At 36.5% G+C, this 72089-nt stretch overlaps 1 protein-coding gene across 1 annotated transcript; it reads right to left on the reverse strand.

The window, feature by feature from the left end:
* Positions 1 to 27726: 27726 nt before the first annotated feature.
* LOC129257068 (ataxin-7-like protein 3) lies at positions 27727 to 53300 on the reverse strand. The gene is made up of 9 exons (XM_054895300.2): positions 53169 to 53300; positions 51358 to 51533; positions 45979 to 46058; positions 45392 to 45463; positions 44898 to 44959; positions 42380 to 42492; positions 41744 to 41845; positions 32874 to 33010; positions 27727 to 32580 (listed from the first exon to the last, which is right to left on the reverse strand). Exons 1-9 carry the CDS (start codon positions 53253 to 53255, stop codon positions 32423 to 32425), a joined length of 987 nt encoding a protein of 328 aa, XP_054751275.2. The 5' UTR covers positions 53256 to 53300; the 3' UTR covers positions 27727 to 32422.
* Between the last annotated feature and the right edge of the window lie 18789 nt (positions 53301 to 72089).

Genomic DNA, 72089 nt, shown 5'->3' on the forward strand with positions numbered 1-72089 from the left:
GTGATGCACTTTGAATAACTGTCAACTAAGAAACGGGTACGCATTATTTGTCGTTGCAATATTAGATTATTATTCCGATAGCAAATGCCCCTAACCAATTCCGCATACATTCGTAATTCCGAAGCTTCGTTATTCCGAAGGTTCGGTTATTCCGAAGGTTCGTTATTCCGAAGGTTCGTATTTCCGAAGGTTCGTAATTCCGAAGGTTCGTTAGTCCGAAAACGAAATGAGGTTCGTAATTCCGAAGGTTCGTTAGTCCGAAAACGAAGTGAGGTTCGTAATTCCGAAGGTTCGTTAATCCGAAAAAGAAATGAGGTTCGTAATTCCGAAGGTTCGTTAGTCCGAAAACTAAATGATTAACTAACCTTATTTAGTTTTCGGACTAACGAACCTTCGGAACAACGAACCTTATTTCGTTTTCGGATGAACGAACCTTCGGAACATCGAACCTTATTTCGTTTTCGGATTAACGAACCTTCGGAACATCGAACCTTATTTCGTTTTCGGATTATCGAACCTTCGGAATAAAGAACCTTCGGAATAACGCCACAAATGTTCGGATTAACGAACCCTTTTACGTTTTCGGATTAACGAACATCGAGGTATAGGCAATTTGCGTGTTTCGGAATTACGAACCTCCGGAATAAAGAACCTATAGAATTAGGAACCTTCGGAATTACGAAGTGTAACCTCTTAATTCACCCCCCCTCCACACGGAAACATTTTAACACTCATAACCATATCCTGTTCTCTCTTCCCATCCTTCCTCTCTCCCCTCCCCTGCCCCCTTCTGCCCCCCTCACTTTCTCTCATAAAAGGGCCACTCAAGTACATTTTGATGTACTTCTGAATGTAGATGTGAGTTGCCACCATACTCTAAAGCTTTATCGAGTACCTGTCGATTTTCATGATGTTCATTTAATATCTGAAAAACTGGAAGTGGGCCCAAGTATTCGGACAAGCATGACAAGGGACGTGTAAGCAAGCCTAGCAGGGAAAATGAATACACGAATATGATTTGAACACACCTACTATCAGTACTAGTTTTTAATATCGCACATGATAATGAAAGGGCCAAAATCATTATTGCATGCATGTATGTATTTTTTAAAAACCAGAACGCGTCATTACTCATATAGCCAATGCTGCATTAATGAAAGAACTTAGACGATAAGTATAAACATTCGGATATTGTGAATCTTTACATTCTGTATGCCCATTAATGATGTACATGTGATATTAGGGCCCATCGTAAGATGTACATTGTAAGCGAATGATAGCCGAACAGGACGCGTATACGAAACAGGCACTTTGGGCATGACATTAATCACGCAAAGTGGGGCATCGTTTTTCATCTCAGGCTCATGCATTTAAGCGGCACTCATCCATGAATTACTTAAGATTTAATCTACAGAATTACTTTCAGATGAATAGCCCTATGAAACGATAACGAAGCATCCATAGTTTTGCAATACAATTAGAACAATGTCGTGCAATATCATTTGTTATAATTCGTGCAAACACGTCATTATTCTTTTTCTATGATTATGTTAAACAACTTGGAAGTTATTGAACATACATTACTGTAAAAAAAATGTATATATAATTACTAGCCAACCATTTATCAAGACATATATTTGATCTCTCTCGATTAAATTAAAGTCAATGCAGAAAGTGTATAGACGTTATATATAATATTCTTTAAACAAAACTTAAGCAATCATTATACATCAGCCTAGGTCACTGCAGTTTACCTCATGATACATTCCTTTCTTTCCTATCCCATTTCTTTTCCATTTCAGTTCTGTGTAATCGATAATACCTCCAACTATTGATGAGAAACAGAACATTTCAGGATGCTTCGATTTCCTGTCATAACCCAAATTTACACATGCATAAGCAGTCTCTTATTTTTTTTAAATTCAATTTACCAAATAAAACCATCTAAGTGTCATGGCGCCATGATGTCTAAATATTTTCTATGGAGACATTTCTTCAATTCTTCAAGTGATCAGTGATACAGTGTGGTAACTGATACAAATTGATGATCTATATCTACTGCCGGTGACACGATGCTTGCTATTACCTCCATTTTCTTGAAACATTCTCTCGCTACATCGCTGTCATTGTAAACGGTATGTATACCAATATAACAAGCCGTCCTCATTAAGTGACCTTTCTATTATGCAGAAAGGTAATCATTCATTATGATACCCGAGACTTTTACACACATTACCACCGTATCTCCATACAGGTCTTATGATGATGTACAAAGAAAGGCTCCTATGTGCGTGATAAATTGTCATTTTCGATAACGTGTTCGATTTATACTGTTTAGCATGTTTAGAGTACTGTTTAAAATGCTGGGTTATGGCAAACGGGAATATTTTTTACAAGGTTCAAGGTATACGAGGTAAAAGGGGTCGAGATTCATTTACTTACATTTCTGACAAAGATTATTTTTTTATGTATTGATGATTGCAGTGATTCATAATTTTTTATGGCGCGCAATATCCGTACTGAATGATTAAAAAAAATAATAATCCAATATCTAAATACGTTTTGAGTGAAGCTATGAAAGTGGTCTATGCCACAATTTTCATGGGGAATGAGTTTCACAGGTGGAAACAAAAACAGCGATAGTACTAATGCCAAATAAGACACACGACTCTCTCGGTATTTTGACTTAAATTATTAAATTAATCATTCCTACAATTCACAGTCAAGACATTGTTAATGAAAGTTATCATTATTCAAAGCATATAACACAGGGAATAGTTAAACTGACTTCTCGAGCCGGCAAAATATCGCCATTATATCCTTAGCATCAGTCCTTCTCTCGTTCTAGGATGATTAACTCCATAACTCACTACCATGGATACCAGTCCTAGATCATTCTCTCTAACCATTATCCGCATCATCGGTTACAGTCAGAGAGGAGAAAGATGCGCCAATCACTGTAGTTCATTATCATCCGTCTGTCATCAGAGAGCAGAAATGAAGTAGCCCTTTCTCATTCGAGGGAAGTAATTTATTTCAGGACGGTTGTGTAAACAGATCGCCTTCTCTCCATGCAGATAATAGTAATTGAAATCGGCTCTCGATGATGATGACAAAAGACAGGCTGAAATGTAATGCGGCGGAGCAAGAATGTAGCTTGAAAGAGGGAGGGGTGAACATCTATTCTCTTCGTACGAAGAAGCAGGACGTAAATGCTAGGTTCCTATATTGGTTAATTACACCTTTCCTGATCATACCGATTTTCGTTTATTTTCTGCAAGGTAAACGAGGTCAATCCAACCTGATCAGGGTGATCGATAATGCGCGGGAACTTATTAGGTCGACCACGGTTTAGACTGACGCCATTTACGGAAGATTGAACCAAGCAAAGTTCCCAATACCGAACGAATCATCTCGGTCTTGCATTGCAAGTTGATCGTGGTCAATCTACATCAGCCTCCCTTTATCTACCCATACATGTACATTACTCTGGTTACATACTCGATAATTGGAAACATTTCCAAAATATTAGAGTAGGGAACTAGAGCGCATTCGATTTCTCCGTTCAAGGTAGATAAACTCCGATAATCTAGCAGAACTAGGCCAACCTGAACGGAATTCAGCTTTTATCAAGTTGGTAAGTTCCACAGCGGGAACCAAGCGTTATAATCTTGCCGAACTCGACCAAGCCTTAAAATACATCTGGGCCCCATCTTTTAAAGAGTTGCGATTAATCCGATCTACCACAACTAAGCAAAGTCAGCAACGTCAACATTTAAAATGCATGTTTGTTAAAAATATTTTCTAGATATGCTGTTTATTCATATTGCTTTCTTGAAAAGTTGGGGTGCTTCTTTTTGTTTACAAAGGAAAACGTGCAAATTTCCTGTAAAAAAAAGAAATATGACACTCATGGATTTACATACATTTGAGGTTGTTCAGATCAATCGAAACTCTTCGAAAGACGGAGCCCAGGTCTGATCGAGGAGATATATCAGTAACAAGGCCGTGTACAAGATTATTTTCTTATGGGCAAGAATAAGTAAATTGTGGAAGAAACTATTCAACCGAGGGAGTGAAGCGATCGAGATTATTACTTCAGATTTTTCTATTTCAAATTAAGATTAAAGGATATTGCGTAGACTTGTGGTACAAATTCTAAATACGAAAAGTGGGTTTTTTAATATGTGTTGGTGCCCCCTAATACCCTACCTCTCCCCCAAACGTAATGCCATGATCAAGAGTTGGGACCTCTCTAATTATACATTAGGTTCCCATGCACTGGACATCACGCAAAAATGTATGAAAATCGAGTATAATTCACACGACAATCGATTTCTCAATTTAAACAATTAAACAGTCAGTAGATATACAAAACCATTAACAGTACACCATAACAAATCAGCAAGATTAACCCAAAAAATATGATGAAGTGATGTAGAGGATTCGTGGTCTAGGGATATGTCTCCGGACTTTAGATCACAAGGGGTTCAGGTACGATTCCCGCCTCGACAATAACGTCCTTATTTGGCAAGGAGTCTACATTTTGGCCAGTCCCAGGTGAAGTAAATGGTACACAGTAGGCATTTATTCACCGAAATGCTCTATAGCGCCTTGTGGGGAGCTATGCTAACGCCGAGGTAATAAGCGCTTTAATCATGTTAATAGAAACATATTTTTTTGTTATCAAGCGCTAGGAAAATATACACTATTGTACCCATCATTATTATTAGTATTATTCATAAACATAAATGTGGTTCTCACTTTAATTACTTAAAAAATACGTGGACAGATGATCTGATGAACAACATACTATACTAAAGGAAGAAAAATAACAGCAAGTACATGTATATACACGATGAATTGAATGGAAAATAACGAAATTTTAGCTTGCTTACGACATTCGGAGCTCATGTGTATAAAACATTAGTATTAGTCCTTAAACATTGGGTCCAGGCCACAAGTACCAGATACTAATACGTTTATTTTGAAAGATAATAAACATAAACAATGTGTAATCTTCACTAAAATTCCGAGACTGGATTCTTATAGAAATTATTCAGGAAGATATTTCACTGGGGGAATTCGTAATGATATCGTCTGCAGCAACTATCTGTTTAAGTTGCTGCAATATAGATAAAGTCATTTGATGACTCGAAATGCCCTGAGGCGGAAGGATACAATGTAGAGGAGAATTCTGCATTTTACGTGATGGCAAGCCGTTGGATCGACTATTGGAGAGAACGGGTTTATTCTAGAGCTTGAACGTTACGATATATGAAGATATATATTGGATTAACCAAAGTGATCCTAGGTTTGAGGAGAGGATATCTCTAAATCTACTTGATAGATTGTGCCATAACTCAACAACGCTTAGTTTATTTCTCTCTCTTTCTCTCAGTCTGTGCCTGTCTGTCTGACTCTTTCTTATCCTGCTTTTCAATAATACTCATTTATCTTTATTTAAAGTGCACTTTAAATCTACTTATATTAAGTTAAAATCCTCTCCCATTTCAAATGAGATTCACCTGGCCCCCTTTTCACCCGTCACAAAATTTATCCCTCTTGACATAATCATATTTTCATTATATTTCAACTTGTCTAATCTCGTAGATTTCTCGGTTTTTTCATTATTTAGGTCATCTTTCTTCTCATTCTAACATACAATTCCATGTTTTTCTCTGCACGTCTGTTTAACTCTTTAAAAACACACAAGGGAACTTCTGTTAACGTAGTAACATACACTCTAAAACAAATCAGTCGAAGTGACTAGTTTATCGGGTCAGCTGGGTGCAATTGTTTTTCTAGCAATACCAGCTCCAAAATTGATCGCCATTGCTTCATATGGCATCCACAAATAGACCTATTATATGATTCGTGACTTTCTACTTAAACCGATAAAAAACGGGATGTGGAGTTCCTCAATGAAGTCTCATCTAGCCATTTTTGTTCTGTAGAATTGTAGATACAATGTTGTGCTACAAAATCCTTCTGACCAGTCGTATATCAGTTTTTGTAAACTACCCAGCAAAAGTTTCGGGAATTTTCAGGTGCCGGGAATTTCTTGAGTTTTCGGGAATTTTCATTTTTTTCACAAGAACTGATCGATTGCCTTTTTAAGAACAAAATTATAAATTGATGCCCTCAAATATTATACTTTCCATTTGTATTAAACTAATCTTCATTCTTTAAATTACCCAGGGTATAAAATATTCATTAAACTGGATATAAATACATAATACATAATATTATGTACACTACTGTAAGTGTAACATGATGGAGCATGGCTTTTTATCAATTTAACATGAACAATGAAACATCGCATTATATTATTTTTCATTTTTCTGTAAATGTCAAGGGTTTTTCATGTAAGAACCCGCCTTCCATTTACTATTTAAAACCCGTTAAAAGAACATTGCCCCTTACATGTGTACAGGCACAAACCCTTATTGAAGTTGGTTTTCACACAAGACTAGCACAGATACAATTTTCTGTCAAACTAGAGGGGCCTTCGGTATACAAATCATTAGCAGGGGCATTAGGCAGCATATTTAGACCACTTTTCTCGAGTGAAGGGTTTGCACAGCAGACTAGCCTCCCAGCAGCTATGACACTGGCTGTGAGTCTTTGTAGATCATGGAAAACTCGGGTCCAGGAATCACTAATGTTTAATACGGTACTAATTTATTTCTGAGTTGCCCCCTCCCCGTCCAAAGAAAGGGGGATATAAAATGTAATGGAAGACCACTGGCAGTCTTGCCTGCATTATGCAATTATAGCAGCAGTGTTGATTTTGAAAACAACCAAGATGAATAATTGTTCACACAGGGAAAAAAAAAATATTAAGATTGTTGGCCTCAAATGACCTATGACCTTGATTGAGAAACTTGCTATTAATATCATATCTTTTGTGATATAAAATGACAATAAATTAGTTTAATTTCCTTTTATCAAGTATATTGAAAATAATTAGAATAATATTTATTCCTAACAGGGTTTATTTAACTAAAATAAACTTTGACCTTGAACCAGCAATATGTAATTATACTCATCAAATTAATGCCGCCAACAGCTAACAGCACCAAGTTCTCACTTCTGCTATGCAGAAAAAGTAGCAAATAAAATCGTAATGGGATTATAATAACAATAAAATAATAATAATACTGATAATAACAGTAATTATAATATTATCATTAATGGTGATACTCGTCATCTGCAACAAGATCAGAATATCCAATAGGCATCATTCCATGAAAAATGTATATCCATTGTACAAAGCATGTGCAGTGTACATGTTCATGTACTGCCGTCACACGTACCATTCAGCCACTAATATAGTAAATCAATTTTTACATTGAAATCATTAACATCATGCCTTGTCTGACCATTTAGCATAATATTTGGCTTGAAACTTGATGACAAAGCACTATCAAGCATCATCTGCCAGTGTACTCATTTCAATTCTTGGACATAAATATCTGAAAATTGTTACTTTTTGAAAATTCCCATGATTTTTTGAAAATTGCCGAAAATTCCCATATTTCCCACAAAATTCCCGTTTATTCCCGTAGAAAGTTTCCAACGCTAAAATTCCCGGGAATTTTGCAACCCTAGATCCAGCAGCACTATGCAAGAATCATGTAGCTGTCATGCTGGCTCGCTTTCAACGACCTGCCTTGCAGAAGAAGAGGTTTCATTACAATTTTTCAATTTCCATGTGAAACATGTTTTACTTATACACCGTATAGGTCACAGCTAGACGTATTCCAAGTCTCATTTACTCGTATCCAAACATTCTAATCACTATCCTTTCAATATTATTTTGCAGAATACACGATCTACTTAGATTTGAAGCACATTTCTCAATCAAGGACCACACGAATCTTGTAACCGCAAAAGTATCGAGCACAACATCACGAGAAGGCACCCTTTTGACACAAATACAAAGATACTGCATCCTGGTGGCCTGTGCTATATCGGTAGAAGAATATAGAAACATCTATTAAAGAATAACCAAACCGGTTTAAATAGTGCAAAATGCCAACGCGGCGACTCAAGATCAGATAATTTGAGGATCGTTATATTTCCCCCTCATATATTAATATGTTAATGTTAACAGTTTGTCAACTGGATAACTTCATCGATCCCACGAACTCCTCATTTCTCTGACTCCAAAAACAGTGGCGTAACAGGCGGGGGGGGGGGGGGCAAGCTGCCCCCTGGCGGATTTCATCGGGAAAATTTATTTAAAAAAAAACGAGAAAAAGAGAAAAGGGAGAAAGAGAAGAAGGGAAAGGGAAAGAAAGACAAAAAAAAGAGGAAAGGGGAAAAGGAAACGGAAAGGGAAAAAGTGAAAAGAAGGGACATAAAGAACATAAGTAGGGAAAACGGAAGGAAAGAAGAACGTGTGAGAAAGTACAAAATATCCTGAAATACTAATACATTAGCATGATTAGCAAGAGAGGGATATAAAATTAAAAGATATGACTCAATGGCACGGGCAAGAATGGCGGGAAAATGGGAGAAAGAGGCCAAAAGGAAACGGGAGATGAAGGTAGACCCGAAAGCTAAATTGGAAAATCAGAATATGAAGAAAAGGAAAAAAATAATAAACTTAATAACACGACCGGGCTGCCGAGGATTGAAAAATATAAAGAAGTGGAAGAAAGGTGGATGGCGTCTACTATAAGCTTGCTAAATTTTATGCAGTAATGGTCGCAATCAGGACAAAAAAAAAATTAGCCAAGGGCTAGTTATATCCCCCCCCCCCCCCCATTTGTCCTAAACTGACACGCCTATAAGTAAAGCTTTACGCTGGATAGATTTACCATAAAGCCTCATAATGTTTACTTTGGTTAAATTTCCAAAGCTACTATCACATTATTAGAATTTTATTTCAAAATCGTTTGAAAAGGCCAAGTTTTTCTGGCTCGCTTCATTCAAAATTTCGCACGCGCTACGCGCTCGCAGTAACTGTTGACTGAGATAAGCAATTTATCTCTTCACATGGGGCTTAAAAGTACAGCGTTTAAGTCAATATGTTTCTCGCGATTAGAGTTTTCATTATTCATTTTAGCGAGATACACATCCTGCATATTCATAATTTTCAGAAATAAATAATTTTCAGCTTGCGCTACGCGCTGGCATCAATTGTTTAGTTAGATAGTCATCCAGTTCATTATAAAAAAAAATGCTTAGAACGTCCAGTTATCATCTCAGGATATCAAACATTTTCAGCTCGTGCTTCGCGCTCGCATTATTTATTTGGTGAGATATCATCTTCATGACCCAATGCAAACAACTAGTCATAAACAGGTCCCTTTCCACGCTTCTTGCTCGATTTTGTGAAAGAGGCAAAAAATTGTGTGTTGCCCCCCCCCCCAAAAAAAAATGTTCTTTTGCCTCCCCCTAGGTTAAAAATCCTGGTGCCGCCACTGCCCCGGACCTGATTCATATAGCACTGGCCCCCAAAGTTCCACAACTGAGAACAAAAAAGAAATAATGAAAGGAAAGGAAGATGTAAGATATGATGCATATTTTCTGAATACCATGTCAAAATCAATCTCAAAGTTAGATTATCATGAAAGGGTGATTTTTTTCTCGCTCACTTCGCTCGCTCAGGACTTATATTAAGCAGCTTTTATGCCGCGCGCGCCTTGCTGTGCCCCCTCGTTTTTGTACTTGTCACGCATTGAGCTTCGTCGTAATGCTCGGGCACAATCATAAAAAATTCTATTCAGACCATGATATGAACGGGAAATTTTTTTGTTCTTGCCCCCCCCCCCCCTGGCCACCGACCCCTGTTACGCCCCTGCTCCAAAATGCAAGTTCACTTATCATTCCTTTCTAACCTTTCTCTCGTTTTTGGTTTAACCTCATTTTTCACACGATTTTTCTAAAATGTGTCGAAGCGCCACATTGTGTTACAGGCATAAGTCAATAGTAACCACATAAAGCAGGGTGAATCACGTTAAGAAAGATTCCGTTTTGAAAAAAAAAATCACTCAAGCTCCCTTCCCGGAGCGACTTGTGTAGAGTTTCGGGAATACACCGTCCGGTTTCTGTAATTAACTTCGATTATTCTATATAGGGACAGGCATGAACGTGGAGAAACATAAAAAGGGTTCTCTGGAATTAATAAACATGCGACAGCTTATACGACTGCAAGCTTGTTTCATCTCCATTCTTCAATCACGTCAATACAGTGCGTCTCAATAAAAACTACACACTTTTGAAATGGCTACCAAACAAAAAATATGTCACTATGGGGGAAAATACCTATATATATGAAAAGCCAATAACGTCAATTTTCAGATGACACCAAAAAGTTGGAAAACTATTAATGCTTGAGTGAGCACTATCCACTTAAACAAAGGGTATGGAAATTAGGCTGGGCAGGAATATGCCTTCCATTTTCTTTCAGTTTTTGAGATGCGAGTCCCTTGGAACTTGCAAAGTCGAGGGTTTAGGTTTTTAGAGCAAATTTCAAGAATTATTAAATTGAAATTTAATGCATGAGTTAACAGGAAATATAATTTTTAACCTTTTCACGTGGATCTCAGCTATGTGTTCATGGAAGGAATAGGACTTAGGTGGGGGAAGTAGGTTGGTGGGATAAGGGTCCACAGATCACTTAACCCCCCCCCCCTCTCTACCCCTTTCACCCCTCCTGAGAGACTAGCCTTTGCTAGGGTGATCAGGAATTAGCCTTCCACGTTTTTTTTTCAGAGGTGAGTCCTTTGGAACTTGCAAAGTTAAGGGTGTTATGCTAAATTACTGATGAAATGAGATCAGTTTTGGTTTCTTAAGCAAATTTCATGAGTTACTAAATTGAAATGTAATGCACGAGTAAACATGAATTCAAATTTTAGTGTAGCATTTTTAGTTTATTATGTGGATCTTTGCAAGTGTGCTTGTGAGAGCCAGAGTAATGTGATGGTACATGTTACATGCAGGGGTGAGATAGGGTAAGACTGGGTCAAAAGGGTATTCTTCTTTGTGTTCTCTTACAAATTACGAATCATGCACTCACCCCCGCCCTCCAACGCCTTCTTTCTCCTGGATGGTATTCAAAACTTGAATGCCAAGTGACTAATGGTTGATGGGTCTTTCTTTTCCGTTGAATGATTATTAAGAACTTGATTAATTATGGTGATTTATGAAATAATTTATTGAAAAAGCTGAATGTTTGATAATTTATTGAAAAAGGTGAATATTTGATTGATCACATTGATTGAGTTGATTTACTAACAAATTGTTGATTGAATGATTGATAGGTGAAAGTTGTGACCTAATTTTTAGAATTTATTATCAAATTGACAGTCCGCTCTGGACTTAATGCGTACATGTAATAGCAATCAGTCTCAATCTCAACAGGAGGGGGGACGGACCTGTAGGAGGGAGGCTAAACATTATGTTGACCCAGTTTCCCATCAGCTTACTTCACCCATTGAAGTCTTTCCTATCTTACCCCTATTCTCCTGACTCCAAAGAACACACTGCTGAGATCCACATTGTAAAGTTAAAATGCTGCACTAAAGATTACAATTCACGCCCACTCATGCATGAAATTTCAATTTGATAATTCATGAAATTTGCTCGAACAGTTTAAATTGATAATGAATGACCATTAATTTATCACAACACCCTAAAGTTTGCAAGTTCCAAGGGACTCGCCTCTCAAAAACTGAAACAACACCCTAAAGTTTGCAAGTTCCAAGGGACTCGCCTCTCAAAAACTGAAAAAAAAAATTGAAAGGCCAATTCCTGCCCACCCTAATTTTCATACCATGCTCACTCAAGCATGAATAGTTCTCCAACTTCTTGGTGTCATCTAAAAGTTGACTTCATTGGCTTTCCATATATATAGGTATTTTCCCCCAAAGTGACTTTTTTTTTGTTTGGTAGCCCTTTCAAAAGTGTATAGTTTTTTTAGACGCACTGTAGAAAAACTAAAACCCGTACCAGATTAAACTAAATATTTTGCATTAAATCATATAAAAAAGAATACTGTAATGAAGTTTATATAAAACTTTGTCCTAATTTTGGTTGTGGAACTTGATTCTGATCACTCTGAGTATATACGATTTTGCTATCAATTTGCTGTCTTGTATTCAAATAAGAAACAAATCAATACAAAAAAATGCATCTTCAGCTGAAATGTTGATCAGCAATTGATTTTGAACAGACGTCGCGTCGTTCATTTTGATGTTCTTATTATCTTTATGACAGAGAAACATGCATAAATTCGTTAGCTAATGGTATATGAATTGATCAGGTCATCCTTTCCTTGCATGCATGAAAATGAGTATCATTTTCATTCATTTCCTGTTTCATTTGAATTCCCTACACGGCAGGAATATTGACTTGTTTCATTAGACAATCCTTTTGACGTATCATCCCCTTTTTCGGTTCGTGATGAAAGCAGTGTGAAAAGGGAGAAAGATCGAGACAGGGAGAAAATTACACCAATGTAACAAAGCGAGCTAATAAAGCGATGCTTGGCCCAATGCAATCTTGATGATGTGAAGTTCGTCCCAGCAGACCACGTTCCATCGTGCTTGATTGACGATCTAAGGAGCGCTATATCTACCTATCCTTACCGTCTTGCCTCACGCGACAGGTGGTACACTTTCAGCGTTGTCTTCGTTTGGCAGATTACCAGTAAGGTGAGATGGATTAGTAACACATCCACGGGCGACCTCCCCCTACAGGGTAACAAGGGGAGATAAACAACAGAAAATTTGTATATCTGCTGTATATGGCGCCTTGCAAAAACCGATAAGAGTGCTGGGGATGGGAATCTACAAAAGGGCACTGTGGATAAGAGGCGAATTGAAACCTAAGACAGTTCCAGGATGTAGTGATGGAAGAAATATGAATATTGATATAATCATGATAATGTATACGAGGTCTCACTGAAACCACGGGATCAAGTAAAAGTCATGGAATATAGGTGCCCCTTATCAGAATAAACTGTTATATGTGGTAAATGGAAAGGGCTGGATAAAGAAATGAAAACAACCAACATAATAACAGGAATGGAAATTCAAGAATATTGTAATATCTGTTTGGCAAATCGTGAGAATTTATCTTTTATTAAAGGGAATGCAAGACACATGTTAGGACCCGAACAATAAACTCCGAGCACACATTCAACACAAAGCATTTTACAACATCAACTACCCTACGGGATGAAAATCGGCCAAATCGCAGCGGTGAAGAGTCTCCTCATAATATTTTATTCTAAGGGTTTATGAAGCGGTCTCTTGGGCCGTCGATCGACTTGAATGCGCGGGTGAGATACCAGTAGCGGGTAAGTGTGTGTGTGTGTGTGAGAGGGTGTGTGCGTGTGTGTGTGTGTGTGTGTGGGGGGGGGGGTGATAGCAAAATTTAGCAGAGTTTCTAAATTTGGGGGCACTCAAACTTAAGAACTATGTCTCGAAAAGTGGCAAAATCACCATGGCATGTATGGCGTTGCATGATGTTAAATTTCATTTTGTAAATGAAGAGCCAGAATAATAAAATGCATATAGAGACCTTTAATTTCAACAACATCTAATACATGCGTGCAAGCATATAGGAACAATCGTTTAGAATTTGTGGTTCGGAGTGTCAAATTTTGGGGAAACTTGAAATGGAAAGAAAAGCGAGATTAATGGAGAGCAAAAATGATGCAATAGAAAAAGAACCAAAATATATCGTACAAAACATGTTTAATTGAGATATTGAAGCATTTACTGATTCGCCCACCATTTTACTCACTAAATTTGAAAACATAAAATGGAAAGTGATAGTGATCGGTGCTTTAAAGAGAAGGTCATTACTTTTTTTTAAAGGAAATACTTGGTACTGAGCCTGTGTGGACTCCGGATCATATAATTACTACAATAAAATCGTGAAAGATGGGCGCAGTTAATCAAAATGGCAATTTGAATTGGGATAGTGCCAGTGATGAGCAAAAACTATTATGTATAGAAAGTGGGTTATCTGTTGCATCTCATATGACAGGGTACTCAATGCAGATGATGCTAAAATGGCAAATTTAGTCCAAGAATTCGATCACGTCAAGATTTTCTTTTTAACTTAGTCATTACATTCTTAAAGAGTGAGGGAAATGTTTGCACCGTTTCCTCCCCTTCACAAAGATTTGGGGGATATCCCCCACTTCGCTATAAACGCGGACCCAACTCTATTTGAGTCTACATTGAATGAGAACCATAGAAAGTAACTTATATGAGATATTTTTTGGGGTGCTTGATTATTTTTTTGAAAAACATCTTTAAGAAATGATTTTGCTTAAAGATTGGGTTTCAATAACTTAACGAATTACATGTATGTACTTTAGTTCATGCGTGGTAAATGGTAATATATATTAGCCTTCACGACGCGCCATTACGTTTTTGCAAATGCCTTTTTTTTTTCGTCTGCGAAAATAAACATGTAAAAAATGTAAACCAGAAATCATAAGAAACAGATGGTCTCTATAATGGCGCCTTACGCTGAGCGACATGGGTTTCAGAATTGATATCGGGCAAGTAGGGAGAAGGTTTCATGAAACGTGTTGATGGTGCTTTTCATTGAAAACTGTCGCAAGTGACCGAAATTCTGATTGGCTGAGAGGAAGAAGTGACAGTGATACTTATACTCCTTACAATTTATTCGACGATATTCTCAACGAGGGAAAGGTTGAAAGAATCTCCTAGCTCTTGCAAATACATTAAGGATACACAAATATAAACAGAGACCATTCAGAAATCAGTTTGTATCATCATGGTGTAGGTCCATGGTATTATTGTGCTGTAAACATAGACAACCATTGCCCATGAACTTCTACTTCAATAAAGATACAGCAGATAGACTATGGTATGTAGGCAAAGGGATTTCACAAGCAATTTGAAAAAAAATGTTAATTTTGTCAAATAAGGAATTAAAGAAATAAATCGCAATAGTAAAATTTATATACATTCATCTATTGCGATTCATTTCTTTATTTCCTTATTTTTTCATTCTTCTTTGTGTTTTTTATCCATATGAACGATATCAAATGAAACTCACATGCTATTTAAAAACACATGTTATTAACTAATGTCTTTAATGAGGTATATCTTCTTTACTCTTCTCCAACAGCATAGATCACAGATGTTACAAACATGTAAATAATATGCCAATATAATAATTCAACATCGATTTTCCAAGAATGCGAAACTCTGGCGTGGCGCTATTTGGTCTCCCCATGTCCCACTTGCAACGCAATACATCAAAATTACTCCATCGACCAAAAAATATCATCAATCATCATAAAAAAAAATCGCATTTCCCGAAGCGTCCATATCTTATGGGAGGCTCGGTGATAGGGGAATCTTTCAGATAAAATGACCGTTTGGTCAGCAATTATACTTGATTGGAGCAGTTTTTTGACGTTTTTTTTTCTTACAGCATCGATCGTATATTCGGCATCAAACACTTACAGTAGTCATAAAGATCATGTATTCATTTCTTAAATCACAGGCCCCAAAGCTTTCCGAAAATTTGCAGTAAAGGTTTCCATATAAGCACTGCGTGTTTCACTTATGAATGAAATTGGCAAATTTTCCTCAAAATATGAATAAATTTACACGCTGTATAAACGCTATAGCTGTATCCCAACATCTCTTATTCTCCCAAATATTTCCTTATAAATAACTCTTTTTCCCTTCACTTCTTCATCTCATACAGTTTTCTTTTCTTCAACCCTCTATCTCATTTCCCATCAATATAGCGATGTTAACATTGTATTATTAAATCCAGCTTTCACATTCGTCATTGATACAGTAAGATTGTCTATAAATTAGTATTGTTTTACTTTTCATACTTACCATGCCTACAATGCAGTGCTTTTCATTTATTTTAGTGAATAAACAATTTATTTTGAATCAAACATAATATGATTGCTTTCTTTAAATGAAATGATGGTGGGACAAATGCAAGTTCAGCAAATTCAGGTTTCACTCTAGAAGAATAATGATAACGATAGCATTTAACAATATCTTTTCCCCACCATTTATAAAACTTCATTTAGCTATCACACAAAAAATGCGAAGAAAAGTGTTATGCAAACTACTGATAGTAGTAATAATAATCGAATCACATGTCTTAGTTCATGGTGTTTCATCAATTTTTGAACAAAGAAATATTACACTTTGAAAGGTTCCGAATCGAAAACGGTACTCAAGAAAATTCTTTGTCCCCTCCCCCATCCTTTGCTTTGGCAAATCATTACTAAAATCAACCTACTATACAAATGAGGTTAAAATGGATCCCTAATCGGGAATCAATATACACAAAATCATACTAGTAAACAAAAAAATCGTCACAATAATTGAGCTATTCATGGATTAATATCTGGGGCCTGTCTTACAAAGAGTTACGATTGATCAATCGCAACTATGGAAAGCCAGCAAAATCAACATATAAAATGCATGTTTGATCGAAAAATTCTCTAGATATGATGTATATTCATAAATTCATTGATTTCTTGACAATTTGGTGTGTTCTCCTTTGTTTACAATGGACGTTTTGCAAATTTCCTGTAGAAAAAATTATGACACAGATGGATTTCCATAGAGTTACGATTGATTGGATCAATCATAACTCTTTGTAAGATGGGGCCCAGGTCTGAAATCTTTATTGCCAAAATATAACAGCTACTATACTACTTTCAGTTTATAGAGTTGACTTTACAGAGGTTGAAATTTGAATATTCGCAAAAAGGTGCATTGTCGATAGAAAATTAGATGTAAACATGTACTTACCGGTTAGGCCTTCTTCACATTATCATCACAATCATCATTATGATCAATTTAATATCACTGATGGTCTCTTCTGTGTTATAAATTCCAATAACTGAAAAGTGGGGTGACCGGCGTTCTTACATCCAACTCACATATCTTGAATCGAAGACCGGAATAAAATGCTCTCCGGAGCAACTTGTTGACCCACATAGCGTGAGCAATGCTTTGACGAGTGTTCCTATTCCAGTCAAACGTCCGAGCATTATGTGGTTTATTACTACTCCCGACTCTAGCTGGGGCGGCCTCGCTGAATCAATAACATGACTCCACTGTCTTTTTTTTTCTGTTTCAAGCAAATCGACCAATGAGTGTTCGTTATTTGCCTCTTCTTCACATTCCCATTATGGGTTTTACTGCTCTGGGTGTGGTTTGGTCACGCTGAGTACTTCCTAGGCCAGGTAACATACCAGAACAAAAACAGACAATGTTCAAATCAAGTAGTGGCGTTAAATAAAACGGTAATACTAGCACGAAACTGTGGAGCGTGAAAACTGACTCGGTAGCGCCGCGTGCCCCATGCATGCTTGGCGTGGAAAGGTCTTCACAATCCACTAGTCAATGCAAACGGCTCCTTACACCTTACAATGCCAGTCGACTACGTTTCAAACGGGGAAATTCTGCGGTCCCTTCTTTAAGGCATGTTAATAAATTACTCCTTCAGATGATTGTGTACTGTGTTGTATAATTTCAACGGTTCACCATCTACAATTTGCCATATATCATAATTCTTTCAGTTTCGCTTTAGAAAATGCAAAAGCGCCCCATGGCAAGCTCGGTCGCTTATCTCAGTAGCTTTCAAGTTTCCCCCCCCCCCGAAAAAAAAATATATATACAGTATATATATATATATATACATATACAGTATATATATATATATATACATATATATGTATATATATATATACACACACACACACATATATATATATATATATATATATATATATATATATATATATATATATATATATATATATATATATATATATATATATATATATATATATATATATATATATATATATATATATATATTGTATTTGCGTCTCCCCCTCCCCGGCGTGCTGCCATAAGGTTTATAGAAAAAAAAAGAAGTAGTTATTAGCTACTTGAAAAACAGCCACGCAAAGTGGACACAAGTTTCTCAAAATAATATCATGAACAATTATGATCTTTTAATAATTACGGCCTTTCAAAGCATGTATGATCTTGGTTAGCGTATGGGAATCTGGTGTTATATTGTGCATTTCGCATTATTATTGTCTTCTCGTCAACCCCCTGAGTGTTCCACAAACTGTCCCATATACAAAGATTACCCATGAATCTAAGAACCAATGATAAAATCCAGCCGTAGGCCAACTTCAGATGAAAATGATGTTCCACAGATTGAGACGGATCAAGGATTTTCCAAAAGGAAGGGGAGTTGGCATTTTTTTATGCCCGATATTTTCCATTTAAAATATTTCTTATGGCTCTCAAAAGGGGGCACGGGTCGGATGTGCCCCCCCCCTGATCCGCCACTGATTCCAGATACAGTCATAGTACCTCTTCATTAAACATGCATATCACACATGATGACGAAGATCACATATAAATATTAAGAAACCCTTCTTTGCTTTGCCTCGGGAAAGCGACGTGACGTCTTGCCCTGATGCCGAATTGGTAAATGGCGACAACATTGATTCAGAAAGTCACGTTCTTGGCCAGCAGAATGACGTGAATAAAATTCACGTTGCCTAATTACACCGGTCCTCTTCTCTTCGTTGGGCGGCTGGAAACCACGACGAGATTTCATCAAAACATCATGTTCATTAGATCTGCTCGATATACTACTCTGTCTCATAAGGCACGGGGCTGTCTCCATGTATCCCTGGTCCGTGTCTCATTATTAATATCCACTTCTATTCTTGCGTCTCCTCCCCCACCCCGCGACATCTAATAAACGTCCTAAAGTAAGTGATCAAGGAGGAGGAATATGAGCCATGTACAAGTGCCCTTTCTCCGAGACGTCTATGAAGAAGCGAGGAATATGATAGCCCCAAGGAATCACTGAAGGATATTGGGGAAAACCGCATAATTACAGAAGAAAGCTATAAGCCCAATTTAATGTGAAATACAAAGGCAAATTTGAGGGGTTCTTTTTAAGAAGGGGGAATGCGTAATATGAAATAAACATGAACCCTGTATGGGTAGTCTCTTGGCAGTTAAATATCCTAAAGCAGGAATATGTCAACATGAGGGTAATTTGAAAAAGTCGGTGTAATCACAATGAAAATTTGCATTAAACGCATGTAACCGAAGAATCCGAGAAAGGAACACCACGATTCATAATATTTGAAATACAGATTCTTAGAATTTTCAGAATTTCATTTTAGAGTTGAATCAGTTTCGTTGAGAAAAGATAAGATAGCGGAACCATTTCTTTTTAAAGGTGGAATCGATTTTGTGTGCTAATTTCTAGAATGGCATGAATGTAAACTCCAAATTTCAGGGATTGAGATAAAATCATATTCGGTGGCTGAGATTTGAATTATTTGCCATTTCATTGATATATATTTTGATTTAAATCTTAATCAAGACTACGTTTGGTCATTAACCAAAACCGATCAGGACTTTTTATATCCTCTAATTCAGAGTGGGCAATGCACTCACAGCTAATAGGTTCAAACGTTCATCCAGATTCCAATGTTGACGACGCCACCGCCGTCAGAAAAGCGGCGCCTAGTCTCACTCTGCCATGCACGCGAGATAAAAAGGACAAAACCTATATATTTAATGATGATTCTGAAACTATTTGGTTTAAAAAAGCATAAGGAAATAATTAACATGCAAACAAAAAATACGACAGCATAATCAACTCATGGCCTACTTTAAAACATTTTGTTGTTGCTGTTGTTGAAATTGTTAATAATACGGTTTGAAGAGCAAGTTTGCTAGCAAAAAACAAAAATAAATAAATTTTCTAAAAATGATGAATTTTGCACTGGTTAAATTATATAAAGTCCAGGCCAAATGAAAATTACAAAGAGGGCCCGTGAAGAGAGGAAGAACCATATTTAACATTAACACGATAGAGATGGAAATCAAAACCGCGATTCACACCGAAAGGACCAATGCATATTCGCAGAATCATGTTCAAAACCAAGAACGAAACGCAGCCACAACGGTTTCATGAGGAGGCAAATATAACCATCTCTTGGGATATTCGAGCAGCCGCAAAATGACAGTAGCCGTAACCAATATGCAACTAACTTCCATATACAAATCTTTCTTCATTTATTTCTACAATCCTGAAAAAAATTAACAGACAAAGAATAACGCTTATAGACTGCATTTCTAACTGCAGAAATATCATACTCTCATTCAAAATAATGCTCGATTTAAACCATTTTGTCGTTTAGTAGTGGATTTCTATAATTTTGCCAACTACTATAGGCATTATATATAGTAGATAGAAGTGTCTTTCCATATATACCTACACAGAACCCTCTCTAGACACTGCCAGAAATGTAGAGAGGCAACCGATCGTCGTCTCAAACAACAGGTTTCAATATTCGCAATCTTGCAATATCAGCATATCTCTAGGACCTCTTTATGCAAATGAAATTGTACTTTATATTGCAGGATATATGATACAAACTGAATTTTTGGATAATCATTATTCTATAATAATCTACTGTTAATAATGATTTCCAAAAATAGATATAAGCTTTGTTGACTTACTCGCTATAATAGGTCTATTCGTTCTAATCAATTATGGATGCTCTTAAAGGTCAAGTCCACCCCAGAAAATTTTTGATTTTAATCAATAGAGAAAAATCAAACAAGAATAACGTTGAAAATGTCATCAGAATCGGATGTAAAGTAAGAAAGTTATGACATTTTAAAGTTACGCTTATTTTGCACAAAACAGTTATATGCACAACTCGGCAACACGCAAATGAGAGAGTCGATGATGTCCCTCACTCACCATTTCTTTTGTTTTTTATTGTTTGAATTATACAATATTTACATTTTTACAGATTTGACAATAATGACCAGCTTTACTGAACCATAAAATGTTAGAATAATTGTAATTCCCCATGTACATGGAGGAAGAAAACTTGTTTCACCTTCCAATGAGGAGAAAATTAAAATATTTTATATATCATATAATTATATATCATATAATATAATACAAAAGAAATAGTGAGTGAGTGACGTCATCAGTCTCCTCATTTGCATACCGACCAGGATGTGCATATAAATGTTTTGTGAAATTAAGCGAAACTTTAAAATGTCATTACTTTCCTATTTTACATCCGATTTTGATGAAATTTTCAGTGTTATGCTTCTTGGATTTTTCTCTATTTGTTCAAATCAACTTTTTGTTGGGGTTGACTTGTCCTTTAAGAATAAACTTCTAGCATTCAAGGATAATGGACATTGTTGATAATGACATGTTAACGGAAATCGGTATATTGACACATTGTCACTTTCATGCCTTTTGGTATGAAATTGTCTTTGTATTGAATTGAACTGTGTTCTATCCCTTATACAACTCTATAATCAAAATGGGCATCAGTAAAGGAAAATTCTTTGCATGCATAGATGATGAAAGAAATTGACAAAATCTGCACTGTAGTGGACATGTACATTCAAATGATATGGATTTCATCTTTTGTGTTATTACATTAAACCATATGGGAAATCATTCGTTTAATTTAGAGAAATTATCATAATCACCACTACCATACACTATATCAATATAAATCCGATTACATGCTAAAATTAAAGATAGTAATCCAAATTCCCACGCCGCTGAAACATGGGATAAAATTATAGCCGATGATGGAATGTATGAGCAAGATAAGTATGTACTAAGCAATCTAGACGTATAAGAATACCACTCAAAGACTGTCTAGACATGCTGTCTATATACTATTGGTCGGCAGAGGTACGGGAGAGTAGAATAGCAAGTCCAGCTCTGTCCCAGTGCGATTAGGTGGATAAATGGGTGGGGGGGATTTATCTGCAAGGGGAACAGGGATATATATAACTACCGCCATTCTATTAATGGGACAGAGGTGGATGGGGGGGGGGGGGGGAAGGGGGAGGGATCATACTTATTATATGAAAAATATTTCACATATTAATTTTGTCTATACATGTTGTCAACACGCCGTTGGTTGGCAGATTTCTTGAGTATAGCTGAGTGAGTTCTACATCTTCCTTAGATAGCAGAGTGATTCATATAATGTCTGATGTATATTGTACTTTCGAATCTAGATCAGCCGTGTGGCTACAATCAATGGTTAAGATATGATATGATGAAAGCTCAACTCTGTGTGTGTGTGTGGGGGTGTAAGGATGGGCGTGGGTGTACGTGGGTGTGCGTGTGTGTTTATTAAGTGCAATTATGTCGGTGTGTGTGTGTGTTTTGGGGAAAATGGGGTGTGGGATATCGAAGAAGAGCCATGAGTTACATGACCAATACATATCTTCCATGACTTTCTTTCTTTAATTTTGTTTTATTTATTTTTGTATTCATTACTTGAAAATTATTGGGGCGGTCGCTTCGTTCGTACCACCTGTAGCGTCGCCTCTTGTAACAATAGGCTGATCCAGGGGGGCCCGAGGCAGGGGCGGATCCAGCCTTCGCCAATAGGGGAGGGGGCAGAATTTTTTTCAGCCATATTTTCCCCGATCGGCCGCTAGATGATTTTTTGTTTCTTTGAAGGGGTAGTCCGATAAAATAGTCACTTCTTAGCTTTATTCTTATAAATCAACATAAATATATAATATCATAATCCTTATTTATATAATCTAAATAATTACTACGAATGCGAAACGCGAGCAGCAATGAACTGATGGAAAAGGTACCTGTTAAAGATTGCATGCAATTAGCCATGAAGACGTTACATATTTTAAAAATCAAATAATGCGAACGCGAAGCGCGAGCTGATTTTTTTTTGGACATTTTTACCTAAAGAATGGAAATTATAAGCACTTTTTGTAACTTAAACAGAATAGATATATAACTAAACAATTGATGCGAGCGCGAAGCGCGAGCGGAAAAAATTCAAGGTTTTAGACCTACAAACGGGACACTCTATATTCATGTTTTGTATGTAAATCATGAAAAGAATGGGTAATAGGGGATCTTCCTACATTAATAATGCGTGCACAGAACGCGAGCAGAACATTTTTGATGTTGTGATCTGAAACTGGATAATGATTTAAATATAGAACAAGTTGAGTATCTGAATAAACATGCGCGCGCGTGTTTCATATTTAGACCTAGAATCTAGGCATTCTAATTACATCTTTTATCATGAAAATCAAAGCGAGCGCCAAGCGCGAGCTTAAGCTGTTTGATATTCCGATCTGAAAAAAGAGTCAACTTCAGCTCTATATTTCAAGCACTTTTATAGGAAAATTGTGAGATGGATATGGATCTTAATAAAGAGCTGATATATTTCATTATAATAACTGTGAGTTTTGACATAGGACCTGGACATCCTTAGGACATGTCATCATATGAAAATGATGACTGTTTTCCTATTCCTCTTGCTAAGCATGCTAAGCGCGAGATGAAACAAAAGGGACATTCATAAATTAATATCTTATTCATTAATGCCTAATGAGGGCGCGAAATCTGATGATATTATGGCCTGAAAACTGGACATTTCAAGCACTTTTGTAATTATAAATAGGATGCATCAGTTGATATATTTCTAACCATTCCAATCAAAATGCGAGCGTGCAGCGCTAGCTGATACGTTTTGACAATCAGACCTGAAAAGGGATATTTTGAAAAATTTATGGAATACACGAAAATAATAGGTACCTGATAAATCAAAATTTGCGAGCGCGCAGCTCGAGCAGAAAATGTTAATATTAAGACCATAAAACTGGCATTTTTACAGAAGCACTTTTAAAAATCAATTTGTAAATCACACAAAATAATGAAAGTTCGATTTCCGAGATGAAATATGTTTTGTATATTGACTTCCAAACTTGATATTTAAACTCCACATTGAACAGGATATGAAAATCCCGTAACAGGCAATGCTAGCGCGAGCGAAAATTTTATATAGTGACATGAAAGATTCTTTTTATTTTCCAAGTCTTCCCTTCATCTTATTTTATTCACTCGTCTTCCTCCTCTTCTTTTTTCTCCTCTCTTTTCCCTCCTTTTTTTCGTTCTTTCCCTTCCCCCTTTTTTTTTGCTCCGCCAATAGGGGTGAAGGGCGGGGCCCGGGTCCCTCGCCCCCCCCCTGGATCCGCCTATGCGAGGGGCCCTCCCCCATTGGTGGAGCAAAAAAGGGGAAAAGAAAGAAAAAAAATAGAAAAGGAAAAAGAGAGGAGGAAAAAAGAGGAAGACGAGTAAATAAATTAAGGTGAGGGGAAGACTTGGAAAATAAAAGCCTTCCATGTCACTATATAAAATATTCGCTCTCGCTCCGCGCTCGCATCGCATGTTCGATGAGATACAAATTATGCTCAATAAATAGGCTGATATGGAACTTAAATATCAAGTTATGAAGTAAATATACACAACATATTCTAACTCGGATTTCGAGCTTTCATTATTTTGTTTTGATTACGAATTACTTTTCATTTCAAAGTGCTCTGCAAATGTCCGTTTTATTGTCCAAGTATCAACATTTTATACAACTCGAGCTGAGCGCTCGCATTATTTGATTTGTCAAGACCCATTAGTACCTATTCTCTTCGTGTATTCCATAAAGTTCTCAAAACATTCCTGTTCAGTGTTGATTGACAAAATGTATCAGCTAGCGCTGTGCGCTCAAATTTTGATTGGGGAGTAAATTATCGCATACATTCGTAATTCCGAAGCTTCGTTATTCCGAAGGTTCGGATATTCCGAAGGTTCGTTATTCCGAAGGTTCGTATTTCCGAAGGTTCGTAATTCCGAAGGTTCGTTAGTCCGAAAACGAAATGAGGTTCGTAATTCCGAAGGTTCGTTAGTCCGAAAACGAAGTGAGGTTCGTAATTCCGAAGGTTCGTTAATCCGAAAACGAAATGAGGTTCGTAAATCCGAAGGTTCGTTAGTCCGAAAACTAATGATTAACGAACCCTATTTCGTTTTCGGACTAACGAATCTTCGGAACAACGAACCTTATTTCGTTTTCGGATTAACGAACCTTCGGAACAACGAACCTTATTTCGTTTTCGGATTGACGAACCTTCGGAACATCGAACCTTATTTCGTTTTCGGATTATCGAACCTTCGGAATAACGAACCTCCGGAATAACGCCACAAATGTTCGGATTAACGAACCCTTTTACGTTTTCGGATTAACGAACATCGAAGTATAGGCAATTTACGTGTTTCGGAATTACGAACCCTCGGAATAAAGAACCTTCGGAATTACGAACCTTCGGAATTACGAAGTGTAACCGTAAATTATACCTCTATTTTATAACAAACTACTTCAAATATCCTTTTCATGAAATATAAAAAATTTCGGCTCGCGATTTGCGCTTGCATTAATTGTTAAAAATATATATTAACCCATGATTCCTATTCATAATTACAAAAGTGCTTAAAATTTCAAGTTTTAAGGCCTTAATATAAACAAATTTCGCGCTCTCATTTTATTATTATATCAGTAAATAAGATATTTTCAAGTATTATCTCGCGCTTGGAAAGAGGAATAGGAAGATATTCATCATTTATTAGATAATGACACAATGTCCTTAGAATGTCCCAGTACTATATAGGTCAAATTAGAATAATAAATATCAGCTTGCGCTTTGCGCTCGCATCATTTATCAAGTGCAAACAATATCCACTTTACAATGTTCCTACAGAGTGCTTGAATTAGTGCGATGCGCTCGCACTATTTAAATCGGGCTTATGACATTATATTATGTTGTTTATAAAGCTAAGAAAAGACTGTTAGGATTACCCATTCAAATAAACAAATATCAACCTTGAGCGGCCGATCGGGGAAAATTTAGGTAAAATAATTTTCCGGGCCCCCCTTTTGGCGAAAGCTGGATCCGCCCCTGTAAAGATGTTGTCCTATGTATTGTTATATTCAGTAACATGATGCGATTATTTCTATGATATTTTGTATTATAGCTGTGCATATTAGCAGCGGTTGAAGTATGCGAGGAAGTATGAGAATCGAACTTTTTTTTATTATATTATTATTATTATTATTATTATTATTTTTTTTTTTTGGGGGGGGGGGGCCGTTTTCTTCCAGTAAAACTTCATTTTGAACCCACAACATATCATAGGACTACACACTATGGCCAGGCATTCTGGTGAAGGGACTTCACTGCAATTAAGAGCGACACAACCAAGCAAACAAAACTGTCGTTCTAGTCGTGAAAACTTAGGATTTGGAACACAAAATATACAATAGCGTTTATACTCAAAATGTAAAGCTGTTTGTATTTTCTCATCACTAAAACTTAATATCTTGAACCCCAAAACAGTATAGATTTATTTATTTACCATTATTATTATTATTTTTTTTTTTGGGGGGGGTTGCTGATTATCAGGATGTGGGGTGACCTCTGTGACCCCGCCCCTCTCCTATATATTGATAAATGGTTTCAGTATCATTTAGAAAGATTTTTGTCGGAAGATTAAACTATGATTGCTGACATATGTCAAAAATATTAATGTATTACAGTTCATAACTATCAAAGTATTATATACCTCAGTTGACTTACAAAATATAGAAGAATATTGTTGATACTGTTCATTTAATTCAATACAAAAACTCCAGCTATGAGGTATAAAAAATCACACTTAACTGGTCTATAGGGAAGAACGATTATTTTGAATTGAAGGTCAAACTAGCACTTACAACGCGAGGCTCAGCTGGTTATGGTCAAGATACATTAGTTTCTCTAAATTTATATTCACAAAGGTAGGATTATGCAATGTTAAAAGGAATTGGATAATTATAGCAAGTGAATAAATCAATGAACTGGGTTGCTAGTTACAATACAGGTTAGTCCTAATGTGAGAGAGAATAGCCCGACTACATTTATAGTCATGCAATGCTACCCGTCTTGTCCATTAGGAACAGTGATCCTCTCAATTCATAATGCGTAGTGTTCTATATGAATATTGTGTCCCTCATGAAGAACTTTACTAGAAATCAGACTAGTCTCAATGAAAGTGATTTGGACCAATTTCACTGCTTTGTAAGATAGGCCCTAGAATAGAATGATTGATTTCCTTCAAATCAGTAAATTGTTTTCATCAGTTTGAAATATGTATTTCAATTATTTCTTGGCAAGGAAAAAGAAAATGGGTTGGAATTACTTTCATGTTGATAGAACTGATATCAACAAAACAAACCCCTTGTTGATAATTGTTATTATTTGAAAATATGAAAAGGTACTTTAAGGTATACAAAACAAAATTAGTGCGCAGTAATATCCTTTTCTCTTACTTAAAGTGATATTTCAGTTGTGCGATAACAAAGTTGTAAAATTTGGATTTCTTTTCATAAAGGGGAATAAACAAAATAGAATTCTTCAAATGTCCTTACATTCAAGCTAATTTATATCAATGATTTCAATTACAAGAAACACATATGGAGTGCATTATTAACAACTTTTCCTCAAGACTATGATACATGCACTTTCACAATCATCAGAAGTAAACTTATTTAAGTCATGACTTTATATGAATTTAGGTCACTTTGGCCGAACACACTTTTTCAATCTCAACCAATCACACTGTCCTTCCATTCTAACTTTCTTTCAAAAACATTTCCTTGTCCTCTCTCTTCTGTGACTTATGTCACCTTTTCTAATATGCGTTCATGATTTGCACATCCATGGACACTCATAAATCAAAACACTTCATCATCACATTATCTATATAAAATAATCAATACTTTTTTAAAGGCAAAACTGAATAGTCTTTGGTTTTATTTTCAGAAATAACATAACCCAACTGATATAAACCAAACCATTATGGTAACGATAAGTAGGGAAATAAGCAAGTCACAGTGGTACAACTGTCAGTAGGATTGTACACTTTTCTGCTTTCTATAAAGATTTTTAAATAGTGTCCAATGCACTTGAGACAATGACGGGCCTGCTTGGTCTCACCAATATACGATTTATCAAATGATCTCTTCTTATGAAGCAAAATCATAAAGATTGTGTAGAATACAGTTGCCATCTGTTAATCACACAATCGCAATGGTCCAAGCACTTTCACCATTATGACCTTCTTCTCTTCAATGTTTAAAAATTAAAGCACATGTGATATATAAAATATTTTATGCTTCTTACTTGCATCTCGCATCATGAAAAAAAAAAAAAAATTACTTTCATTACTACTATCATAAATCGTTTATCATCACAATGACAACTGTCACTGGTTTTGATATGAGTGTATATTCTAGGTGTCATTGGCATGTATCGTAACCATTCACTAATATAGAAATCAGTGATAATATCACATTCAAAACCACAGGTTTAGCATCACACAAAAACCTTTGTTTGTAAGAAGTATAAAATAATTTTGTATCATGTTGGCAAGCAAGTAATCTTGTGTCTAATATATAAGACGTATCATCATATTAATTCCATTTAGAATGGTTTGATTCAGGGTGTAGAAGGTCAACAAACTATTCAGTTTACAACCACTGAATCTAGACAGTCATACAATAATACCACCAACATCAATTTGATTTTTGGTGCATGGATATTGGATTTCTTAACATATTTAATTGACAGCTGGTAATTTTAGTGTAATAAATGTACATGTATAATACCCTCAATATAAATTTTATAATTTGAATAAGGGATTGGGGTATTACACTATCAATTGAGAGCTGGGGGGTTTTAGTGTCATACATGTATATCACTAATATCAATTTGATTGTTTGAACAAGAGTATTGGATTTGTGTTACATGTTCAATGGAGAGCAGGGAATTCATGAGTAATACATGTATAATGATTTCAATGAGTGAATTATCATAGTTGACCGAGAGTGATTGAATGATAATGCGTACTTGGTTGTGAACTATATATGAGCCAAGAGGATGGTTCACATTACAGCATTGATTGATGCTTCACAATGGTCACGTCTGTTTGTGCATGGAGATCTCATGGAGAATTACAAATCGCTTCATACACCTACCCCCTTAACCTTCTTCCATCAGAAAATGACATCATCCAAGTACAAATAAATTGTGATATCATTTAAGTGCTTGATACTAAAACATTTGAGCTGGATGGACAAAAATTAATGTTTTATTTCCATAAAAATTGTAATTGAAATTCATGGCAATGATAAAGTAATTCATTAGCGTTATTGTATCATGAAGGAAAGGTTTTTACTTTCAAACAATGCAAAATATTAAAAAAAAACTATTATTTTCAGCAAATTGCTTTAAAGGTAAGCAGCCTATTTCACCTCAACATTTGGGGACAGCTTATTCTACCCGTATTTATTTGAAATTCAATTTTCTCACAAACATTTTGCCATGGTAATTATTGCATACAAAATGATATGAAAATGATGATACATGTATATACCTACATGTATACAATGTATAGATTGCAAATAGCAGACCAAGATGAACTTTAAAAGCCCATTGAAAACAACATTATTATAGACATCTTACAGACAAGTTAATTTGAATAGCTTTCAGGGAAGGGAAACCAGACACCCCCGCCCTCTCTTTCACCACAACAAAATAAGGTTATATTGCTACTAGCACCTGATGAAATTTAGAATTAATTACTCTGGTAAATATTTGACTACTGAAATTTTGACAGACCAACCATAATTCCTCCTGATCCCAGAATAGATGGGTTAATAATATAATTAATGAAAGGCCATATGGTGGGACTGACATGGACAAACACAGCTTACGCACTACCAGTCATGTGTCACATACAGTAGGGAAGGGTCATATGATTAATTAGTCTGCAAAATCAGTGTGCTGTTGTTACATATAATGCCAGTCATAGCACACACACAGTAAATCAAGGTTTGATTTTTTTTTTCGTTGTCACCATGTCATTGCTGTATGAAATAAATACAGAAGATGATTTAACGTATGGTGAATCTAATTGTAAACGGATAACAGAGGTCATATGACTGCCCTATGGAAGCAATTATCTGTCTCGATACACACAGCCTGTGAAGACACCTAGTATTTTTTATACATTTCAGCCCAAGTTATATACAGTACATGTGCATGTACACAAGGCCGTGTCTTTCAAATTTCATTATATGAATGCTATGAAGAAAGAGAGGTTAATGTAAATGACCTCACAGATCACAATCAGAGGCGTGTCAAATCTCATGCAGGGCCACCTATAAATAGTCCCCACCTTCTTATAAAACTAGCACATCAATGATGTGGAGCTCATCCGGCATCTCGGAACGAAATTTAACACAATATCAATTTCAGCCCAGTCGACACTGTAGTGAATTATATTGGTGACATAAATTGAGGATATATAATTGAAATCGATGAAGAAATGACATAGAAGCATTTTTTGTGATCTATGAATAAATTTCATATAAATTAAGCAAAATAATTTTCCAGTCAAAATTTCTTAACTCTGTGTAGAATTTTGGTGAACCTCATGAAGTTCTACCAGATGGAAGAAAAAATATCAAAATTGGTCAACAAATAAAGAAGAGGCATTTTCTGTGATTTATGAATTTTGCATAAATTAGCATAAATAATTTTCTACTCAAAATTTCAAAATTCTGTGTAGAAGTTTGGTGAACCTCATTAAGTTCTACCAGATGGAAGAAAAAAAATCAAAATCGGTCAACAATTAAAGAAGAAGAAGCATTTTATGTGAATTTTTAAAAATACATATAAATTAGCATATTTAATGAGTTTCAAAATTCTGTGTATAAGTTTTGAATCCCCCACCTAATGCTATCATATAAAGCAAACAAAATTGGAATCAGACATAAAATGACGAAGAAGAAGCATTTTGAAATTCAGTCAACAAATAAAGAGGCATTTTCTGTGATTTATGAATTTCACATAAATTACCATAAATAATTTTCTACTCCAAATTAAAAAATTCTGTGGAGAAGTTTGGTGAACCTCATGAAGCTCTACCAGATGGAAGAAAAAAAAAATCAAAATTGGTCAACAAATAAAGAAGAAGAAGCATTTTATGTGAAATTTTTTAAAATATGCATAAATTAATTTCGCATATATTAGCATAAAAATTGTTCTAGTCAAAATTTCAAAATTCTGTGTAGAAGTTTGGTGAACCTCATGAAGTTCTACCAGATGGAAGAAAAAAAATTCAAAACCGGTCAACAAATAAAGAAGCATTTTTTGTGAATTTTGTAAAATGCGCATAAAATTTGCATATTTAATGAGTTTTAAAATTCTGTGTAGCAGTTTTGAATCCCCCACCTAGTGCTATCATATAAAGCAAACAGAATTGAAATCGGACTTGAAATGGCGAAGAAGAAGCATTTTGAAATTGTGGACGGACGACAGACGACGGACGCCACGGCACAAGCTCATCTGGCCCTTCGAGCCGGATGAGCTAAAAATACATGTCTGAATTCCAAAGGATGTCCTTGATTTGTCCCAAACTGTTAGGTTAACTATTAAATTTAACAAATATTTACTGAAGACTGTCCAAATTCTGAATATTAAATTTTCCAAATACCCAAAGGTCTATGATACCTATCGCCAACTTTGTATATACCTGGTGGGTTAATATGCCACTTACACTTATTTTGATGAAATATATACATATTTCAGCAGGTAGTGTTTGGTGAATGTGATGCTCCCGAATGTAAATAATTCAAAAGGATTTGGAATTGTAAATGAAGGGTAGGAGACCTCATGCTGAAAGGCACTTAAAGCATGCTGCTTCAAATGTGATGAAATTGTCATTTCAGGGACACACATTGATTGGTCTAAACCCTAAGTGCAAATAAAGCATGAATACTTGAAGTAATGAAATGATGCTGCATGACTCTCTCGGGGATGAAATCAATGTCAAATTCTTTATTCAAATAAAGTATAGAGGATGTGAAATGCTATGGTGCTCCTCATCATCATAATTATTAAATAATTAAAGAATTAATAAATAAATCACTGCAGCCTGACTTTGTCTCTGCTTTTCATATGATAAACATTTTATTTTTATGTTATCACTTCTTAATTCCTCAAGAAATCATACAAAGAAATGTTCCAGCTGCTAGGCTGCTCAAATTGCCACAAGCACTTGCTTTCAACTCACACAAATCTTTATGACATTTGTAAGGAGATTGAAATCTCAAAGAAACCTGCAACTTCCTGTATACTCACCTGGAGATACCATTAAAATCCTGGGATTTTAATCAAAACTCATTTCTGCAACCAATAAACAGACACTGAATTGTAACATTACAACTGCATCAATCAACATTCAATCTCAATGCTCTATTCTCTGTCCCCCTGCAATGGAAGACACCCATCTTTCCTCCATCACTTGGAAGATCTCTGCTATCTTGGCACGGAAGGAAGCAGCATACGGGATGTCTCCCTCCTTCAATGACATCATTCCTTCATCAGGGGAATCCCCCTAATATCAGCAGTCACACCTTCATGCATGATCAGTCAATGACCTCATATTGCAATGCAGCTGCTGCAGCAGATGTTGAACCGCTGCTAGTCTGTGACTGAGCTGAAGGAGGGCGCTGTTTCCTGTTCTTCCGATGGGTGAGTTTACCTCCCTTCTTTCGTTTCTTGGAACCCTGGCCCTCATTTGAGTCTGGTATTTGATTAAAAAATATTAAAAATATACCATTTACCCTTTTTGTAAGAAACATAACTTACATGACATAACTTTTTGTTTTTATGCTACAAAAATATTGACCTGATAGGGCAAGTTGAAATTAGGTTAAACCTGCATGTATTGATTGTGATGTTTATGATCAATTGTATTGCAGGATTTAAGAAGCTTAAAACAACAGCATGTAAAATTGCAACTTGCCATGGATATTAGGTTTTAATAAAGAGGACTCAGGGCAGCCACATCTGATAAGGGAGGAGCTTGGTACTTACTTGTTGTGGAAGTTGATTCAGCTGGCGATGGATTACTTATAGCATCCCATTGCTGTATTCTATTGAGACGTTCCCTTAGAGCCTGACTGTCTCCATCTTCATAGGTATCTATATCAATCTCTTCCGTCTCAAGAACACTGATGTTAGAAAAAGAAAATTAAAGAATTAAACCATGCATAACTTTACCTACATGTATCATCATTGTAATTTAGCAACTTAATATCAAAGCAATTTGATGGACATAACAGAGATATGGTTAATTTACAGGTGGTAGTAATGTTTGCACATGATAAACAGTACAAAAAGACTTACAATTAATTGAATAAATTGATTTAATTGATTAATTTACTTACAATTTACTTAAGATCAACAATTGATTATATCTGTTTGTGTAACAGGCCTGACACATGAGAAAGGGGTTATTATACAAAGATGCAATTGATTTTTTACAATATTAAACAGCTAAGATAGTGCAAACGTCGAAGTATAATAGATTTCTGTGGTCCAAAAAGTCTTAATTTGGTGGTAAAGTTGCCTGTAATAATAATTCACAATGATAAGGCATTGAAATATGCATGTGCATTGAAAATACATGCCCGTCTCATGCAATTCTGCCTTCATATTACATATTTCCAGAAAGAAAATACAATTTGTTAAAATTTGAATGACCAAAATATGCACAGGAGAGCAAAAATTAGAATTGCTAGATAATACTTAAAAAAAAATAAAAATAAAAAAAACTGTTGGTGCCCAAGCCTCAATAAAAAAAAATTTGCGAATCCAGCATTAAGAGTGTGTCCATTGCTTCACCATCAACTCCATTACACACTGAACATTTCACACTCCTTCTTGTTTATAAATCTTCATTGAATATTTTATAGTAAATGTCATGTAAGTTTCTTACTAATGAAATCAACAATCAGAGTATGGGACCACTTAACACCTGGATGATGTATATTTCTACCTCTGCATGTCCTGTAATATACATACATGTACAATCTTGGTATTTCCTGTGTAAATTACACCTGGAATACAATAATCCCATTTATATGACACCTAGATAGATCCTTGTCATTTGATTGGTTGGTCGATATCGATCATTCAGCCCATTTTACAATGACGTCATCAACCGTGCAATTTTAAATCCATTCATCGTGCAATTTTGGATCCATACGATTTTGTCCATTGCACGCGCGCACCTAGACTGCAGCTCATGCTTCAGCTGCAGGCACCAGCAGTGCGCATGTTGTAATGACGTAACAATCAACAGACCGAACTCGCACTGCATGTGCATGACCTTGTTTTGCATCGAAATTCATAAATTTCATATGAAAAAAAAAAAAAATCAATTTTTCAGTGTCATATAAACCAAATAATGAATGTTTTTATCATTCGTGCATACGCCTCGTTGAATGGATCATTTCATCTTTCACCTCATGAAGTATTCTGTCCATTGCACTCATAAACATTCATTATTTGTATATTATTTTCTTTCTGGAAAAGGTTTTGACTTATTGCCATGGTTTATTATTAATTTGATGAAACTTATTTTTGTACTATTTAAATTCTAGGAATGGTCTTTATACAACCCAATTAGCAAAGCAATTCCATGAAATCTTTTTGTACAGCCAACCCCAATTTATCTCAATTCTTACTTCATTTCTTTAACTGCTCAAACCATAATAATTTGAGAGTATTACTTTTCATATGAACTAGTAAATAGAGTAAATAAAGGGGGTCAGACGTACATATATTACGGAGCTGGATAATAGGGCTTCAGCCAATGGGTCATTGTAGGTCATGATCAGTCATGGTATTCAATAGGAAATGATGAAAGCTAGTTAGCTGTGCTGCGGTGGACCGGGCAGGGGCATTGTGGTCTAGTGGTTATGACTCATCTTTCAATCAGAGGGACTTGTTTTCCTTCAGCAAAAAAATTACCCACATTTTGCTGCACTCTACCAAGGTGAGGTGTATGGGTACCCAGTAGGGTTTATTCCTTGAACGCTTTAGCGCCTAAATGGCAGGCTCAGCTACAGCCAGGGTAATGATTATTATCATCAATTAGTATGCAAACTAATGAAATGTGATGTACATCTTTCTCACTGTATATAATTAATTTTTTCACTTTTACTTCTACTTTGTACATAATTTTGTCACAAAAATAATTATATGGAATCAACATGTAATCTCTTGTTTTGCTATATCGATAAGACAAAAAGCAAATCTTACGAATATACAGATTTAATATACCATGATGGAAACAGGAATAAAAAATTCTCTTAATAAAAAATGGACGATTACTGTTATGGGTTATTTGGAAAATTATTTTGAAAATTGTGGAGTAAAACAGTTAATACAACAAGAACAATTTAATATTTAATCTGTGTGCATGGCAAGGTAGAATCAAGTCAGTTCAAGAAACAAATCACTCTTAATACAATACTACATCAACAGGCTAGGCTACCACATCCATATAGCAAGCTTCCAGTCTATACAATGCCTATAGCTGCCGCACACACCTAGCTGACTGTACCTGTAACCCAAGGTGCTCAGCCACAATTTTCAAAGAAAGATATTCATAAGATTTTGTATGCAATTTATTCCCTACAGAGTCACATGTTACTTATAATCCGATTCTATGATCTGTTCTTCAGATATCACAAGCCAGGGGTCCAAACTAAATGAAAATCCAGAAAAAAAAAGGAGAAAATCCATATTTTATTGTTCGAAATAGAAATCTGAAATAGAAATACCCTGAAAATTCATTTGTCCAATTGATTGTGGGCCCGGCAGCCACTCTCCAGCACCAGATCAACATAGCTCTATCTCTTAAATCATTGAACGCCAAACAGGGTAGCAGCAAATCCCATTTTTTACGTATTAAGGTGTGATGCAGCCAGAGTTTAAACTCCTGGGGCGGTATTCTGAAAACCGTGTTAGCACAAAAACGGTGTTAGCTAACACGATTGGTATTCTGAAAATCGTGTTAGCATAAAAAACACGTGGCACAACACCGCGCATGGTCATGAAATACGCAGTGCACAACGCGCAACCCCCATACGCGGTGTTAGGGAGGAAGATAACACGAAATTTGGTATTCTGAAAATGGTGTTAGCTAAAATTTGGTTCAAAGATAACACGAACATTTAACACTGCGTTAAGGAGAGGTTAAGTTATGACGATCGATGCCTGCACTTTTTCTAGCAGACACAAACGTCAAAAAGAACATTACGGGCATATAGCTATCGTCTGCCAGAATTTACTTTAATATTCTTTCATTTTTCCAGCATTATTTTCCTTCTAACTTTCTCTCTACTAACAATGATTAAACAACAATTTCTTTGGAATTTCCTGTGAAAATACACTTCGAATACATCTTTATTTTGGATTAATTAAAATTATTATCATAATGCTCATGACTTATTTATTTGGTTACTTTTTGCCAAAATACAAACAAGATAAAAGGGGAGGAAGAAAATTTAAAAACGTCTTAAAAAAGTCACAAACATAAATTAAAAGGAATAGAATTGGCGATTGGGGAACTCTTCTATAATATTCACAATTTCCCCCCTTTTTCAATGGTTATATAGTTCCAGTGATTACACTTTTTTTACTCTCAATGCTTCTAGGTCATCCTTAATTCATCTATCCCGCCAGTCAATCTATATGCTTCGGATAGGGGAGGGGGCAAAAGTTATTTTTTTATGGGGGGGGGGGGGCTGATCGCTATACGCATCAAATTTTAGTAAAGAAAACAATACAATTTTGTATGTATGATATTTCTATGTCAGGTTTAATTTTTCTTAAAGTTCTTTTCCAAATTTACATTGCATATTTATTTTTTCAAGTTCTTAAAATTATTGGGGGCATGTATGAATTATGCTTGCTCCCATATTTAGGTGCGATTGTCCCCTGCCTGCTCCACAATCGATCGAGGCCTCTATCTCCTGTCATAATTTTGTATCCATGCTGTCTGAAATAATCCATTCTTAATTGTCACAATCACCACTGCCGACGTCTCTTTCTTGCTCTAACTTTTATTTAGCTGTATGCGCTTTCAAAAATAATGTCACAATGCAAGCTTCGTGTCACGTCACCGAGTGCGCACTCCCCTTTTCCCTGAAAATTTTGCACGTTTTGTTTCTGTAACAGCGCATTTGATTGGATTAAATAGATGCAGAGTGGGAGGAGCCGAAGATAACACGAAATGAGATAACACGGTTTTCAGAATACCGATTTGGGGGTATGTTAGGGGCGTGTTAAATCAGAGAAATAACACGATATTTAACACCAAAGTTAACACGATTTTCAGAATACCGCCCCTGACCTCCCGATTATGATACAGATGCTCTACCAGCTGAGCCAAAATCACCAGTCAAAGAGTTTGAAACTGTAATAATATATAGAGAGAGCTTAGACCTCCCTGGATATTAGATTTAGTCCGAGATTAATCTCAAAGATGATCTTGGAAGCACAAGCAGCAAGATGGTGGGAGGCCCAATGGGCATGCCTGTAAAGACCAGAGCACCTGTGCACTGCTGCAGGAGATCCAGTGCACTGCAGTTATTCTAATAGGCGGTTATTGTAATAACTGTCTATCCCTTAGTCTTAGAACCATCTTTTTGTTTGCTTTATCTTATTTTATAATCTTCCTGATATAGATTTTTTTCTCTGCAATGATTTGTTAACTTCTGTGATAATAATTGTTCTCTTATACTGGTTTTTTTTAATATGGTTAACAATGTCTTTCTTGTTGAATGCATTTATATTTTCTTTGTTTGATGTTTCAGTAGTCTGTCTTGATTGTTACCATTAATTTTATCTATAATTATGTTATAATTATTGTAAACGTGTTCAGTTTGGTCCTTGGACCTTTGTATCATGTATCTATGTTTTAAATCGAATAAATAAATAATAAATAATTATAAATAATAATAATAATAATAATAATAATAACTAGCATTTAGTACGCTCTCCATAGTTAACTATATCACAGCGTTTACAAACGATTTAAAACAAAAGTACATAATAATTACAATACAAATACACGCAAAAGAAATTAATCGGAAAAGAGGTATGTTTTTAGAAGTTTCTTAAATTGATCTGAAGAGTTTGATGATTTAATGAAAGTGGGGATGTTGTTCCATTCTTTAGAAGCAGTAACACTAAATGTGCGATCACCTGTTTTTGTACGAGTTTTGGGTATGGCAAGCAAATATGGGTCATTAGATGAACGGAGATTAGGGCGAGTTGGTCTATGGGAAGCAAGGCTATCTTTGATATATTTTGGCATCTGGTTATTAAAGGCTTTGAAGACAAAAAGAAGTAATTTAAAGACAATTCTCTTCTTTACAGGGAGCCAATGAAGAGATTTAAGTAAAGGGCCAGGATCATGACGTCGGTCCACCTTAAAGATAATACGGGCTGCCCAGTTTTGTAAACTTTGTAGGCGCTTCAAATACACTTGGGGAACAGATGTTAATAGGCTGTTACAGTAATCTAATCTGGACAAAATATGACAACGAACAGCAGTGTGGCAGGTTTCTTCAGTTATGTACTTTCTTATCTGCGATATGTTTCTTAGATGGAATCTGACAGATTTACATAATTGATTAACTTGTTCTAACATATTCATATTACAATCAAAGTAAGCACCAAGGTTTCTAACAGATTTGGATGATACAATAGTAGTAGAACCAATACCAAGGCTAACATCACTAAGGGAACGAAGGTTATGACTTGAACCTATGACAAGAAATTCAGTCTTTCCTTCATTGAGTTTAAGTCTGTTAAGAGTCATCCAACTACAGATGTCTGTGACACAAGCACAAAGAGTCTTCTTTGCTTCATCTACACTGCAAACCTTAGGATCAAATGTTACGTAAAGCTGTATGTCATCAGCATAAGTATGGTAGAAGACATTATGATGGCGAGCGATGTCTCCTACAGGTAAGGTGTAGATACAGTAGCCGATCGGCCCAAATACAGACCCCTGCGGCAAGCCTATAGAACTCGCACTACACTTAGATGACTTCCCACCTATTTCTACTTTGGTAGTCCAGTCTGCAAGGTAGGATTTGAACCACTTGAGTGCAATACCGTTGACTCCTAACCTGTTTGACATACGAGATATCAAAATTTGCCTGTCGATGGTATCGAATGCTGCTGATAGATCAAGTGACAACAAAAGTGCCACATGACCTTTATCTAAGGCAAACATTATATCATTTTTCACCTTCACTAGAGCTGTTTCCGTACTGTGGTGTGGTCTGTATGCCGATTGGTGTTGCTCAAACAGGTCATTATCAGCCATGTGATCCATAAGTCTTCGACATACAACCTTTTCAATGATCTTTCCAATAAAACTCAAATTGGACACAGGTCTATAATTGGAAAGACAGTTCCTGTCGAGTGATGGCTTTTTAAGAAGTGGTCGTATAACTGCAGTTCTCGCTGCCGCTGGAAAGTTTCCTGATGAGAGTGAGGAGTTGACTATCTTGGTTATGATGGGAAGAAGATCTTGGATGTTTTCTTTCAAGAACCATGTAGGAATGGGATCCAGGCTGCATGACTTACTTGCAGAACCCTTGATGATTTTCAATATCTCATCTTCAGTTGTCAGATCAAAACAGACCATAGGAGATGATGAAAACGGTCTAGATTCAATCGAGGTCCCGGAACATGAAGTGATATCCCCAAGACTTTCATGAATCTTTTCAATCTTGTTGGTAAAGAATGTAGAAAACTGGTTACACAAGGTCTCCGCACAGTCATGGAAGGGAAGACACATATTCTTTCTGTTCAGTAAATAGTCCAATGTCCTGTAGACTTCCTTGGTATCAGAAGAAGAAAGTGCATGTCGAAAGAAGGACATCTTTGTCCTGCAGATCAGATTTGATGTTTCACGCTTTGCAATTAGATAGCTATCATGATCTATTGCAGACTTGCTTTTCTGCCACTTCCTTTCAGCTCTGCGCCTTTTCCGTCGAGAAAGATGGATCTCCTCGGTGTACCAAGGCATTCTTCTACGTACCGCACAGGTCCTTTCTGTCGATGGAGCCAAGGAATCAATAAGACCACGCAGCGTATCATTGTACCAGTCAAAACTATGATCAGTATCCTTATGTTGTGAAAACTTCTGAGTCATCGTTTGAAGGGAATCTCTGAATCTGTCCCTATCAATTGCTTTATAATTACGAGAGGTTCTTGTGATCATCTCTTGCTGACTGACAGGGATTGTCAGCTCCAACCTCACTACAGAATGGTCAGACATCAGCATATCTTGCACGCTGCATCTCTTGATTATTGACTCAGATTCTCTGGTGAAAACAAGATCCAGTGTGTGTCCCCGCGAATGGGTTGGACCAGTAACATGCTGATGTAAGCCGGCCGCTGATATAGCCTGGAGAAAACCATTCACATCTGTCTTAGTAGGATTGTCTATGTGGAAGTTGAAATCTCCAAGCAAAATTAGTTTGCCTGGGATTACATACATATCAGTCAAAAAGGTATCAAATTCACTCATGAAATCCACCAAGGACAGTCCATTTGTGGGTGATGGTGGCGGTCGGTAAACAGCAACCAGATTCAATAGTGAAGAAGATGACGATAACTTGTTCACAACATGGACACACTCAAATGTCCTAAACTCATTCACCAAAGTGCGGGTTTGTAATTTGAGCTCAGATTTGAAGATAACTGTTATGCCTCCCCCACTTCCCATTTTACGTGGAGTGTTGATGAGCGTATATCCAGGTGGGGTACATTCACCCTTGATAACTTGATCGTCATCTTTCAGCCATGATTCTGTGATGACAAATATATCTAAATCATGTTCAAGAATGTAGTCATAGGTGACTAAAGCCTTATTTCTGAGAGAACGTGCATTCCATAAATGTACTTTTGTACCAGACTGAATGTTAGGATCGTGTCTGGGTATCCTCCTCAGATTGTTGTAATTGATGCCACACCTGGAGGTATTGTTGACAGGCAAACGAGGAGTTGTCACTACTGGGATATGCCTCTGCTTCCTTCTCCCTGCTCTTTTACCTCTGTGAAACCTTTGCCTTTTAGCAATCCCGAGAGAACATATATTCTTCCAAACGCCATCCTGAAGTCTGCACCTTGTTAGAAACTGTCTATTCTGATTGATCTCCAGTAACTTATTTCTATCATATACATGTCGATTTACCTTACATTCTGTTCTCGCTGTATCACCAGGATTGTAACACTCATCGGTGGTCGTGGTGGTATCAAAGTTCCTTGGTCCAGGGTTCAAGCTAATATCTCCTGATAACAAGAGTTGAAGCTGGAAGGTTGACGTGGCATTAGAATAATATGCTACCCGCGTTCCAAGGAACTTACTGGTATTCCGCTGTTCTTTAAAACAGCACTTGAATACATGGTGGCCAATACAGGGCTCCACTTCATTCCTTCCCATTGTAGACACAATGAGGACAATTGCTATCAAGTTGACCAACTCCATTGTTGTGTCCAGAAGCTATTGATGAAGACAATGGAAGGTGTGGATGAGTGAACTTGAAAGCCAAAATCAAGATACATGGAGAACATGCATGTAATGGTGGTTCAGCAATGAAGACAAACTGCAAAAACTAGATCCGTGCAGATTTTCCAAAGTAGGCCATCAAACAGATCCAAACTGGTCTAGGGTGATCCTGACGATATATATTACAAACTGATATAGTAAATATAGCATTCAAACAATAATAATGTGACAAAATAAGAAGAATTCTGGAGCTCAAAAAGGGACTGCCTGTGAGGCGCCTCTACTACAAAATAAATTTTACATGGTCATACGATACAATGATAAAATATTTAAGGCTATGCCCAAGTGGAGATAAACTCACCCATCTCCCTTGTGTCTTAGTCTTTCCTCTGTCTCAAGGCCAAGAAGGTATCTCCTTACTCCTTGTCTCATGTCCTCTGTGTGTTGTGGACATCTCAGTGATCTACATATAAACAGATATATTAAGTGAAAATCATTAAAGTGGAACTTAAACACTAAAAAAAGGTTAACAAACTAAAAACCTGTGAGCTTATTTTTTTTTTATTTAAGCAACCTGTATGAATACATTGTATCATTAGATTGAAAGATTCCTAGGGAAATTAATGCTCTACTGTATTGGAGAAACATCAAGCCAAACAAGAGTATAAGTAAAAAATTATTGCTGGAATTTGTATGGCCTAATATACTTGTATCCAATATGCAAAGCAAGCACCTAGTTTAAAACATTGGGTGAGTTTATTATAACATATAAGTTATTCTCCTTAACTATTGCACTAGAAGCTAGGATCATTTTTAACACTTCACATATGCCATTAGCTTTGGGATCAATTAAGTGATCAGGGGCCCATAGCATAAAGCTTAGCAATCATTGTAGAACTTTTTTTTAATAGATTGATTGGATTGGCTACAATGTGCAATTAATAATTAAAATCAAGCGTACGATTAATCACTAACCTTTATAATATACCAAACTTACTTTGTGCACATTTTTTTAGTATGCTCTGATATAACACCACAGGTTGTCATTAAGATATTTTTCCTTTCTTCCAAAGTCAGAGTTTCAAAGACAGGAACAGAATTTCCCAAGGCCTGAACAAAAAAAACAACACATGACACAATCAATATCAACTAAATTGGCCAAATTCATAAATACCTTGTTTACATGTGATCGGCTTTTGGTTTTATCTTGCACCGCGTTTACACGCTGCATGGGCTCGCGGTTCAGAATCGGCTTTTGGGGCAAAACCTGAAATGATCCTCGCACCAACAATATACGTCATAATAAAGACAACGCTGGCTCCTTGCGCTTACAATTACGTCACAATGAGAAAATAAATGAAATGCGCGCCAATTGCCGATGCAGAATCGGCTTTCTGTTTACACGTAGAAAAAAAGCAGATTCTGCATCGGCACGCGGTTCTGAACCTACTACTTTGGTGGTGCAAAATTGCCGATTCTGAACCGAGAGCCGATGCAAGTTAATCGCGCTTACACGCAACAAAAAAGCCGATTCTGCAGAACCGCGAGCCGATGCAAAAGCCGATCACATGTAAACAAGTAAAAGGTGGTTTGCAAACTGTGGTTTGATGCCAAGGTTTTTGTAGATTACACATATCAGTTGTGCTGAACTTTAGTGGATACATTTTAAAACGAAGGCTTTCTTCAACCACTTTGTCTGGACGTGTTATCGGGTAACTTGTCACTTCTTGAAAACAAACCGAGCGTTAAAACAAGCTTTGAAAACAAACTCTTTGCCCGCCATGGACAAAATCACTCCTGCGCCACATTAATGCAAGGTGTGACCTTAAGAGGGGTTTAGCATAGACTATGCTAATTCAGCTCACAATAGCTTTTTATTTTTTTATTGTAAAGAAAAGCTTTGTGTACACAGTACAAACAATGCATTGTACACATCACTAATATGTATGTGTGTATGAACAATAGACTCAATGCACTCTGTGTGTATTGTGAATAGAATGTGACTTGAGTTGAACTTGGCAGTCTGCTGTATGTGACTCTAGTCGAACAAAGCGGGCATAGAGTTAAAAACATCTGTTGATTGGTTAATCAAGTAACCCAATTTTTTGTGAAAACAAGCCCATATCCATAAAAAAAGATTAGGTAAATTGGGTAGATTAGTTTGTAATGGTTATTTGTTGTGGTTATTGACATATTTATAACTGATTTTCTATGTCAATATTAATTATGTGAAACAAGTGGAATGCCTCTGGAAGTCTTGCCTGCATTACACAATTCAATATAGCAGCATTGTTGACTTTGAACACAATAAAGATGAATAATCCCTCAAAATAAGATAGAGAAAAAAAACCACACATTAATTTGATAATAAAACCCCAACTTCATTGACCTCAAATGACATTTAACATTGACTGAGACAATTATGTTGAAATTCAAAATAACTTTGGTTAAAGTGATCATTTAACACGGAAGGAAGTCAAACAAAGCTTAGAGACTTTTTTTAATTTGAGAAAAGTAGGCAGAAGCTAAATGTGTCTCAGAGACAATTCTCATAATCAGGCAAATAAATTGCTACTTATTTCTAAATTACAGTTTTTCATCCTATATCATGGTGTGTTTCACTGTTTTTTTAAGGACAAATACAAGTATTCAAGCACATGTTTCATCTTAGCTTGAAATTTGTTTTAAATTAGCTGCTCACAAAGTGCAACAACCCCTTTAAATTTCTAAGTTGATATTGGCTTATTGACTGCCAAATGACCTTCGATCTAGTGACGAAAAATTACATTCCTTTATTTTATGAAACTTGATAAGTACTATACATAATTGTTATGTGATAGGGACTTATATTTCTGAAATTATCTTTAAAATAAAAATCTTAATCTTGGTTAAGATTTTGATGTTTATACCTCAACAAAAACAATGTTGATTGACCCTAAATGACATTTAACCTTAAACATATGACCTGAAAATCATGCCAGATGATCAGTCATACTTGATTTACCTTATGAGCAAGTTTCATGAAATTGGTCTTTATAATTTATGATCACATTTCAGAACTTAACATTGGTTAAGATAGATTTGTTGTTAATGATGCAATTTCTGCTGTTATATAAGGGGCACCTGTCTCACTTCTGCTATTCAGGTGAAAAAAAAAAATCAAAGTATAAGGTAAAATCTAGAATCATACATGCAATCTGCCTGAGAGTTTGGGGAAGATGTCAACAGAAACAACAGTCTGTTTAGAAAGAGTACTTTATTGATACTGAAATTTTTCATTTTCTCCATTAACAGATGGTAGTGAGCTTTTACAGGCATATTGAAGAAAGTACCTGGAGTACTTGGTCCATTGAATTATGAAATTTTTCATTTTCTCCATTAACAGATGGTAGTGAGCTTTTACAGGCATATTGAAGAAAGTACCTGGAGTACTTGGTCCATTGAATTATGAATGGAAACAAAATGTATCTTCTATTAAAAAGTACATTAATTTTCCATCTTTACAAATTACCTACCTTAAAAGTTGCCATGCTGTTCTCCATATTGGTACTACTAACACTGGATACATCACTGACATCTGAATAGTGGAATGGAATAGATATAGGAGATTATAATAAGAAGGATGCAATTGACAAAAGAGAGGCCCCCTAATTACGAAATTGCAGAATCTACAATTACAATAGATCTCCACATCTTTGGAATAATGAGAAATAAATATCTTGGATCTAGGGTATTATGTTACCAGTTATGTAATTAAAAACAAGAAAATTTCATTGCACACATAAAATGGATGGTCCCTTGTACAATGAGTATGGTAATTACAAACTCTAGCTGGTAATGGAATTTAAAAAATGCAAAGTTAGTTTATGAGCTCAGCTTTTGTGTTATTTTGCACAAATGATGGTCTCTTAACAGAACATTCAGATATAAATTTACATACAATAGATGGCCAACTATTCTCCTATTCTCATACATGCATATTTGACTGTATACACAGAATTATATTTACCAGCTTTCAATTTTGATTTGGTTCTTCTTGGAGAGTTATTACCAAGCTTTTCTTTCCTTGATCTCTTGGAACCTGTGACAGAAAATGAAAATAAGGAAAATAAATGAAAAACCCCATCTGAAATTGATTTTTATAATGATTTTATGATTTCATTGTGTAAGGTAAAGCCAGTCACCTCCATCAATATGGACAAACCAGGTCCAAAAATTAGCTTAATATTCTTGAACTCCTGGTGAGAATCAAATTATATTTATTTAATGTGATGTAAATAATGATCCATGAAATCTGAATATTTTTCTGCATTTGTAGCTGGATCTTGATTCCTCTCCAATTGGACTGATTGATGTGAAATGTGAAAGCAACATATTATCATTAATACATTGGTATTCTTTAAATTGATAACAAATACCTTGGGTAATTTACAAATCACACGTATAACCTAACAGTTTCTTTTTTATTATTTCACTATTTTCATCTCAGAAGGGAAAAGAGAAATCCGACTCTGTTCATAAAAGAAAAAGCTAAAAAAGGAGCAGGTTACGCATGTAATATCAACAGTTTTGTAATGCGACAAGCATATCCATCACCTTTTACAGCCATTGTCCAGTCTAAATCTCTATCATCATCTTCATCACTGTCCAGTTTGGTAGTGTTTGCTATGGCTATCCTGCATAAGCAAAAGGAAACAAGGATAACATTTATAACTTGTTCTGCATATTGTTTATCGTTAGCAAACATGTTCATTAGTTCCTTCTCTATTTGATTATGAAAAAAAGACGATTTATGTACATGCAAGAACATCAATGACACTTCCTTCACAATTCCAGAATCTTCAGCCAGAAAAGTAGGAGTTGGAGTTTTATTTGGTCCATTTTATCTAATTTTGGTTCCTTTCTTGTTTGTGTCAATTTTTTTTTAAAGGGAGGGATAGTTCCTTTCACTTCATTTAACTCTTTGTGCATTTTGTTCGCACTAATGCACACCTGTAGATGCGTTTAGTTCGCAATTTTGCACAACCATGAATTTCCCTATTGACATCCCTTTGTCACATAGTTTAATGCACAGAACAATGAGTTTTTGGATCCAGGTTTTGGAAACCACTTAGTGGGAGAACTATTGTAACAACAAAATCGATACACCCCTCAGCAGATCCAGGAAGTTCATTGAAAAAAAAACCAGAAGAAATATCAATAAAATCCTCCTCACTCACAAAACCATGGTCAGGTTCATTGCTAGAAGTTCATGACTCATGACACCTATTTGAATGAGGTGCTTTTATCAGAGCTTCTTTGACCAGGCAAAGATTTGATCTCTTTTATTTTCCGCTATAGTATGGGCTATATTTTTTCCAGATTATCATGATTTTGGTATCAATAGAAAGTTTGTCCAATGAACTTTCCAGGTGAATACAAACAAAATCATGCCATTGACGCAAGAACCAAAATAAAAATTACTGAAATTTTGTTGGAAATATAAGAAAAATAGTTTAGAAATTGCAATTCTCGCTACCCCAAATAGCGATTTCGCCGAGATCCGCGAAAAATCCCTTGCATTATGCATTATGGGATAGCTTTTAGGTATTACAACTTCCTGTTCGGAAGTCCAATGCACTGTTTTGCCATTCAGATCAACAGTGGTCGCTTTCGCTCGGAAAGTTCGTGATCACAACCCTCTCTTTCACGATACAGTTTAACGGCCTTTTCTGCTAAAGTCACTAATTCTGCCCCACGCTTTCCATTGCACGGTATTCCTCTGTCAGTTAAGATTTGTTTAAGTTCCGAAACTGATTTTTATCCATTTTGTGGTCGACGAAAAATTGAACGGAATGAATGATGTAGTGTATATATTTAGCGTCTAGTCGAAGTCGAATACGATCGTGATGTCAGGCCGGTCGCTAAATGCAAATTTTTAAGATATTCATTTTATGTTTTATTTTTTAATAACCAAATAAAAACATGAATAAAAGTTATTTTCACGTGAAATATATATATTTTTTTATTTAAAATTCAAATGGAATCAAAATTGACCAAATTAAATAAAAAGTATTATAATCTGTACATATTACGCTGATTGGCATCGATTTCAGCGTGGTGGAAATACCTACCGTACGTACCAACGAACCTTGCGCGAGCAGGACTCTGAACCGGAAGTCGTGATGACGACCCGACGGAGTGAAAATTATCTTGTCTCGCGCATTATGAGATTTTTGTTCCTATTTGGGGTAGCGAGAATTCATCATGCTTTATTTCATTAGAAATCCAATAAATTGATAAATGACGAGAAAGCCCATAAAACACTACAAATTTGCTACACAACATTTCTTTTCAAAATATTTAGATTTAAAAATTATAGCCCTCTAAAGAACAGAGAGTATTATGCTACATGGAAGGGTTCACTGCTAAATGCAACAAACAAAGGGTTTATGGGTCAAAGCATGAAGACATCTCATATGGCTCTAAATTATATATCATTGATATATGATCAAAAATATTCCTGTCTAACTGCAGTTTGGATTCAGAAAAGGATTATCCCATCATCTTACAGCTCTATGTCTTACTTACAGCTTATATTAGAAGTCCAACAAGCTGAAAAAAGACCAACCTTCATTGCCCTATTAGACTATGAAAATGCCTTTGAAAAATCTGGCACCAAGGCTTGCAGAAACCAGTTCCTGTTTCAAACAATGAGAGCCTGTATGAGGGTATGGATATTCTTATGTAATGGGATGGGAAAGTCTCACCTCCCATCCATATCCAACAGGGTGTAAGACAAGTGTGAAGTGCTCTCACCTCCCACTGTCACTCTATACTCTCCATTGATGACCTAATTAAGACCATTCGAGACGTGAACCTTTGTTGCCGCATCAATTGCTAGTATGCTGGTGTCCTTGGCTGGGCTGGGCTTGCCAACCACGTGGCATTTCAAAGCTATATGCATTGTTTGGTACCACCCTGGCCTACTAACATAAGCAGAGGCACAATTTCAACCAAACTAAAAGTGATGTGGTAGTCGTGTACCCCAAGAAAAGCGACACACAGACAGGCTGGGAGATGGGTGACCCCCAATCATCTGCAAATACTGCCATGACCAACTTGGCATTCCAGTCAGGTTCTTGCCTGGACACCACAGAGCAGATCATTTTGAAAGGTCTCAACACTTATTATGCTCTATACTGCATTCCAAGAATGCTTTACAGAACAGCAATCCTTCACCTCATCACAGCCAAAGCCATGGAGTCCAGGCTTGACAAGGCACAATAACCAACTTTGCAAGACAGTCCTTGGGGTTCCAACTTCTGCAGCTAATGAATGTGTCTTCCTTCTAATTGGCCTTCTTCATATCAATGGAAGAAAACACAAGATGTTGCTTTCAGGGCAGCTTCTTAGCCTCTATCAGGTCAGGTACGAGTATTGAACCTTCCTCCTTGCTCTGCACGCCAACACCCAAACAGTCACGTCCCTTAGGTGTATTCTTGGGAACTATGGGCTCTCTCTGCTAGGAGACCTGCTTATGAATCACATGCCATATTGGTTTTTGAATGCACCATTAAGATGGCCATCAAAGAACATGTGGAAGCTCAGATGTTAGGAGTTTGCCTCCAAGCCTCCTCTTGCCCCATGGATGGTGAAACCCTCTACTGATTCTTCAGAGCTCTACCCCAAAGACCCTATCTACAGAGAGCTCAACTACTAATATCAACTTATCTTAGTCCAGGCTCTGCAAAGTTGGACACTGAATTTCCCCAACTTTTGCTTTACTGGGTATTCAACCTTAAAGAAGACAATAAGTACAGAGCAGATGCCTGCGTACTCTTCCTAGATAAAGAATATTCTTAAAGATTTTCCCAGCTCAGCAGCCTCCTTTAATGCTAGCAATCCTTGTCAGCTTACAGCATCCATCCAACTTCCCCATGATAGTTCCCTCACTCATTCTGTCCTGATTGTAAGAGCTATCTTACACTTCACATTTTAAACTGCACGTCTTATCCTGACCTTTAAACCTGATGATTTTCAGTAACTTGTCATTTTTCACACCCCCCCTTAAAACTATACACAACAAAAAAAGTAAGTCCCCCCTTAAACAAACATCAATAATTTCCGAACCAATGCAAGTTTTTAAATTATTTTTACATAAGCGTGAAGGTAATTTTATAAGCTACCATCTGAGTAAATGTTATGGACGTATTTTACGTCATGCTTCAGTGAGCACCGCCAGAAGGCAAAAATGTCACTTTTCAAAAGTCACAAGCCAACTATCATGACTTTGATTCCACTTCTTTGGAACGAATTCCACATTCTCATCATGAAAAATAGTCAGAAGGCTTGTAAAAGGTACTTTCTAAAAGACGATACAACTTATTTGGCTAAATTTCACGGTTGAATAAACACAAGTTCAAATTTGCTATAAATGGATTTTTTTACACATTTCTATCGATAAAAATGATCGAATATGATGACAATTATTTTTGGGAAGAGTATCTTCAACAATATTCATCATTTCACGGTTCAATGAACATTTATTGAAAACAAAAATACGATTTTCAAATATCATAGGCAAGTATTGTTTAATTTTGGTAACTGAAAATGATCTTTTCTCAACTTTTTTGTGATGTTCATGACCAGTTAACATGCTTCAATGATTCAAACGTGTTAATTAAGTATTCACGCTTGAATGAACATGTGGAATGTGATTAGCTCTTTTTTACGTTATTGGAAAAAATGCAATTGCTAACTATGGATATCTGTCACAAACCTCCTTGCATAGTTCATTTGATTTGATTTTTATGAAATTCCCGATGTCTTATGCATCAGTGAGCACACAATATTGAAAAATTATGCAAATGAGAAGAAAGTTGAAGGCCTTGGCCCCACTCTGTGCCGTATCGAATGGTTATTTTGGTGTGCGCGCCTTTTGGATAGTGTTACTCTGAAGCCATGTGCGAAGTTTCATGAAATAACTGTTGGAAGAAGTAACAAAAACCGTCCATGAAACAAACCCTCATATCACATATTTTGTTAAAGTTTGGACTTCCTCTCTCATAGAAATTGTGTACATTATGGGTGCATATGTTTAAGAATAAGGAACCCCTTATTCAATATGGTGCAACTTTTTTTCAAGGCTGTCTTTAGCAATGTCATTTGGCAGTAATGTTTATCAACCTATGGGCAGAATTCTGTGCAAAAATGAAATCGATATGTTTATTCATGGATGAGTGAGCACGCATCAAAGTGGGAAAAGGGGTATTTTCAATGTCACAGACTCATTTCAAAGGGTAATAAAGTAAATATTGGGGGCAAATTCGGTTTCAAATGTGACTTAATTGCTGTTGTTTTTATCATCCATCATTTCTATCACCACACACTTTCCGAAATTTTGACATTTTCATGGTTGAGCGAGCACATTCGAAAACTTGGGAATGAATACTCTTTATACTGCATAAATGTATTATTTTCCGAACAATTTCTCGGGATCAGTTAAATTTATGGACAAATCAGTGGTGGATCCAGAATTTTAGAATGGGGGAGGGGCCTATAATCGGGGGAGCCACCAACATTTTCAAATTTTAACATGTTCTTACAAGTTGTAGAGGATACTACCATAAACCCCTATCGTCACAATACATTGTGCTCACTCAACCATAAACATACGATATCAAAATTTTTGCCCAACTTTGTATTTACACAATCTGAAAAACGACTCTTATGACTTTCAAAAATGGTCATTTTTAATTCAATCTTTAATTACTCATGCGTGACTCAACCGATAAATTTAATTTTTCCCCGAGGAGTTGCTTAATGAGTGTAGAAAACCACTTACGAAATATCATATCTCAAATTATTCCGTTCAAAAGTTACAGCAATTCGATTAAGGGGGGACTTACTTTTTTTGTTGTGTATAGATAGAGGGTCTGTGTGATGGGGGTCTACTTTTTTTAAGTGTAAAAAAAAAAAAATCAAGAACCATACCTCTTGCTTGCTAATCTGCTGCTGTTTCTACCCATTCCCATGCATTTCTCAAGATGTGGAGCAAAGCGATTGGCTGCCAGGTTGCGATTACAGCTAGGACACAAACATTCTAAATGCTTCTTCAGAGGAGGCTGACCAAATACATCCAGTCCTGGTTCGTCAACTATGTCATATTCCTAGAAATTTTTTAAATAGGATAATGAGATTGGAGCACGGTGAACTACAGTGTTTACTGAGAGTTACTGAAATTTTCTTGCAGTAAATATACACATGTTCATGACTTGAGATGTCACAGTGGTTCTGTACTTCGTCGGTCACATACCGTAAGTAACGGTCTATTAACCGCACCTTTATCTCGGCGGGATAGAAGCAAAAGTCGGGGGTGCGGTTTATCCACGATGACGGGTCTGAGCCAGCCCATCGTAACCCCTCCCGAACATGTAAGACGTCTGCCACTTCACAACACATCTAGTGGCCGGGCGTAGCCACCCAGGGCAATGTCGTTTAGAGGGGTATGAGCCGCGGGTAATGAGAAGCGATTATTACGATCTTATCAAATATTGTCCATAACAAACGCACCCACCTTCATGACACTAATTTTGACTTTATTCTCGATTCAAAGCAGCAAAGTTCCCTGGCTAAGTTCAAAGAGACGCAAAGCATACTCGGTAATATTTTGTCACAGCTGACCGAGAGTTGAGTGAGCTGAGCTAGCTTGCGTTGTATTGTGGTTATAGTGCGACTTAAGCTGGCGCTATTCATTTTAAACCCTCCCTCCAAAGTCCCGTTTCGCACCAGCTTATTTTTTCTTTCCCGTTTGCTTTTCATAAGATACCATGTAAACCATGCATGAGAGAGACGGCACGAAGCCTTAAAAACAACTGGAAAAAATGCAAATTTCTTTGTTTCTTGAACCTTCCTGTAATCCCGTATCCAAAATTCATGCTAAGACATCGAATGCTAGACAAATTCTGAAAGTGATTGTGAGGTTGTGATGCAAGAAATGTGAATGTTTCTTCCTCCTACGCCGGGAAAGACACAGATCATTACAAGATGTACTGGTACCGTATCGTAGTTTGCAATGTACAAGAGCGGCAGTGCTGTGTGTGTGTACACTGTGACTGTGAGGTGAGTGTGTTAGTGGCCAATATTGTCGGGACCTTTCTTTCTTGCTAACATTTGTAGATGAATTGATCAAGAACAGCAGATTTCTCTGTAATCTCTTTGGATACTTTGAAATCTTTAACTTAGTTTTTGTTTCTTCGTACCTCAAATATGCATGTAAACGTGAGAAAGATTTTTTTTTTTTTTTTTTTTTTTTTTAGTCCAAAGTTGGGGGTGCGGTTAATCCACGGGTGCGGTTTATAGTCCGTTACTTACGGTATACATGTAACATTATAAAAGTGATGTTGGCTTTCTAATTTGCTAAAATCTAAATCACCATTAAGGGATGAAATTGTTGAAATCTCTCATCCTAATATTAATGACAAAATCCAGTTTTCCCAACTGCAGTGAAGCATGGAGTTGACAGATCAATGACAATGTTATTATATTACCATACAAACTATTTGTTTAAACATTTTATTTTAATAGAACACTCAGCTTCATATGGTTTTGATTTGAACATGTTTCAAATGAAACCTTTCCACAGGTGGCAAAGTTCTGCAATACAAAGACTCCCCTATATAATAATAATGACAATAATAATAATAATATGTCCATTTATAAAGCGTGCATAAAATCAACTGGGCTTTGATACTTGGTATCATATTATATTATACATGTATGTATGTGTCATTGTATTTCCATACCTGCTGAGCCTCTTCTGTCATGTCATCCATGATCATGAGACCAAGCTTGACAGAACGATGAACATCAAAACATAATCCAAGGGTCATCTCATCAATGAGGTCACTCCAAATTTCCTCAGCAAGTTCATTTTCCTGAGAATAAAACATAAAGGTAAAAAATGAATAAATAAATACTCATATTACACCATGCAAGGTCATCTCTATAATAATAATACTCTTTTTTATATAGCACAAATTACAGTTAAGTCTCTTAGCGCTCTAAACGGTAGTATGCGAAAGAAAGAGATCGAAATGGAAAAAACAATCATATTGAACCTACATACATCATTAAACATATTAACCTAAAAGCATCATTATACATATTCAAGACTGAATTTTGACAATTTGGAACTACATGTATATAATACATCGTTAGGAAATTTCAGCTTATCTTTGGAAAAGGTAACACTTTAAAATAGACTTTAAAAGATCAAGAGATTAATATTGATTTGCTCTTTACCCATATGAAAAAGTAATAACATTTAGGGGGATGAACATCTTTCTGTTACTTGAGCGTAATTGCCTGACCAGGTGATACTCATTGAGAAGCTGTTGTAAGTATGAAGGGGCTACTTCATTCTGACATTTAAAAACAATTACAAGAAGTTTGAAAATCTTTCACTGCTAACCAATGTAAGCTGTGAAGTATAGGAGAAACTGATTCTCGAGACCTTGTTTTAGTGACAACCCTGGCAGCAGAATTCTGAATACGCTGCAGTCTACTGATCAGTGTGTCGGACAAACCATACAATAGGCCATTACAATTATCAATATGGCTAATTACAAATGCATGAACAAGTCTTGCTGTAGTGTCCTGATCAAGATAACGCCTACATTGTAATTTTTCCAATCTTGTATAAACCATAAGAAGCAGAACGACTCATCTTGTTTATATGGTTAGACATTGTCAATTGACTATCAATCACAAACCCTTGGTTCCTAGCACACTTTGCCGGTTGGAGACTGGATTGATTGAAAGAGACAGGAGGAAGCAAACTTCTTGTTCGATGACGGGAAGACAAGTGAAGAAGTTCAGTTTTTCCTTCATTGATTGTAAGTCAATTTTCAGATGACCATGCCGATATTTCCTGCAGGCACAACTCTAGTTCGGAATCACATTCAACCATTCATCACAATTAACTACGGCATACAGCCGAGTGTCTTCAGCATACATAGCGTGATTCAATCCAATTAAAAGCAGCACTAGTGAATCAAAATCTGCTGCGCAGCCGGCGAAGAACGATACTATGAGATAAAGTGTCAAAGGCTGCCGAGTAATCCAACATAAGAAGAACTGCCTCTTGGCCAGAGTCTAATCCAAGGAGATCATTGCAAGCCTTTAACAAAGCTGTCTCACAACTATGATTTTTACAATATGCGGATTGCAATTTTGCATGATAGGATTCAAGTTGTTTAATGACAGATTGGTCTGTAACTATTCAAGTCATCAGCATCCAATTTACTGATCTTCAAAAGTGGTTTGACCTGAGCATGCTTCAAGGAATTTTTATTTTAATTGTAAATAATTATCATATAACAATTTAAAATAAAAATCATATTTCTTTTATTTCTAAAATAATAATTTTTATCTATAAATTTTTCTTCAAAATGGCATTTCGTCACATCGCTTATCGAAGCTACGTCATAACAAAGCGGTTTAAGCCTATTGTATTTGCAGTGTTTACGAAATTATACATGAGATCGGTCTGATAATAAACCTCTCATTTTTCTTATTTTAGGGGGGAAATGAACATACCTTTATATGCATTATTAGGTGTAGAGGTATGTAATTTAAATTAAATTTTAGTTTAGTCTAAGTCTTAGAATTTGTTGGATGGTTACAATGTTAGATATGAAGGGAATTTCATTCTTGTGTATTAAGTTCGCTAGGCACAGTCCCGTATGCGTGTCTAGGCTCTGTGATGTAATTACAATAAAAAAATCATATAAAATATCATCACGGAGTCCTAAACACTCCTAGTACTGTTATGTTGGGATCGGTAATTAGGGAAGCGTAATGAAGAAACTTTGGAGAAATTTATACAGTTCAAATCACAGAGTATTTAATCATTGGAAATATTGTGGAAATATTGGTGGTGATTTTTTACCTGATTGCTAAGAAAGCATGAATGCTTGTAAGCAAGCAACCAGAGGACCGACGGCTTAAGGTCCTCTCCGAAGGACCTGGTACTGAGGATTAATGCCTTACCAAAGGGCACTAGCGCACCAAGTGAGAATCGAACCCGGGTCACCGGAATACGAGTCCCCCGCTCTACCGACTGAGCTATCGCGCCTCCTTCAGCTACAGTTCGAAGTACATGAAGATTCAGAGTATATCAGGAGACGATGAATACAAAATAATTTAGAAGTATCAGGTTGAGATTCGAAGTGCAGTTAAATTAATACTGGATGGACATCTAAGTCTTGAAGTCAGTCAGTCAGGATTAGTGTGGGTCTAGTATTCTATCGTTGGTATTCTCTTGTTTATCTCTCCAAGAATCAATAGGTGGTTTCAAACCGCCTCGATCACAAGAATCCCCGTTAAATTACGAGAACTTTTTTAGGCTGAAAAATACCCATTAATTATTCCTGCATTCACACCGCCCTGAAACATACCCTTCGGGATAAGTTCCTGAAGTTACGAGCATGCGCAGTATGGTCTGATAAGCAGCAAGGCGCGAAATTCAAAATCACTAGCCCAGCAGCAACCCATGCACGGCGCCGCACCCAACGACACGCTGGGCTAAAAGTTCCCGTAATTTGCTTTCAGACCGCCAAAATACCCACGACCTTGGAAAAATCCCCGCGAAAGTTCTCGTAATTTCGCCAAGTACCTACTATTTATCGGGTATTTTCTTTCGGGGATATTACGCGTAGTTTGCTTTCAGACCGCCAAAATACCTGGTATTTTCTGATCGGGGTAAATTTCCCGATCAGAGAATACCTGGAACTGGCGAACTTCGAGGCGGTCTGAAACCACCTAAGAAGTCTTATTTATATCATTAGTTTTGGGGGTGTAACTATTTAAGGTGGGAGTGATCTAAACTTGTTTTGATTGTTCTACAGGTAACTGTCTATCAAACTTTCTCTGGTATAAGGGGTGTGGTGATGCTCTGTGCAAGTGTCTGGGGCTGAAAGTGTGAGTCATACTTCTTCCTTGAAGTTAGCTGACGTCACTGAGGGTTGGTCATTTACAGTCAGGGTTTAGGAGTTAAATGGCATTGAGGGTTTTGGGATTCTTAGATGACATTGGGGGAGTTTGTAAACAAGTGAAGGTGAATGACTGAAAGGATAACAGAAAATTAAATACATACTAAATAACAGTACCAATGAGGTCCAAACATTAACCTGGATGGACCTCATAGGCGACATTACCCAAATTATGGGTTGGACAATGCTGTTTTGATTTCCAACCCAGGACTTTGGTAAATGTACACCTCAATACAAGTTGGATGCATGTGATATAACTTTCATAAGATCGGTAAAACATAATAAGTATTTATTAATGTTTGAGATTAAAATGGATTAATGTTAAACTTACATTTCAGGCCCTTTTTGTTGATTTTTCTGTGAGCGTTCCACACAGCTGCAACGAGTGATCAACTCCGAAGTGATATGCGTACTGGTCAGCTGATCGGTCAGGTGATCGGTTGGTTATCTTTTTGTCAGACGTTCGTAATTTATATTAAGCATATCAATCTTCAGTATCTTGATTTCAAAGCATCAGTATTGCAGAGAAAAGTCATTATTGATTGGAATCAGTGGCGGATCCGGGGGGTGGGGGGGGGGGGGTGAGCATTTCTGGCCCGTTCCCCCTTTTGAGATTTATAGTAAATATTTTGGATGTAAATCTAAATATGTTGTTCATACTAGTTATGTGCCCCCCTCCCTTATGAGAATATAGCGGTGGATAAAAAAATGACCTTCGATCATTATTAGTTAAAACCATTCTTTTTTTTTTTTGGGGGGGGGGGGGCTTGCCAAATTTTACGTGGGACAAAATGACCTTCCATCGTTATTATAGTTAAAACCTTTTTTCCTTTTTTTTGGGGGGGGGCTTGCCAAATTTTACGTGGGACAAAGTGACCTTCATTTTTTAGTGACAACCTTTTTTTTATTTGTCAAATTTTACGCGAGACAAAATGACCTTCGATCATTATTATAGTTAAAACCTTTTTTCATTTTTTTTTTTTGGGGGGGGGGCTTGCCAAAGTTTATGTGGGACAAAATGACCTTCATTTTTTAGTGACAACCTTTTTTTTTATTTGTCAAATTTTACGCAAGACAAAATGATCTTCCATCATTATTATAGTTAAAACCTTTTTTTTTTTTTGGGGGGGGGGCTTGCCAAATTTTACGTGGGACAAAATGACCTTCATTTTTAAGTGACAACCTTTTTTTTTATTTGTCTAATTTTACGCAAGACAAAATGACCTTCGATCATTATTAAAAATTAGTTAAAATTGTTTAGGGGGGCTTGCCAAATATTACACGGACAAAATGAACTTCATATTTAGTGACCAGCTTTTTTACTTGTCAAATTTCATGCATAAAAAAGCAGGACAAAATGACCTTCCTTTTTTTCAAATGATAACCTTTTTTTTTTTTTTGGGGGGGGGTATGCCAAATATTACGCGGACAAAATGAACTTCATTTTGAGTGACCATTTGTTTTACTTGCCAAACTTTACATGAGACAAAATGACAGTTTTTTTTTTTTTTTAGTGATAATCTTTTTTGGGTTTTGGGAGTTGTCAAATTTCACTTGAGAAAATTCACCCCCCCTATTTTGGAAAATCGTGGATGCGCTCCTAGTTGGAATCATAATGAAGATAAAGATCATGAGTATAGCTTACATCCACTCAGAGGCGTAAACCGGCGGGGGCAGGCTGGCCCTCCCCCCAGTGGATTTCACCGGAAAAAAAACGGGATAAGAGAAAAAGAAGGAAGAAAGAAAGAATGAATAAAAGAAAGAAAGAAACAAGTGAAACGCCTCTGGCAGTCTCGCCTGCATTACGCGATTTAATATAGCAGCAGTCCTAACTTTGAAAACACCATTCATATAATGACATAATACCACGTTCATTGACCATAAATGACATTTGAACAGTGACTTAAGACTTGTCAACTACACCCATGTCCACATTTCATTCACTCTATCTATAAACTTTCAAAGTTATGATGGCAATTCAACAATTACCCCAACATGGCCTAAGTTTATTGACCTCAACTGACCTTTGACCTTGGTTTTGTGACCTGAAACTCACAGGGGATGTTCAGTGATACTTGATTACTCTTATATCCCAAGTTTTATGAACTAGATCCATAAACTTTCAGAGTTAGGATGGTAATTCAACAAATACCCCCAACACGGCCAAAGTTCATTGACCTTTAATGACCTTTGACCTTGGTCACGTAACCTGAAACTCGAGCAGGATGTTCACTAATGCTTGATTAACCTTATGCCCAAGTTTCATGAACTAGGTCCATATTCTTTCTAAGTTATGATGTCATTTCAAAAACTTAACCTTTGGTTAAGATTTTGAAAATAATTCTCCCAACATGGTCAAAGTTCATTGACCCTAAATGACCTCTGACCTTGGTCATGTGACCTGAAACTCAGGCAGGATGTTCAGTAATACTTGATTAAGTTTATGTCTAAGTTTCATAAACTAGGTCCTTATACTTTGTAAGTTATGATGTCATTTTAAAAACTTAACCTTAGGTTAAGATTTGATGTTGACGCCGCCGCCGTCGCAAAAGCGGCGCCTATAGTCTCGCTCTGCTATGCAGGCGAGACAAAAATGAAAGAAAGAAACAAGTGGAATGCCTCTGGCCGTCTCACCTGCATCACGCGATTCAATATAGCAGCAGTGCTGATTTTGAAAACTACTATAACTCGCACAAGATGTTCAGTGATACTTGGTTACTCTTATTTCCACGTTTTATGAACTAGACCAATACACTTACAGAGATATGATGGCAATTCAACAAATACCCCCAACGTGGCCAAAGTTCTTTGACCTTACATGACCTTTGACCTTGATCATGTGACCTGAAACTCGCACAAGATGTTCAGTGATACTTGATTACTATTATGTCCATGTTTTATGAACTAGACCAACACACTTTCAAATTTATGGCTGTAATTCAACAAATACCCCAATTTGGCCAAAGTTCATTGACTCTAAATGACCTTTGACCTTGATCATGTGACCTGAAACTTGCACAGGATGTTCAGTAATACTTGATTACTATTATGTCCAAGTTTCATGAATCAGATCCATAAACTTTCTAAGTTATGATGACATTTCAAAAACTTAACCTTAGGTTAAGATTTTGATGTTGATTCCCCCAACATGGTCTAAGTTCATTGACCCTAAATGACCTTTGACCTTGGTCATGTGACATGAAACTCAGGCAGGATGTTCAGTAATACTTGATTAACCTTATGGCCAAGTTTCATGAACTAGGTCCATATACTTTCTAAGTTATGCTGTCATTTCAAAAACTTAACCTCAGGTTAAGATTTGGTGTTGACGCCGCTGTCGCCGTCGGAAAAGCGGCGCCTATAGTCTCACTCTGCTATGCAGGTGAGACAAAAATGAAAGAAAGAAAGAAAGAGGGGGAAAGAAAGAGGGAAAGGGAAGAGAAATATCATAAAAGGCCAAATGCAACACATTAAAAAAAAAGCGGAAGGAAAGAAAAATGCATGCGAGAATCATTCCGAATGTTATGTCAAAATCTATCACAATATTGATATTTGTAATAAAAGTGACAAAAGTTTTGCTCGCTCGCCTCTTCATCTGGCATGCGCGTAGCTAGGGGGCGGTGCCCCCCAAAAAGCCCCCCCCTCAAAAAAAACATGGGGGGGAGAGAAAAGAAAAAGCGAAATGAGAAAAGGGAGGGTGTATAACTTAATTGTTTTTCCTTCTTGTTTTTTTTTGTCAAAACAATAAAAACCTTAACGAAATGTTTTTCTATAATTAGGTCTACACTTGCAATTTAATCAAAAATAGCAGCCATCTATAAGGTTTAAAATGGCTAAATATCCAGAGGTATCGAGACCCACCTGCTGATATAGCACTGGGGTACACGATGAAAGTGTTAGGCCCAGTGGCCTCCGAATATTTTGCAACCACGATAAAAAAGAAATGAAGGGAATTAAAGAAAAGAAAAGGAAAAGTGTAAGGTAAGATATCTATCTCAAAGTTAGATTCGCACGAAAAGGTTTTTTCTCGCTTGCTTCACTCGCTTGGAACATATAAAGCAACTTTATTCCCACGCCCCATATATGTTGTACATTGTGCCCCCTCTTTCTTTCTTTTATTTCATTTTTTTTACTCATCATGCTACTGCCACACAGAGGTTTGCCCTAATGATCGTGGACAATCATAAAAAAATATCATTTTCATACCATATGACTGGGAAATTTTTGGCTGAATTTTTTTTCCTGATGTAAGCTTCAATATAAAATTATAACCGAAAGAACGCCTTGACCTTGAATACAGGCCAACCAGCCTAATGACATTGCCGCGTCACGTGACAACCAGTATTAAACAAGGATGTGTACAACCCTATGACGACAAGGCTTGTCGCAAAAGTTGAGCAAGTTCTTGACAAAAAGGCTTCAACACCCCAAGAAAAGACTAGGCGAGTACTATTCATACATTATACTCTATAAGTAGTATCTAGGGTCTAATTTAAAAATAATTTCCATCATGGAGCTCCATGGTGAGATCTAGTAATTTAAGTCCAAATTTTATTCGCGTGCACTCACTTTTTTAACACAGAAAAGTATGGGCACGGTGCCTAGAATGGTCCTAGGCTACTTATGACTTATATCACTCATTCTATGAACAAGGTTGTGATATAACCTTGTTCTCTGTTACTACTCCCTGTGTGGTGAAATAAGGTTGGAAATGTTTGGCTTATTTTCTCTTTTTCTTTGGGACAAATGCTTGATTTTTTTACACTGTCAGTTTCCATTACAACTACTAGTATTCATCATATAACTTGCCTCTTAAGTAAATTTGATTCTTTAAATTATTTTTTCTTTATTAGAAATAGAGATTGAAAGATGACGATTGTCTTGCCATATTACTTTCCACCAATAGAGGTCGTACACAAAAATATGCCAAAAATTCAAGTTTTCGAGCACTCTGGTGAAATACAAAAATTACTCCCAAGTTACTAATCATAATGAAAAATAAATTGCATCTGTAGGGAAATTAGTATTTTTGGTCACAAAAGTGATATCGATTATTTTGAAAACCGGTGTTCGACAGCTTTAATTCGATCGAACATCGATGCATCAAATTTTGAAGGCGGGGAAAGTCGAGTCATTTTTTTTGCTCCGGCCGTCCCGTTGATGCGCTATGCACGCACTGCATGCACTAGCACTGATCTGCGCTGGTCGGGTGAGCGTTGCACAAGCAGATGACAGGGCAAAGTTCGTTTGTATTTTCCATGATCACAAAACACAAACAAGTGGAATGCCTCTGGCCGTCTCACCTGCATCACGCGATTCAATATAGCAGCAGTGCTGATTTTGAAAACTACTATAACTCGCACAAGATGTTCAGTGATACTTGGTTACTCTTATTTCCACGTTTTATGAACTAGACCAATACACTTATAGAGATATGATGGCAATTCAACAAATACCCCAAATGTGGCCAAAGTTCTTTGACCTTACATGACCTTTGACCTTGATCATGTGACCTGAAACTCGCACAGGATGTTCAGTGATACTTGATTACTATTATGTCCAAGTTTTATGAACTAGACCAACACACTTTCAAATTTATGGCTGTAATTCAACAAATACCCCAATTTGGCCAAAGTTCATTGACCCTAAATGACCTTTGACCTTGATCATGTGACCTGAAACTTGCACAGGATGTTCAGTAATACTTGATTACTATTATGTCCAAGTTTCATGAATCAGATCCATAAACTTTCAAAGTTATGATGGTAATTCAACAGATACCCCCAATTCGGCCAAAGTTCATTGACCCTAAATGACCTTTGACCTTGGTCATGTGATGTGAAACTCATGCAGGATGTTCAGTGATACTTGACTAACCTTATGTATAAGTTTCATGAACTAGGTCCATATATTTTCTAAGTTATGATGACATTTCAAAAACTTAACCTTAGGTTAAGATTTTGATGTTGATTCCCCCAACATGGTCTAAGTTCATTGACCCTAAATGACCTTTGACCTTGGTCATGTGACATGAAACTCAGGCAGGATGTTCAGTAATACTTGATTAACCTTATGGCCAAGTGTCATGAACTAGGTCCATATACTTTCTAAGTTATGCTGTCATTTCAAAAACTTAACCTCAGGTTAAGATTTGGTGTTGACGCCGCCGCCGCCGTCGCCGTCGCCGTCGCCGTCGGAAAAGCGGCGCCTATAGTCTCACTCTGCTATGCAGGTGAGACAAAAAGGCCGGGGACCAATGCAGAATTCTTCCCAAAATATCTTCAACAATGATATTTGCAGATGGCAACATATAAGTTTAAAATGAAACAATATTAAAGACATAAATCACGCAGAGTCGATCCGAATGATTTTTTGTCAACTAGCATTCGCAGTCCAGACTCGCACACATCAGCCCCGTCCGCAGCCCCGTACACTCACTCTCGGCTGTATAACGTTGGGGAAGTACAATAGGAAACAAGATGGCGGCGTAAACATCGGGCAAGTCTCTTCCGTCTTTTCACAATATTTTTCTCATTTTTTTAATGAATTCTTGTTTACAAATAAAACCGAGAGCGTAGAAATGTCGGAAATTAAGTTTTATCCCATGTACATGATTTATGGCTAGATGTTTTAGAAGGAAAGTAGAACTAGAGATCTCGGGGGCGAAAGTTTCAGGTATTTCTGCGGTACACGCAGATGAATAGGAAGGAATCCCTGGCTTCATTTTAGTAAATAATTTTTACTCTCAAGAAGCCGCCTGGCTAATTGGTACTAGAAGTGGATTATGAGTGGACTCTGCGGCTACTCCACCCATGGGTTCATATCATCTTGCGTGCGAAGGAATATCAGTCATACGCACGCGACACACACGACACATATCCAAAATATACTGGGCTTTTGCCCACATAAAATATCATGCATAATCTGGTATTTCACATTCTGCTATGACACTTACCGAATCATTTAGATCCTTCCGTGACTTCTCCTTGAAGTTTCTTTTAAAAAATATGTATATTTTCTTGATCTTTAGTGAAGATTTCACGGAGATAAAAATTGGTCAGCGTGGATATCAATTTTTGCCTAAAGAGGGCGCGTGATTTATATTCATATCAAAGACACGACAAGGGAAAGACTAGGCACCTACACTATTTTACACGCAAATCGACGCAAGGCATTACGCGAAGTCCGTGAAGTGTCCAATCTTTTCATTGTACAGACTTTGGTATACCGTATTATTGATGTTCATGAAAGCTTGTACTGCTGGTTTCGTTCCAGGCATGTGTATTTTTTCAATTTTTTTTATTAGTCATCGTTTTAAATTAATTGCAAAAAAGTGTTATCATTGCCAATAGTAATCTTGAATTATGTTTATGAAGGTATTTCATTTATTGGTGCCCATAATTAGTAAATTAATTATAAGAATTGTGCATTCAAAGAATTTAGAGTTATAAAATTACCGAGGAGCTGAATCAAGGTTGTGAAATTTATTAGCGCCACCAACGGGCTTCCTTGTATTTCCGTAGAAGAGACAAACAAAGTCACTTGCTAGGCCGAGGTAAGCGAAATTTGCTCTTTTTGTAATGAAATTATTTCCAAATCATATGTATTAATTTTTAATGTATTGCTACTTAACGGAAAGAGCCCCGGTGCGTAGTGAGAAGGAGTTTCGGCAAATATTACTTCAGCAATGAAGCGATGTTTGCCGACTACTTCGAAATCCAGGGTCAAACACGGTCCCTTGTACGAGGTTAGTATATATACTAACCGGGATTATCGTGATCCAAGTCCCCGGTGACTCGGATCCACGGACAATTTTTCACAACGTAAAACATGTCCTACCTGTCTCTACCAACCTCGTAGTTGTGTGTCACTTGTCTCTTTTCAGTCTCCACTTTATTGGCGTAATAAATAAGAATTTGCATCATTCTCTATTGCTTTTATAGTTTTTATAGTTCGTAACTATTACTTTTCATATAAAGAAATCAGGATTATATTCATCTTTTTTATGTTTCTCACAATATAAAATTTGCTTTATTTCGTCTACGTTTTTACTAAATAAATCAATAGGCCCTAGATCCCTCTTCAGTCTCCATTGCTTTATTTTGTTGATTCATTTACATTTGTACTTAATAAATCAGGATTGCATCTACTTTTTTTTCAGTCCTTATAGCTTTATTTCGTTGTACTTTTTATGCTAAATAAATCTCTTTTCATATATATGTTTCTCATGATTTTGCTTTATTTCGTCTATCACGTTTTTACTAAATCAAATTGCATCTCCCTCTTAACAGTCTCCATTGCTTTATTTCGTTAGGTAAAAAGAATGTCTGTATAATTACTCCTCGTGATCCAAGTCCCCCCTCTAAAATAAAAAGGCAATTAACCTGTTGATATTCATCTACCCCTCACTTCCCTTCTCTTTAAAACCACTCTGCCACTTTTAGACAGTTCCCTAGAAATGATAAATTAATATATGAAATAATAACAATCATTAAAATGAATGAAAATCATATTAAAAACACAATTTAACTGTCTAATTAGTTACTCCTCGTGATCCGAGTCCCCTCCCCGTTTTAAAACGTCAAATTTTCTTTAGGAGGGGACTTGGATAACTAGGAGTACTATTACTCGTGATCCAAGTCCCCTCTCCTAAAAATACAAAATGGCAATTAACCCGTTGATATTCATCTACCACTCATTTCCCTCCTCTTCAAAAACACTCTGCCACTTTTAGACAGTTTCCTAGAGATGATAAATGAATATTTTTGATAATGAGAATCATTAAAATCAATGAAAATCACATTAAAAACACTATTTAACTGTCTAATTACTCCTCGTGATCCGAGTACCCTTCCCGTGTTAAGACTGTCCAATTTCTCATAGGAGGGGACTTGGATAACGAGGAGTACTATTACTCGTGATCCAAGTCCCCTCTCCTAAAAATACAAAACGGCAATTAACCCGTTGATATTCATCTACCCCTCATTTCCCTCCTCTTCGAAACCACTCTGCCACTTTTAGACAGTTTCCTAGAGATGATAAATGAATATTTCCGATAATAAGAATCATTAAAATCAATGAAAATCACATCAAAAACACTATTTAACTGTCTTATTACTCCTCGTGATCCGAGTCCCCTTCCCGTGTTAAGACTGTCCAATTTCTCAAAGGAGGGGACTTGGATAACGAGGAGTACTTTTACTCGTGATCCAAGTCCCCTCTCCTAAAAATACAAAACGGCAATTAACCCGTTGATATTCATCTACCCCTCATTTCCCTCCTCTTCAAAACCACTCTGCCACTTTTAGACAGTTTCCTAGAGATGATAAATGAATATTTTCGATAATAAGAATCATTAAAATCAATGAAAAATCACATCAAAAACACTATTTAACTGTCTTATTACTCCTCGTGATCCGAGTCCCCTTCCCGTGTTAAGACTGTCCAATTTCTCAAAGGAGGGGACTTGGATAACGAGGAGTACTTTTACTCGTGATCCAAGTCCCCTCTCCTAAAAATACAAAACGGCAATTAACCCGTTGATATTCATCTACCCCTCATTTCCCTCCTCTTCAAAACCACTCTGCCACTTTTAGACAGTTTCCTAGAGATGATAAATGAATATTTCCGATAATAAAAATCATTAAAATCAATGAAAATCACATTAAAAACACTATTTAACTGTCTAACTACTCCTCGTGATCCGAGTCCCCTTCCCGTGTTAAGACTGTCCAATTTCTCATAGGAGGGGACTTGGATAACGAGGAGTACTATTACTCGTTATCCGAGTCCCCTCCTATGGGAAATTGGCAGTCTCAACACGGGAAGGGGACTCGGATCACGAGGAGTAATTAGACAGTTAAATAGTTTTTAATGTGATTATTTTTGTTTTAATTTTATTTAGTGTTTTTGATCATTGTTTCATCAACTTGGAAGAATATACAGCCACAGGAGAGAAAAAAAAAGACTATTATTGTCGTTTGAAAAAGTGTCCGAGTCATTTGTTATTGTGTCAATGGGAAAACGTCACTCTAGGCACCAAGGCTATTAATTCCTGTGTTAAAAAAGTGAGTGCACGCGAATTAAATGTTGGGCTTAAATTACTAGATCTTACCATGGAGCTCCATGACGAAATCTATTCTTAAATTAGACTCTAGATATTACTAAATGGAAAAAAATGTATAAATAGTACTCGCCTGGTCTTTTCTTGGGGTATTGAAGCCTTTTTGTCCAGAACTTGCTCAACTTTTGCGGCAAATTTTGTCGTCATAGGGTTGTGCACATTCTCGTTTAATACTGGTTGTCACGTGACACGGCAATGTCTTTAGGCTGTTTGGCCTGTATTCAAGGCATTCTATCCGTTATGATTTTATATTGAATGAAGCAAATTCCATCAGGTATAGGCCCCTATCAAGTCAAAATTGATACAGGGATCGAGAGGGGGGGGGGGTGGAGTCAAAAATTTCCCAGTCACATGGTATGAAAATGATATTTTTTATGATTGTCCACGATCATTAGGGCAAACCCGTGTGTGGCAGTACGGTAGCGTGATGAGTAAAAAAAAATAAAATAAAAGAAAGAAAGAGGGCCAATGTAGGCATACATGGCGCGTGGGAATAAAGTTGCTTTATATGTTCCAAGCGAGTGAAGCAGGCGAGAAAAAAACTTTTCGTGCAAATCTAAATTTGAGATAGATATCTTAACTTACACTTTTCCTTTTCTTTTCATTAATTCCCTTCATTTCTTTTTTATCTTGGTTGTAGAACTTTCGGGGGCCCCTGGGCCTAACCCTTCCATCGTGTACCCCCAGTGCAATATCAGCAGGTGGGTCTCGATAACTCTGGATATTTAGCAATTAGACCTATTTATAGAAAAACATAACGTTAATGTTTTGACCCCTTCCCCCCCAAAAAAGAAAAAACAATTATAAACTAAGTTATATACATCCCCCTTTTCTAATTTCGCTTTTTATTTTCTCTATTCCCTTATTTTTTTTGGGGGGGAGGGACCTTTTCGGGGGGCACCGCCCCTAGCTACGCGCCTACCAGATGAAGAGGCGAGCGAGCAAAACCTTTGTCACTTTTATTACAAATATCAATTTTGCAATAGATTTTGACATAACATTCAGAATTATTCTCGCATGCATTTTTCTTTCCTTTTGCTTTTTTATGGCCTTTTATTTCTCTTCCCTTTCTCTTTCTGTCTTTCTTTCTTTCTTTCTTTCTTTCTTTTCCTTCCTTCATTCCTTTTCTCTTATCCCGTTTTTTTTTTGGTGAAATCCACTGGACCGGGGATCAAGGGCCAGCCTGCATGCCCCCGGCGGTTTACACCTCTGCCGTGGATGTAAGCTATATATACGCATGATCTTAATCTTCATTATGATTCAAACTATATAGAGGCGCATCCAAGATTTTCCAAATTAAGTAGGGGGGGGGGGGTGAATTTTCTCAAGTAAAATTTGACAACTCCCAAAAAAGGTTCTTACTAAAAAAAAAAAAACGGTCATTATATTGTCTCGCGTAAAGTTTGACAAGTTAAAAAAAAATGGTCACTCAAAATGAAAGTCATTTTGTCTGCGTAATATTCGGCAAGCCCCCCCCCCCCCACAAAAATAAGAAAAGGGAAAGTCATTTTGTCCACGTGATATTTGGCAACCCCCCCCCCAAAAAAAAAAAAAAAAAAAAAAAAAAAAAAAGGTTTTAACTATAGCAATGATCGAAGGTCATTTTGTCTCGCGTAAAATTTGACAATTTTTTTTATAAAGTTGTCACTAAAAAGAAGGTCATTTTTTCCACCATTGATTATATTTGGCAAGCCCCCAACCCCCACCCCCATAAAAAAAAGTTTGTCCCTAAAAGTGATGTACATAGAAAGTCATATTGTTAATTTGTTCCCAGTAAAATTTTGAATTTGGCAATTAAAAAAAAAGGCCAAAAAGAGAAAAGAATATGAACGAAATATCCCCATTACAAATAATGCTGTACGTGATTCTCATGAGGGGGGGGGGGGGCACATAACTAGTATTAATAACATATTTAATTCCAAAATGTTTACTATAAATCTCAAAAGGGGGAACGGGCAGAAATGCTCACCCCAACCCCCCCCCTCCCCTGATTCCAATCAATAATGACTTTTCTCTGCAATACTGATGCTTTGAAATCAAGATACTGAAGATTGATACGCTTAACATAAATTATGAACGTCTGACAAAAAGATAACCAACCGATCACCTGACCAGTACGCGTATCACTTCGGAGTTGATCACTCGTCGCAGCTGTGTGGAACGCTCACCAAAAATCAACAAAAAGGGCCTAAAATGTAAGTTTAACAATACTCGATTTTAATTTCAACTATTTTTACAACTAAATAAAGGTTTGCCGTCCGAATGAAAGGTATATCGGATAACTCTAACTTGTATTAAGGTGTACATTTACCAAAGTCTTGGGTTGGAAATCAGAACAGCATTGTCCAACCCATAATTTGGGTAATGTCGCCTATGAGGTCCATACATGTTAATGTTTGGACCTCATTGGTATGGTCAGTTCCCCCATGTCTGCGCGGTCTCCCAAGTCTGCGCACCCGCGTATCTGCGCGATTCTAGTAAAAGAAGATACGCAACGAGCACGAACTTTACACATGCATTACATAGACAGGTATTCATAAGAAAATCCGACTCAAAATGGTGGAAAAATAATGAATTCAGGGCATTTCATGTGACGGCCTCAAAATGCAGCCTTTCTCATCAAAATCCCCGAATCGTGTGCAAAGTGAATGAGTGCGCAGACATGGGGTACCATTTTTTTTTTCAATCTGAAAATGACTGCCCGAGGTTTTTTCAAAAAAATCCTATATTTTGTTTCATTTTTTATTGAGAAATTTGGTACACTTACTCTTGATAATATAAGGAACATTATTAACTGAAAGATTTTGTGAAATATGACGAAATTCATGATAAATCTTATCTCAAATTGTTAGGTGCGCAGACTTGGGGCCCACCATCATTACTAGGAGTGCTACTAACCTCGTACTATTAGTGTGAGTGCGGCTACTCGAACTTATAAGTTATATTACTGCCGACACGATTATCAACATATGGGACTGAGATTAGTCAGTTCATTCAAAATGCATTAATAGTACCAACCCCAGAGTCGTCACGTTCGAACTTATAAGTTATATTACTGCCGACACGATTATCAACATATGGGACTGAGATTAGTCAGTTCATTCAAAATGCATTAATACCTACCCCAGAGTCGTCACGTTCGAACTGTCCAACATCTGCCATCAACAAAAGCTGTGGATTCATCATCACTTTACAGTATGTCTTGTAGTTTTGACATGTACCTATGCAAATCAACAAATTGAACAAATTCCTCCTCTGATTTCAGTCTTTGTTTGTTGGCTCTCCCAGTGCAAAGGAGCAGCCCAATTCAATTCTAATATACCGCCCTCTTCGATAAGTATTTTTATCATTCTAAACTTATAATTGAAGCCATAACAATTATTAGTTATATATCATCGGAAAGCCGTGAATCATTCACGCACTTTCACTACTTACTAGCCCCTTACTAGCTAGTGTCAGTAGTCAGGCGCGTAGCCAGGGCGGGGGGTGGGGGCGGTCGCCCCCCCCCCCCCAAAAAAAAAAAAGGGGAAAGGGCAAAAAAGAAAAAGCGAAGGTAGAAAAGGGAAGAAGGGTGTAGCTTTATTGTTTTTTTTTCTTTCTTTTTTGTCAAATATGTCAAAAGAATAAAAACCTAAATGAGATGTTCTTTTCTCTCATCATACAAAATTTTGCTTCCGCGCTCTGCGCGGGAAAGAAAACATCAGAATTGCCTTTCCCCTTTGTTTCCCACATCTTTTTTCTCTAGGCTCCGTTTTTCCCCTTCCCGGCCATGGGAATCGCATTTTAGCCAGAAATTATAAAGTATACACGGGTAGTATGAAAAGTTATTTTTTTTAATTGCACTGACACAAAATTTGGGCTCTTCTGTTCAGAGCGGGTAAACTTTCATACCGTCATTCCCCAAGTCCCCAAATGATATTCTTTTCGCTTTTCAGCAAGCAATTTGTTGGCAAGTTATCTGCTCAAAGTGGGAAGCATTAAATTCGTGCCGTGCTATATGCAAAAGTAGATATAATGAAACTTTATTCTATATCGCTGCACATCCATATCCGGTCCTGTTTTGGTTTTGCGCCATTGATTTAAAATTTTGAATATCACTGATTCCCTGAAGCTTCTTAGGGGGTGTTGCAAGAAAATATTTGCGATCAGTTGCAAATATTCTGTTGCAATTTTACAACTGATAGATCAACGTTAGCTGTAGCAAATCAGATTAAACTTCTTGTTTCAAGGAGCAAATTAGTAATCAATCACTAATTTGAAATTAACTGTAAGACATATGATTGATTTAGGGACCAAAAATTGACTTGCAATTGATCGCAAATCTCATGGGGCGTTGCAAGAAATTTGCGATCAATTGCAAGTCAATTTTTATACATTTATTTTATACATTTATACATTTATTTTCATTAATCATACAAAAGAAAGCGCTTAATATTATGAACAAAGTTACAAAAAAAAAATTCTTCCAAAACAAGTCACAGAAGTTTCCGTGCTTCGCGTGCATGGGAAAGGAAAAGTCCCTCTTCTAGCTTTCATCATCCCTTTCACATTTTGAGCTATATTTTGCTTCCTCTTATCTAAGAAATATCAAAATTAGAGCAGGTTAAAGTTTCAAAGTAATTTATAAAATTCAGAGCTTGCCATTTGCGGGAAGAAATAGTTCCTCCCTGCAAATATCCCAAATATCAGCTTTCTACTCATTGTTTTGCGAGTTAAAGAAATTTAATGTGGCTAAAGTTTTTACAATCAAATATGTGATGTGACTAAGGTAAACATTTTATATCACTTCTGTTCTCATTTTTTTATAAAACGTCTTAGCTTTCGCGCTTCGCGCGGTAAGAGGAATTATTTTGAATTCCTCAATCTTTTCCTATTTTGCGGGCGCTCATCTTTTCTTTTGAAAACAGGTTTTGTTTTTAATCACAGCAAGTCAATTTAATTCGTGATTCATGATTCTAGATAATGGGCTTCATTGCGTTTCTCTGCCATTTATCTTATGTGATCATAGTGATCGGAGTTAGGATCAGACCCTTACATGCGTCTGTATGTATAGACAATATCAATTTTAATAGCTTAGTTTATTTATTTTGCAACTGTAGCAAAACATACAATGTACAATAAAATCTCGAAGTGCTTAATTTTTTGCACATTTTAATTGCTGTTCAAAATTACGAATAGGAAATTCTGAGAACAATATACGCATAGAATATCCCTTGCTCATATTATTATCGAATCCCAAGCTCTAGAATTTGTTTTTGGTCAAGTTTCATTTACTGCTTATGTGGCGCGGCTTTTTACCCGTACCTTATGTTAGAGTTTGTATGTAGGTATATTATTTACCTGACATAGCGGTTGTGGCCAAATACTAAAAAAATAATAATAATAAAATAAATCCCCCAGAATAACAAATGAGATAATAAAGCTGTGGGTTAATGTTTATTTAAGCTCTAAATAATTCCAAAGACGTACATGTGTTTCTTTGCAAACCGTTTAAAATTTGTTATAGTTGAGTTTGCAATCTGGAAAAGAAAATAATGCAACTTCTCTCC

Source organism: Lytechinus pictus, chromosome 3, assembly GCF_037042905.1.
Source record: "Lytechinus pictus isolate F3 Inbred chromosome 3, Lp3.0, whole genome shotgun sequence".
Classification (NCBI taxonomy): Eukaryota; Metazoa; Echinodermata; class Echinoidea; order Temnopleuroida; family Toxopneustidae; genus Lytechinus; species Lytechinus pictus.

What these genes read in the sequence shown, in the direction of transcription:
- LOC129257068 (XM_054895300.2), bottom strand. Translation starts at nt 53,255, where the DNA reads ATGACCCTTGGATTATGTTTTGATGTTCATCGTTCTGTCAAGCTTGGT. An exon ending in AGCAGATTAGCAAGCAAGAG is followed by an intron (nt 46,059 to 51,357) that starts GTATGGTTCTTG and finishes TTGCTTATGCAG; the next exon opens with GATAGCCATAGCAAACACTA. An exon ending in TGAATCAACTTCCACAACAA is followed by an intron (nt 32,581 to 32,873) that starts GTAAGTACCAAG and finishes ATCAAATACCAG; the next exon opens with ACTCAAATGAGGGCCAGGGT.